The sequence below is a fragment of the Lolium rigidum genome, chromosome 3, assembly GCF_022539505.1.
Source record: "Lolium rigidum isolate FL_2022 chromosome 3, APGP_CSIRO_Lrig_0.1, whole genome shotgun sequence".
NCBI lineage: Eukaryota > Viridiplantae > Streptophyta > Magnoliopsida > Poales > Poaceae > Lolium > Lolium rigidum.
Genome location: NC_061510.1, coordinates 7097530 through 7169618, shown reverse-complemented (window position 1 = coordinate 7169618; position 72089 = coordinate 7097530). Strand labels below are relative to the sequence as shown.

Below are 72089 nucleotides of genomic sequence, written 5' to 3'. Positions count from 1 at the left end.
CGCCTGTACAAAGGTCTAAGGAGAAAGCTCGCATTTTGGATTTCTCGCTTTTGATTATTCTCAACTTAGACATCCATACCGGGACAACATGGACAACAGATAATGGACTCCTCTTTAATGCATAAGCATGTGGCAACAATTATTATTCTCATATGAGATTGAGGATATATGTCCAAACTGAAACTTCCACCATGAATCATGGCTTTAGTTAGCGGCCCAAAGTTCTTCTCTAACAACATGCATGCTCCAACCATAAAGGTGGCAGATCTCTCTTACTTCAGACAAGACGGACATGCATAGCAACTCACATGATATTCAACAAAGAATAGTTGATGGCGTCCCTGAAACATGGTTATCGCACAACAAGCAACTTAATAAGAGATAAAGTGCATAAGTACATATTCAATACCACAATAGTTTTTAAGCTATTTGTCCCATGAGCTATATATTGCAAAGGTGAATGATGGAATTTTAAAGGTAGCACTCAAGCAATTTACTTTGGAATGGCGGGTAAATACCATGTAGTAGGTAGGTATGGTGGACACAAATGGCATAGTGGTTGGCTCAAGGATTTTGGATGCATGAGAAGTATTCCCTCTCGATACAAGGTTTAGGCTAGCAAGGTTGTTTGAAGCAAACTCAAGGATGAACGGTACAGCAAAACTCACATAAAAGACATATGGTAAACATTATAAGACTCCATACCGTCTTCCTTGTTGTTCAAAACTCAATACTAGATGTTATCTAGACTCTAGAGAAACCAAATATGCAAGCCAAATTAGCAAACTCTAAGTATTTCTTCATTAATGGGTGCAAAGTATATGATGCAAGAGCTTAAACATGAGCACAACAATTGCCAAGTATCACATTACCCAAGACATTATAGCAATTTACTACATGTATCATTTTCCAATTCCAACCATATAACAATTTAACGAAGCAGAAACTTCGCCATGAATACTATGAGTAGACCCTAAGGACATATTTGTCCATATGCTACAGCGGAGCGTGTCTCTCTCCCATAAAGTGAATGCTAGGATCCATTTTATTCAAACAAAACAAAAACAAAAACAAACCGACGCTCCAAGCAAAGTACATAAGATGTGGCCGAATAAAAATATAGTTTCAGGGGAGGAACCTGATAATTTTGTTGATGAAGAAGGGGATGCCTTGGGCATCCCCAAGCTTAGACGCTTGAGTCTTCTTGATATATGCAGGGATGAACCACCGGGGCATCCCCAAGCTTAGAGCTTTCACTCTTCTTGATCGTATTGCATCATACTCCTCTCTTGACCCTTGAAAACTTCCTCCACACCAAACTTGTAACAACTCATTAGAGGGTTAGTGCATGATAAAAATTGACATATTCAGAGGTGACACAATCATTCTTTACACTTCTGGACATTGCATAATGCTACTGGACATTAGTGGATCGAAGAAATTCATCCAACATAGCGAAAGAGGCAATGCGAAATAAAAGGCAGAATCTGTCAAAACAGAACAGTTCGTTTTGACGAATTTTAAAATGGCACCTGACTTGCTCAAACGAAAATGCTCAAATTGAATGAAAGTTGCGTACATATCTGAGGATCATGCTCGTAAATTGGCTTAATTTTCTGAGCTTCCTACAGGAGGATAGGCCCAGATTCGTGACAGCAAAGAAATCTGGAACTGCGCAGTAATCCAAATCTAGTACTTACTTTTCTATCAAAGACTTTACTTGGCACAACAAAACTCAAAACTAAGATAAGGAGAGGTTGCTACAGTAGTAAAAAACTTCCAAGACACAAATATAAAACAAAGTACTGTAGGTAAAAACATGGGTTGTCTCCCATAAGCGCTTTTCTTTAACGCCTTTCAGCTAGGCGCAGAAAGTGTATCTCAAGTAATATCGAGAGATGAAGCATCAACATCATAATTTGTTCTAATGATAGAATCATAAGGTACCTTCATTCTCTTTCTAGGGAAGTGTTCCATACCTTTCTTGAGAGGAAATTGATATTTAATATTACCTTCCTTCATATCAATAGTAGCACCAACGGTTCGAAGAAAAGGTCTTCCCAATATAATGGGGCAAGATGCATTGCATTCAATATCCAAGACAACAAAATCAACGGGAACAAGGTTATTGTTAACCATAATATGAACATTATCAACTTTCCCCAAAGGTTTCTTTTTAGCATTATCAGCGAGATTAACATCAAGATAACAGTTTTTCAATGGTGGCAAGTCAAGCATATCATAGACTTTTTTAGGCATAACGAAATACTTGCACCAAGATCACATAAAGCATTACAATCAAAATCTTTGACTCTCATTTTAATGATGGGCTCCCATCCATCCTCTAACTTTCTAGGAATAGAAGTTTCAAGTTTTAGTTTCTCTTCTCTAGCTTTTATGAGAGCATTTGTAATATGTTTTGTGAAAGCCAAATTTATAGCACTAGCATTGGGACTCTTAGCAAGTTTTTGCAAGAACTTTATAACTTCAGAGATGTGGCAATCATCAAAATCTAAATCATTACAATCTAAAGCAATGGGATTATCATCCCCAAGGTTGGAAAAAATTTCAGCAGCTTTATCACAAGCAGCTTCAGTAGCTTTAGCAGCTTCAGGTAATTTTGCGCGCTTTGCACTAGGAGTAGAAGCATTGCCAACACCAATTATTTTACCATTGATAGTAGGAGGTGCAGCAACATATGATTCATTAGCATTACTAGTGGTGGTGATAGTCCAAACTTTAACTTCTTTTTCTTTAGCTAGTTTTTCATTTTCTTCTCTATCCCACCTAGCACGCAGCTCAGCCATTAATCTTATATTCTCATTAATTCTAACTTGGATGGCATTTGCTGTAGTAACAATTTTATTTTCAATATTCCTATTAGGCATAACTTTCGATTTCAAAAGATCAACATCAGAGGCAAGACTATCAACTCTAGAAACAAGAATATCAATTTTATTGAGTTTTTCCTCAACAGATTTGTTAAAGGCAGTTTGTGTATTAATAAATTCTTTAAGCATACCCTCAAGTCCAGGGGGTGTATTCCTATTATTGTTGTAAGAATTCCCATAAGAATTAGCATAACCGTTACCATTATTATAAGGATATGGCCTATAGTTATTACTAGAATTGTTCCGGTAAGCATTGTTGTTGAAATTATTATTTTTAATGAAGTTTACATCAACATGTTCTTCTTGGGCAACCAATGAAGCTAATGGAACATTATTAGGATCAACATTAGTCCTAGCATTCGCAAGCATAGACATAATAGCATCAACTTTATCATTCAAGGAAGAGGATTCTTCTACAGAATTTACCTTCTTACCTTGCGGAGCTCTTTCCGTGTGCCATTCAGAGTAATTGACCATCATATTATCAAGAAGCTTTGTTGCTTCACCAAGAGTGATGGACATAAAGGTACCTCCAGCAGCTGAATCCAATAAATTCCGCGAAGAAAAATTTAGTCCTGCATAGAAGGTTTGGATGATCATCCAAGTAGTCAGTCCATGGGTTGGGCAATTTTTAACAAGAGATTTCATTCTTTCCCAAGCTTGAGCAACATGTTCATTATCTAATTGTTTAAAATTCATTATGCTACTCCTCATAGATATAATTTTAGCAGGGGGATAATATCTACCAATAAAAGCATCCTTGCATTTAGTCCAGGAATCAATACTATTCTTAGGCAGAGATAGCAACCAATCTTTAGCTCTTCCTCTTAATGAGAAAGGGAACAATTTTAATTTTATAATGTCACCATCTACATCTTTATATTTTTGCATTTCACATAGTTCAACAAAATTATTGAGATGGGCAGCAGCATCATCGGAACTAACACCGTAAAATTGCTCTCTCATGACAAGATTAAGTAAAGCAGGTTTAATTTCAAAGAATTCTCGTTGTAGTAGCAGGTGGAGCAATAGGTGTGCATAGGAAATCATTATTATTTGTGCTAGTGAAGTCACACAACTTAGTATTTTCAGGGTTGGCCATTTTAGCAAGTAGTAAATAAAGCAAACTAGATAAAGTAAATGCAAGTAAACTAATTTTTTTGTGTTTTTGATATAGCAAACAAGACAATAAATAAAGTAAAGCTAGCAACTAATTTTTTTGTGTTTTGATATAATGCAGCAAACAAAGTAGTAAATAAAATAAAGCAAGACAAAAACAAAGTAAAGAGGTTGAGAAGTGGAGACTCCCCTGCAGCGTGTCTTGATCTCCCCGGCAACGGCGCCAGAAATTTGCTTGATGCGTGTGGTTGACACGTCCGTTGGGAACCCCAAGAGGAAGGTGTGATGCGCACAGCGGCAAGTTTCCCTCAGAAAGAAACCAAGGTTTATCGAACCAGGAGGAGCCAAGAAGCACGTTGAAGGTTGATGGTGGCGGGATGTAGTGCGGCGCAACACCAGAGATCCTGGCACCAACGTGGAACCTGCACAACACAACCAAAGTACTTTGCCCCAACGAAACAGTGAGGTTGTCAATCTCACCGGCTTGCTGTAACAAAGAGGTTAACCGTATTGTGTGGAAGATGATTGTTTGCAGAGAAAATAGTAAAACAAGTATTGCAGCAGATTGTATTTCAGTATTAAAGAATTGGACCGGGGTCCACAGTTCACTAGAGGTGTCTCTCCCATAAGATAAAAGCATGTTGGGTGAACAAATTACAGTCGGGCAATTGACAAATAGAGAGAGCATAACAATGCACATACATGACATGATAAGTATAGTGAGATTTAATTGGGCATTACGACAAAGTACATAGACCGCCATCCAACCGCATCTATGCCTAAAAAGTCCACCTTCGGGTTATCATCCGAACCCCTCCGGTATTAAGTTGCTAACAACGAGACAATTGCATTAAGTATGGTGCGTAATGTAATCAACAACTACATCCTCGGACATAGCGCCAATGTTTTATCCCTAGTGGCAACGAGCACAACACAACCTTAGAACTTTCATCGCATCGTCCCAGGTGTCAATGCAGGCATGAACCCACTATCGAGCATAAATACTCCCTCTTGGAGTTAAAAGCAAAAACTTGGCCAGAGCCTCTACTAGTAACGGAGAGCATGCAAGATCATAAACAACACATATGTATAACTTGATAATTAACATGACATAGTATTCTCTATCCATCGGATCCCGACAAACACAACATATAGAATTACAGATAGATGATCTTGATCATGTTAGGCAGCTCACAAGATCCGACAATGAAGCATAATGGGGAGAAGACAACCATCTAGCTACTGCTATGGACCCATAGTCCAGGGGTGAACTACTCACTCATCACTCCGGAGGCGACCATGGCGGTGTAGAGTCCTCCGGGAGATGAATCCCCTCTCCGGCAGGGTGCCGGAGGAGATCTCCAGAATCCCCCGAGATGGGATTGGCGGCGACGGCGTCTCTGGAAGGTTTTCCGTATCGTGGTTCTTCGTATCAGGGGTTTCGCGACGGAGACTTTATATAGGCGGAAGGGTAGGTCAGGAGGCGGCACGGGGGCCCCACACCACAGGGCCGCGCGGCCAAGGGGGGGGCCGCGCCGCCCTATGGTGTGGCCCCTCCGTGGCCCCTCTTCGTCTCTCCTTCGGACTTCTGGAAGCTTCGTCGGAAAATAGGCCCCTGGGCTTTAATTTCATCCAATTCCGAGAATATTTCGTTACTAGGATTTCGAAACCAAAAACAGCAGAAAACGAGAACCGGCACTTCGGCATCTTGTTAATAGGTTAGTTCCAGAAAATGCACGAATATGACATAAAGTGTGCATAAAACATGTAGGTATCATCAATAATATGGCATAGAACATAAGAAATTATCGATACGTCGGAGACGTATCACGCCCCGCAAACCTACGAGGAGTATAGAGACATGCCCTGCCTGGCCCACTTGGATCCGGCTACAGGGAAGTCCACTCACACCAACCGCAACTGCAAGTGGGTCAACGACCTAAAGAACGACCCGGAGGCAGGATACAAGCGAGCCCGGAAGCACCGCCCACGCGGCAAAGGAGGCAAGGGCAAGAACAAGGACAAGGAGGAGGACAGGTTCCGAGGCGATGGACGAGGATGATAACTCGCCGGATCCCAAAGCCGGATCCGCAGGTAAATCCAACCCCTTCGAGAAAAAGAGCGTGGGGGCTTACCACACCTTCCTCGGAACCCCAACAGTCCGCGCTACAAAGTCAGCTACCCGGATCCTGAACGCCACAGTTCCGGCTGTGCCGCAGTATGTCAGGTGGTCGGAAGTTCCGTGCACATTTGACAGGGAGGATCATCCCGCCATTGACGGGTATGACTTCTCCAAGTGCCTCATGGATGGTGGAGCCAGCTTGAACATCATGTACCTGGAGACTCTGGAACCTCACCAAGGAACAGCTCAAACACAGCAACACTGAGTTTCACGGCGTGGTTCCGGGTAAGAAGGCGAATTCCCTCGGCAGCATCACACTTCCCGTGGCTTTTGGCGACGTTCACAATTTCCGCGAAGAAAAGATCACGTTTGAAGTTGTGCCCTTCAAGAGCTCCTACCATGTCATCTTCGGCAGGCCCACCTACCACAAGTTCCATGCAAGAGCGTGCTATATTTACAACAAGCTCAAGATTCCGGGTCCTAATGGTATGATCACCATAACCGGAGACTACAAAAAGGCTCACGAGTGCGAGTTGGGCGAAGCCGCCTTCGCGAGTCCGTTATATCCGGAGAAGAGCCGAAAGGCTACGAGCCGCGGTGGATCCGACCGAAATGCAGACCACCAAGAAGCAGATATCCGAACACAAAAACTCCTTCGGGGCCGCGATAGAGACCAAGAAAGTCAACTTCAAGGAAGGCGACGATTCCAAGCAGGTCTCAGTCGGAGCCAACATGGACCCCAAATAGGAAGACGCGCTCGTCGAGTTCCTCCGCGCTAATATGGATATCTTCGCATGGCAACCTTCTGACATGTCCGGAGTACCAAGGGAACTCGCCGAGCACTACCTCAATATAAACCCGGGGGCTAAACCGGTGAAGCAAGCTATGCGACGCTTTGGAGATAAGAAGCGCCGCGCCATAGGAATGGAACTAGCAAAGTTACTAGAAGCAGGTTTTGTAATAGAAGTTATCCACACCGATTGGGTCGCGAATCCCGTCCTTGTACCCAAAAAGAATACTGAAATACTAAGAATGTGCATCGATTACTCTGGCTTGAACAAGCATTGCCCGAAGGATCCGTTCCCCTTGCCGCGCATTGACCAAGTCATTGATTCGACGGCGGGGCGGAACTTCGTGTTTTCTTGATGCGTATTCCGGGTATCATCGGATCCGGATGAAGGAATCCGACCAAAAGGCGACTTCATTCATTACCCCGTTTGGTACTTACTGCTATGTTACTATGCCTTTTGGTTTGAAAAACGCAGGTGCCACCTACCAACGTACGATGCAGCGGTGCCTGAAGGACCAAATCGGCCGGAACGTGCACGCCTACGTCGACGACATCGCGGTCATGACCCGGAAAGGATCCGACCTGATCAGCGACCTCACAGAAACCTTCGACAACCTCCGCAGGTACAAGATGATGTTGAATCCGCTGAAGTGCGTCTTTGGCGTGCCAGCCGGAAAACTCCTTGGCTTCATAGTCTCTCACAGAGGCATTGAGGTTAACCCGGAAAAAATCAAGGCAATCCTGTGTATCAAACGGCCAACTTGTCTCAAAGATGTGCAACGACTAACTGGTTGCGTCGCAGCAATCAGTAGGTTTGTTAGCCGTCTTGGCGAGAAGGCGCTACCTCTGTACAAGTTGTTGAAGAAAACAGACAAATTTGTCCGGGACGACGCAGCTGACGCAGCTCTTCGAGGGTTGAAGGAAATACTTACCTCCCCACCTATCTTGGCAGCCCCAGCAGAGTCAGAGCCAATGCTCCTTTATCTGGCAGCTACCAACAAAGTCATCGGCCTCGTCATCGTGGTGGAGCGAAAGGAAGAAGGTCATGAATATGACGTCCAAAGACCTGTCTACTACATAAGCGAGGTGCTAACGGAGTCAAAACAAAGATACCCTCACTTTCAGAAGCTAGCTTATGGAGTGTTCCTAGGCAGCCGGAAGCTGAGACACTACTTCCAAGAGCACCCGATAATCAGTTGTGAGCAAGGCTCCGCTGTCAACAATTCTCAACAACGCTGACGCAACAGGACGTACGGCTAAATGGGGCATTGAATTATCCGCCTTCGACATCGCTTACAAGCCAAGGACTGCGGTAAAATCCCAAGTCTTGGCAGATTTCGTTGCAGATTGGACGAAGCTCCGGATGCAAGTCCGGAGCCGGAACCGAAGACATGGGTCATGCACTTCGATGGATCCAAGCAGCATCAAGGCTCGGGAGCCGGAGTCACCCCGAAGTCCCCTACCGGAGAAGAAGCTGCGATACGTTCGCAGATCCACTTCGAAGCTACAAACAACATGGCGGAATATGAGGCTCTACTACACGGTCTGCGCATCGCTAAGGAAATCGGGATCAAGCACATCATATGCTGTGGAGATTCCGACCTGGTGGCACAACAAGTAGCCGGAACATGGAACGCCAGAAACTCCGTCATGGCAGCCTACAGAGACGAAGTTGATGAGATCGCCAAGTGCTTCCTCGGATACGAAGTCAAGTACGTCAGGAGAGACGATAACACAGCGGCGGATATGCTATCCAAGCTCGGATCCGGCGAGAAAGCCAATTCCGCCTGGAATCTTCCTGGAGCATCTCCGGATACCCTCGGTGAAGGGCGCTAACCCGGAAAACCCGGAGGTGGCGGTGTCTCCGGCCGGAGAGGTGTTGGCTACCATTCCGGCTTGGACACGGCCTTTCCTGGACTACCTCATCGATCGAAGTTGCCGGAGGACGAGGTCCTCGCGCGCCGGATCATCGGACGAGCAAGATCCTACACAATTGTTGATGGACAGCTCTACAAACGAAGCGCAACGGGGGTGTTTCTCAAATGCGTCTCCAATCAAGATGGCATTGAAATCCTCGGAGAGATCCACGCGAGGGATTGCGGGCACCATGCCGCCCCCGGGTCACTCGTTGCAAAAGCTTTTCGGCTAGGCTTTTATTGGCTTACGGCTAAAGAAGATGCTTGACAAGATAGTCAAGACCTGCCGAGGTTGTCGGTACTACGCTACTCAACCAAACGCTCCAGCCCAAGAGCTGAAGACCATACCTATCACCTGGCCATTTGCGGTGCGGGGGCTCGATATGGTTGGTAAGTTAAAAAGATCATCTCTCGGCGGTTTTGAATACCTCCTGGTCGCTGTTGACAAGTTCAGCAAATGGATCGAGGCTAAGCCAGTGAGAAAAGCCGATGGTGCTACGGCACTAAAATTTGTCTGCAGCCTCGTGATGAGATTCGGCATCCCACACAGCATAATCACAGATAATGGCACAAACTTCGCTCGGGGAGAATTGAAGGATTATTGTGAGACAATGGGAATTCGATTGGACCTCGCATCTGTGGCTCACCCACAATCCAATGGTCAAGTTGAAAGGGCAAACGGTCTAATATTATCAGGAATCAAGCCACGCCTCGAGGAACCGCTGCGACGAGCAGCAGGAGCCTGGGCTGATGAGTTGGACGCTGTCTTGTGGAGTTTACGAACTACCCCTAACAGGTCAACAGGGTTTACCCCATTCTTCCTGGTATACGGATCCGAAGCCGTGATTCCCTCCGACATCATCCACGATTCGCCGCGAGTTTCCGCCTATAATGAAGAAACAGCTGACGAGGCCAGACAGCTATCTGTGGACCTGATCGAAGAAGCTCGGAACTTAGCTGACCAGCGCTCCGCCATCTACCAGCAGAAGCTCCGACGTTATCACAGTCGTCGAGTACGGAATCGCTCGTTCATGGCCGGAGACCTGGTTCTCCGCCTTCGCCAGGTGAAAGATCACAAGTTGCAATCTCCATGGGAAGGACCCTTCGTCGTTAGCAAAGTGCTTCATAACGGATCGTACTACCTTGTTGATTTCCGAGAGCTGAGGGATAGACCTGCTAATTGGCGCCGGAAACGCAAGCGTGAGGATCCGGATGATATCTACGACGAGACAGATCGCCCTTGGAACATTGCACAGCTACGTCCTTTCCACACTTAGCATAGAATTGCATACCTTGTAACAATATTATACATGATCAATGAAATAAAGCTTTTGGTTCACTCTTTGAGTCTTTTACCTCCTTTACTTGTTCATTTTTAGATCGTGTATGTTTTCCGACTAAAACCGCAGAGCTGGATTTTCTCCGCCTAGGCGTGTATAAAAGTTGTGATTTTCAAAAATCGTCCTTTAGGACGTAAGCTTAAGTTTTCTGATCAAGTTATTGTCTGCTGCGAACTCGTGGATTCCTAGTAGCGATTTCCGGCACCTATGCTTGGGGGCTTGTTTCCGCGATTATTGACGGATTGCCATTGGGCTTCGTCGCCGGCGCGGCGTTTCCGGCTAAGGTTTTCCGGCTCGTGGAAGGTCAAGCGAGCAAGCCGGAAAATAATGAAGTCAGCACTTGCTTTCCGACATAAAACGAAACATGCACATAACACAAACGGATAGCAGGATAAGTGTTTCCGCCCCATGCATAATCATTTCGTTCCTAGCTACTTCAGAATTTAAGTCTTATTACAAACCCTCTCTGGGGCCAAAATGATGCAATTTGTTTCATTGTCTAAAACAGGAACTCTATTCGAAGTCCTCCTCTTCAGATTGCTGGTAGGTGGAGCCGTCGTCGCTGTCACCAGATCCGGCTTCGGAGTCGTCACCAGAGTTTCCTCCGGAATGCTCGCCGCTTGACCCGGATCCTTCCCCGTAATACTCCGGCTCACCTGCTTCTTCCTCCGCATCGGAAAATCCTTCGGGCAGATCGTGCTTGTTATACCAGAACGAGTGATCCACTCGCCTGACAAACAGCTGCTCATAGCCTTCGGTTTCCGCGAGGAGGGCGCCCATGTCGGAATCCTTGGGGGCTCCGCGTGCAACATCCGCCAGGTTGAGCGAGGGGAAGTGAGCCTTGCAGGTGGCCAAGACTAGGGAGGCGGCTCCGCGTGCTGAAGACTTCTGCCAGTCCTTGATGAAATCCGGCACCTGTCGCATAAGTTTGGTCATCGTATCGATGACTGTGGTTTTGGCCTTCTTCAGAGACAGAGCCGTGGCGATTCCGCGACAGGCTTCAAATAACGCGTCAATTGAAATCCGCGCTTCATCGTATGCCTCCGTCCTCTTAAGGTTTGACTCTTTTGACCATTCAAAGCCAAGGCTTGCTGTGGAAGAAAGAGGTTCAGTTCCGTTAGAGAGAAATCATACAAGATGGTCGGAGCAACGACACGGAAAAATGCTTACGGAAGATAAGTTTGTCAATGGCCTCCGCCTCCTCCTCCAGAACTCTGTTCTTGGATATCACGGAGAACACGCGGCCCTGGCTTTTTGATACGTCTCCGACGTATCGATAATTTCTTATGCTCTATGCCATATTATTGATGATACCTACATGTTTTATGCACACTTTATGTCATATTCGTGCATTTTCTGGAACTAACCTATTAACAAGATGCCGAAGTGCCGGTTCTCGTTTTCTGCTGTTTTTGGTTTCGAAATCCTAGTAACGAAATATTCTCGGAATTGTACGAAACGAAGACCCGGGTTCCTATTTTCACCGGAAGCATCCAGAACACCCGGGAAGGACCAGAGGGGGGGCACTGGGCCCCCAGACCATAGGCCGGCGCGGCCCAGGCCCTGGCCGCGCCGCCATATGGTGTGGCCACCCCTTCGACCCTCCTGCGCCGTCTCTTCGCCTATATAAAGCCTCCGTCGCGAAAACCCTGAGGCGAAAAAACACGATACGGAAAACCTTCCAGAGCCGCCGCCATCGCGAAGCCAAGATCTGGGGGACAGGAGTCTCTGTTCTGGCACCCTGCCGGAGCGGGGAAGTGCCCCCGGAAGGCTTCTCCATCAACACCGCTGCCATCTCCACCGCCATCTTCATCACCGCTGCTGCTCCCATGAGGAGGGAGTAGTTCTCCATCGAGGCTCGGGGCTGTACCGGTAGCTATGTGGTTCATCTCTCTCCTATGTACTTCAATACAATAATCTCATGAGCTGCCTTACATGATTGAGATTCATATGATGATGCTTGTAATCTAGATGTCACTATGCTAGTCAAGTGAGTTTTACTTATGTGATCTCCGGAGACTCCTTGTCCCACGAGTGTAAAGGTGACGAGTGTGTGCACCGTGTGGGTCTCTTAGGCTATATTTCACAGAATACTTATTCACTGTTGAATGGCATAGTGAGGTGCTTATTTATATCTCTTTATGATTGCAATATGTTTTGTATCACAATTTATCTATGTGCTACTCTAGTGATGTGTTATTAAAGTAGTTTTATTCCTCCTGCACGTGTGCAAAGGTGACAGTTGTGTGCACCGTGTTAGTACTTGGTTTATGCTATGATCATGATCTCTTGTAGATTGCGAAGTTAACTATTGCTATGATAATATTGATGTGATCTATTCCTCCTACATATGCATGAAGGTGACGAGTGTGCATGCTATGTTAGTACTTGGTTTAGTCTTTTGATCTATCTTACACTAAAGGTTACTAAAATATGAGCATTATTGTGGAGCTTGTTAACTCCGGCATTGAGGGTTCGTGTAATCCTACGCAATGTGTTCATCATCCAACAAGAGTGTAGAGTATGCATTTATACTGTTCTGTTATGTGATCAATGTTGAGAGTGTCCACTAGTGAAAGTCTAATCCCTAGGCCTTGTTCCTAAATACTGCTATCGCTTGTTTCTTGTTTCTTTGCGTTACTACTGCTGCGTTACTACTGCTTGTTTACTGTCCTGGGCAAAGCACTTGTTCTGGTGCCATTGCTACTACTTATTCATACCACGTGTATTTCACTATCTCTTCGCCGAACTAGTGCACCTATTAGGTGTGTTGGGGACACAAGAGACTTCTTGCTTTGTGGTTGCAGGGTTGCATGAGAGGGATATCTTTGACCTCTTCCTCCACGAGTTCGATAAACCTTGGGTGATCCACTTAAGGGAAACTTGCTTGCTGTTCTACAAACCTCTCGCTCTTGGAGGCCCAACACTTGTCTACAAGAATAGAAGCTCCCGTAGGCATCAAGCACTTTTACGGCGCCGTTGCCGGGGAGGAAAGGTAAAAGGCTCTCATACACCGGTCCCGGGTAAAGTATTTTTACGGCGCCGTTGTGTGTGTGCTCGAAGCTATTTCCTTTAGATCCTGCAATTGCATCTTTTTGTTTCTTGTTTACACTAGTTTGGCATAATGGACAACGGTGAGCTTCTTATTCTATTTCCTGATTTAAAACATGGATTGTTTGATGCGAAAATTAAAAAACCTATGGAATCTTATTTGCATGCTTGGTAGTAATATTAGTATGAACGCTTTGAACACCATTGTTGATAATGATATAGAAAGCTCTAAGCTTGGGGAAGCTGGTTTTCATGATCTTTTTAGTCCCCCAAGCATTGAGGAGAAAATTTTCTTTGATGATACTTTGCCTCCTATTTATGATGATTATAATAGTGTTCTTTTGGTACAACCTACTATGGAGGATAAATTTGATTATGATTACAATATGCCTCCTATATTTGATGATGAGAATAATAATGATAGCTACTTTGTTGAATTTGCTCCTACTACAATTAATAAGAATAACTATGCTTATGTTGGGAGTAGTACTAATTTTATGCATGAGACTCATGATAAGAATGCTTTATGTGATAGTTATATTGTTGAGTTTGCTCATAATACTACTGAAAGTTATTATGAGAGAGGAAAATATGGTTGTAGAAATCTTCATGTTACTAAAACACCTCTCTATGTGCTGAAATTTTTGAAGCTACACTTGTTTTATCTTCCTATGCTTGTTACTTTGCTCTTCATGAACTTGTTTATTTACAAGATTCCTATGCATAGGAAGCATGTTAGACTTAAATGTGTTTCGAATTTGCCTCTTGATGCTCTCTTTTGCTTCAAATACTATTTCTTGCGAGTGCATCATTAAAACTGCTGAGCCCATCTTAATGGCTATAAAGAAAGAACTTCTTGGGAGATAACCCATGTGTTATTTTGCTACTGTATTTTGTTTTATATTTTAGTCTTGGAAGTTGTTTACTACTGTAGCAACCTCTCCTTATCTTAGTTTTATGCTTTGTTGTGCCAAGTAAAGTCTTTGATAGTAAAGTAAGTACTAGATTTGGATTACTGCGCAGTTCCAGATTTTTTTGCTGTCACGAATCTGGGTCTACCTCCCTGTAGGTAGCTCAGAAAATTAAGCCAATTTACGTGCATGATCCTCAGATATGTACGCAACTTTCATTCAATTTGGGCATTTTCATTTGAGCAAGTCTGGTGGCCTAATAAAATCCATCTTTACGGACTGTTCTGTTTTGACAGATTCTGCCTTTTATTTCGCATTGCCTCTTTCGCTATGTTGGATGAATTTCTTTGATCCATTAATGTCCAATAGCTTTATGCAATGTCCAGAAGTGTTAAGAATGATTGTGTCACCTCTGAACATGTTAATTTTTATTGTGCACTAACCCTCTAATGAGTTGTTTCGAGTTTGGTGTGGAGGAAGTTTTCAAGGGTCAAGAGAGGAGGATGATATACTATGATCAAGGAGAGTGAAAGCTCTAAGCTTGGGGATGCCCCGGTGGTTCACCCCTGCATATTATAAGAAGACTCAAGCGTCTAAGCTTGGGGATGCCCAAGGCATCCCCTTCTTCATCGACAACATTATCAGGTTCCTCCCCTGAAACTATATTTTTATTCCGTCACATCTTATGCACTTTGCTTGGAGCATCGGTTTGTTTTTGTTTTTTGTTTTGTTTGAATAAAATGGATCCTAGCATTCACTTTATGGGAGAGAGACACGCTCCGCTGTAGCATATGGACAAATATGTCCTTAGGCTCTACTCATAGTATTCATGGCGAAGTTTCATCTTCGTTAAATTGTTATATGGTTGGAATTGGAAAATGCTACATGTAGTAACTCTAAAATGTCTTGGATAATTTGATACTTGGCAATTGTTGTGCTCATGTTTAAGCTCTTGCATCATATACTTTGCACCCATTAATGAAGAAATACTTAGAGCTTGCTAATTTGGTTTGCATATTTGGTTTCTCTAGAGTCTAGATAATATCTAGTATTGAGTTTTGAACAACAAGGAAGACGGTATGGAGTCTTATAATGTTTACAATATGTCTTTTATGTGAGTTTTGCTGCACCGTTCATCCTTGTGTTTGTTTCAAATAACCTTGCTAGCCTAAGCCTTGTATCGAGAGGGAATACTTCTCATGCATCCAAAATCCTTGAGCCAATAACTATGCCATTTGTGTCCACCATACCTACCTACTACATGGTATTTCTCCGCCATTCCAAAGTAAATTGCTTGAGTGCTACCTTTAAATAATTCAAAATTTATCACCTCTGATTTGTGTCAATGTTTTATAGCTCATGAGGAAGTATGTGGTGTTTTATCTTTCGGTCTTGTCATTTACTTCTGACAGACTTTCACAATGGACTAGTGGCTTCATCCGCTTATCCAATAATGTTGCAAAAAGAGCTGGCAATGGGGTTCCCATCCCCGGTTAATTAACTTGCATTAATAATTCTCTTCACATGTTTTGCTCTGATTCATCAGTAAGCAACTTAATTTTGCAAATAGACACTCCCTCATGGTATGTGATTGTTGGAAGGCACCCGAGGATTCGGTTAGCCATGGCTTGTGTAAGCAAAAGGTTGGGAGGAGTGTCATCCATAAATAAAGAAAAACTAAACTAAAGTACATGTGTAAACAAAAGAGAAGAGGGATGATCTACCTTGCTGGTAGAGATAACGTCCTTCATGGGAGCCGCTCTTGAAAGTCTGGTTGATGAGGTAGTTAGAGTGCCCACTACCATTCGTTGACAACAACAAACACCTCTCAAAAACTTTACTTTTATGCTCTCTTTATGTTTTCAAAAACCAAAGCTCTAGCACAAATATAGCAATCGATGCTTTCCTCTTTGAAGGACCTTTCTTTTACTTTTTATGTTGAGTCAGTTCACCTATCTCTCTCCACCTCAAGAAGCAAACACTTGTGTGAACTGTGCATTGATTCCTACATACTTGCATATTGCACTTGTTATATTACTCTATGTTGACAATTATCCATGAGATATACATGTTATAAGTTGAAAGCAACCGCTGAAACTTAATCTTCCTTTGTGTTGCTTCAATGCCTTTACTTTGATTTATTGCTTTATGAGTTAACTCTTATGCAAGACTTATTAATACTTGTCTTGAAGTACTATTCATGAAAAGTCTTTGCTTTATGATTCACTTGTTTACTCATGTCATCACCATTGTTTTGATCGCTGCATTCACTACATATGTTTACAAATAGTATGATCAAGGTTATGATGGCATATCACTTCAGAAATTATCTTTGTTATCGTTTTACCTGCTCGGGACGAGCGAGAACTAAGCTTGGGGATGCTTGATACGTCTCCGACGTATCGATAATTTCTTATGTTCTATGCCATATTATTGATGATACCTACATGTTTTATGCACATTTTATGTCATATTCGTGCATTTTACGGAACTAACCTATTAACAAGATGCCGAAGTGCCGGTTCTCGTTTTACTGCTGTTTTTGGTTTCAGAAATCCTAGTAACGAAATATTCTCGGAATTGGACGAAACGAAGACCCGGGTTCCTATTTTCACCGGAAGCATCCAGAACACCCGGGAAGGACCGGAGGGGGCACTGGGCCCCCAGACCATAGGCCGGCGCGGCCCAGGCCCTGGCCGCGCCGCCATATGGTGTGGCCACCCCTTTGACCCTCCTGCGCCGCCTCTTCGCCTATATAAAGCCTCCGTCGCGAAAACCCTGAGGCGAAAAACCACGATACGGAAAACCTTCCAGAGCCGCCGCCATCGCGAAGCCAAGATCTGGGGGACGGGAGTCTCTGTTCCGGCACCCTGCCGGAGCGGGGAAGTGCCCCGGAAGGCTTCTCCATCAACACCGCTGCCATCTCCACCGCCATCTTCATCACCGCTGCTGCTCCCATGAGGAGGGAGTAGTTCTCCATCGAGGCTCGGGGCTGTACCGGTAGCTATGTGGTTCATCTCTCTCCTATGTACTTCAATACAATAATCTCATGAGCTGCCTTACATGATTGAGATTCATATGATGATGCTTGTAATCTAGATGTCACTATGCTAGTCAAGTGAGTTTTACTTATGTGATCTCCGGAGACTCCTTGTCCCACGAGTGTAAAGGTGACAGTGTGTGCACCGTGTGGGTCTCTTAGGCTATATTTCACAGAATACTTATTCACTTGTTGAATGGCATAGTGAGGTGCTTATTTATATCTCTTTATGATTGCAATATGTTTTGTATCACAATTTATCTATGTGCTACTCTAGTGATGTGTTATTAAAGTAGTTTTATTCCTCCCTGCACGTGTGCAAAGGTGACGATGTGTGCACCGTGTTAGTACTTGGTTTATGCTATGATCATGATCTCTTGTAGATTGCGAAGTTAACTATTGCTATGATAATATTGATGTGATCTATTCCTCCTACATATGCATGAAGGTGACGAGTGTGCATGCTATGTTAGTACTTGGTTTAGTCTTTTGATCTATCTTACACTAAAGGTTACTAAAATATGAGCATTATTGTGGAGCTTGTTAACTCCGGCATTGAGGGTTCGTGTAATCCTACGCAATGTGTTCATCATCCAACAAGAGTGTAGAGTATGCATTTATCTGTTCCGTTATGTGATCAATGTTGAGAGTGTCCACTAGTGAAAGTCTAATCCCTAGGCCTTGTTCCTAAATATCGCTATCGCTTGTTTACTTGTTTTACTGCGTTACTACTGCTGCGTTACTACTGCTTGTTTACTGTCCTGGGCAAAGCACTGTTCTGGTGCCATTGCTACTACTTATTCATACCACGTGTATTTCACTATCTCTTCGCCGAACTAGTGCACCTATTAGGTGTGTTAGGGACACAAGAGACTTCTTGCTTTGTGGTTGCAGGGTTGCATGAGAGGGATATCTTTGACCTCTTCCTCCCTGAGTTCGATAAACCTTGGGTGATCCACTTAAGGGAAACTTGCTGCTGTTCTACAAACCTCTGCTCTTGGAGGCCCAACACTGTCTACAAGAATAGAAGCTCCCGTAGGCATCACTTTTCTCCAGTTTGTCAATCAGCTCCGCCAGGTCGCGGGCATGCTTCTCGGAGAGCTCTTTCCTCGCCTCAGTCTCCTTACTAGAGGATTCTTGAATGAAGGTTTTGAGGGACTCTTTTTCCGCCTCAAGCACCTTGACCTTGGCGGAAAGCTCATCGAACAAGGAGTGCTTGGCAGTTTCTTCTGAAGGCAGAAAGTTGCACATATTATGCATCCTGAACAACTATGTCAGCACAAAAAGTGAAGACCCGGATCTCGTACCTCGAAGGCGGGTCTCAAGCAGCTGGATATCTTTTTTGCTATTTTCCGCGTCGTCGGCGCAGCCCCTCAATTTCCGCGATTTGTTCCAGCACATGCACGCGAAGATCTTCGTGCGGTTTCCGCGTGGTCGCGAGCGGCTAGAGGAGTTAGTCGGATATTAAAATCTGGGAGGCTGGCGAAGATTTCAAAGTCCTGGGATACAAATTTCAAATTTTCGACTAACAGTACATTTTGGGAAAGCATCGGCTAATACATGTTACACGGAACTATATCACCCAATGCTTGGGGGCTAGTATTACCTGCCGCACTTCCTTGTGCTTGGCGAAAAAATCCGTCAGGCTGTCCTCCAGGTCGGCGAGTTCACGCACCTCCTCGTCCGGTTTTCCCCATACCTTGTTCAGCATGGCGGAAACTTCCGCGTGACGTTGTGCAAGGGTAGCTTTTGGAGGGACGGAGTTGGTTGGAGGTTGACTCGGGTCGCGTTGGTAACTTCGAGGAGCTTAGCCTTTTGCTCCTGTTCTTCTCCAGTGGGCCCCGCGAAAGCGGAGCTTGGCTGATCTGGCGGAGGAACGGGTGAGGAGGTCCCCTTGGCGGAGTCGCCATGATGAGCGGGATCTTCAGGAAGGTCATCAATGTTGATGATATCCTTTGGATCCGGTTTGGAGGCGGATGAAGCCTTGGGCGGAACTTCAACCTCAGGAGTAATAGGAAAAGAAGCCGGAGATGGCTTGGCTCTCTTCTTCAGGACCCTTGGGACCTTGGGGGGCTGGTTTCCGGAGCTTCAGAAATAACATAAAAACATAAGTGTAAGAGCGAGCGTGAAACCAGAACTTGGATCTCGGAAGTAGGCGCTTACCCGGAAGGCTTGAAGAAATGCTGGATGGCAGGCTGCCCTTTGTTGCTGGTGTTAATCAGCGAAAGGCGTTTCTTTTCCGCCTCCGCTTTCCGGGTAGCCGCAGGGCTAAGCACTTCGCGGGGACGTTTCGCATGGGGGCTGGAAGGAGCCGGCTTCTTCCTCTTAGCAGGGCGTAGGGCTTCAGGAGCTTCCGCCTCCGATGCGGCTTCCGGATCCGCGTTACCGGTGGATGGGACTCGGAGGAGAGTTCCGAGTTCATTTTCCTCAAGCGCTTCGAGCTAATGCAAAGTTAAACACAGACAAAAAAGTTTGAAGAAAAACAATAGACCAAAGTCAAGACGACGTACCGCGGTTCCGGATCCATTCGTGTGGATGTCTTTGTTGCATACGTGAACATGGAGTTCACGTGGGATCTTGATGAGGACCCGGATCCTCTTGTCGATGGCATCGGCGGAGAGATTGTCTTTGGTGGCGCGCATTGGATCGTCGCGCCTGTGTATTCAAACATCGGGCGGTCCCTGTGTTGCGGCCGGCTGGATCCGCTTGGTGAACCAGGAAAGGGTTAAATCCTTCCCCGTCAGCCCCTCCTCCGTGAGCTTGCAGATCCGCCTGACAGCGCGGGTCAGTTGAGGCGAGTCGGAGAAGTGGGGGCAGTGCGTCCATGACGGAAGCTCGGTGGCGGGGCAATTCTTGAAAGGCGGCAGCTTCTTTTCACTCGCGGGGTCGGAGACGTCCTTCAAGTAGAAGAAACCCCCAGACCAGTACCTCGCGGATTCGTGGCGATCGGTCGGGGGGTAGACGCGGCCCGGGCGGATTATAAAGGTGACGGATCCGCAAGTCGCCAACTCGGAAGTCTGGCGGATCTTCTCCTTCTTGACAGAAAAATAGTATTGGAAGAGGGAAGCTCGGGAGTTACCCGGAGGTGGCCCTCGCGAGAGTGACGTGGTTGCTAATCGCCAGGATGCTGTTCGGCGATATGTTGTGGGGTTGAAGCCCGTATGCCTTCAGGATTTCCGAGAAGAAATCCGATGGTGGAAACGAGAAGCCTCGCTCCACCAGCGCCTTTGTTACCACCATCTCGCCATCCTGTGGGGCTGGGGCCAGGGAACCTGGAACTGTTCGCCAGCTTCCGGGGAGCAGAAAACCTTCTGTCTCCAGGTTCTTCAGCTCCATGTCAGTGGTGGTGCAGGGCCACCATTTCCCTTTGGCTTCCGCGTCTCGCTGACGAGCTTTGGATTTCCTGGCGGCGATTTCTTCCGCCTTTTGTTCCGCCTTTTCCTCCCCGGAGGTTTTCTCCGGGTTAGCAGAGGTTCCTTCGGTATCTTTGCCGGAATCCTTAAGGGGATCCAGGTGGACCGGAGCGAAGGGTGGCGGGGCGGAGGAGATGGGAGTTGTCATGATGGGCTCGGAGGCTGGAGGCGGAGTCACAGAAGACATCCGAAGACAAAAGCGGTGGCGGAAAACGTAATTTAGTCGGATCCAACGTCATCTTCCCCAAATTCATCCCTACCAACTACGGCGCGAAAGTAAAGCTCGAAGACTTACCGTAATGGCGTATGCGGTGGTCGGAGTCGCCGGCGACGAGTTTTTCGCGCGGTGGCTCGCCGGAGTTAAGAACACGAAGAACACTGCGGTGGTGAGCTCGCTCTGGTGATGCCCCGGCGACTATTCCGGCAGGTTCCGGCACGGCGGAGGAAGAGTTCACGGGCGGCGCTCGGCAGAGGTGAGAAGGGGGGTGAATGAGGGGTAAAGGGTAGACGGCGGATATTTATAGGCTGAGGGACGAGATTCGTGCTCCGCATCCTGTGGTCGGAACGCAAGCGTCGCGCCGTTGGATGCGTGACACGTGTCCCAAACCCTAGCAGTAAAAATGGCTAGAGATAAGTTACCGCACAAATCGCGCGAAAATGGCGCCAGAATTGGCGGAACGGTTGAGTCTTTTAAGATTCCGGGTGATTGCGTGAGGATAAGTTGACTCTCATTTGCGAGCAGAGAGTAACCCGGAAATGTTCTTTGGAACGTCGATGGATGAAGTCCCACAGGATGGGAGCATTTTGGAAAAAGAAGAAAATGCGAAGTTGGAGCTCTTCAAGTTTCTCCGCGTTACCAACGTTTGCCGGAGATCATGTTGGACCAGCAAGGTGGAAACTGCAGGTGAAACTGTAACATCCGAGGAATTTCAAAATAAAACAAATGAATTTCACTAGTTCCAAATTTTGGAACCAACAAAAACTTTTATTAAATAAAGTTTGGTACATAATAATCTTGCTTAATTGTTGTGCTATTGCCATGATTGCTTGTTATTAGTATTTGAAATAATCTAAAACCCTAAAACCCCACCCCTCTTCTCACCATCCTAGTTAGAACAAAATAAAAGGAAATTTAAATGAGAAAAAGGCATATGTGTCTATGGCTATAATTATAAATCTTGACCCTAGACTTTTCCACTTTATTTAGAGGATTGGAAATACTTCATAAACCTTATATAGTACTTCTTAAATCATTTCCAAGTTGAAACCAAGGAAAATAAGAAGAAACTAAAAATGCCATAGAGGCATATAAGAGTAAAATAGCAAATATGGGAATTTAAGAAAATTGACCCTAGAACTTGTGGTGAATGGTTGGATTACCTCCATATATCATTTCAACAATCCACAACACCTTTTGAATCAAGCCAAGTCAAATTAAAATCTCAAATGCACCATATGCATAAAGTCATATGTGACACATAGCCATTTCACCCAATTTTACCCTATGACTCTAAACCTCGATTAAATGATGTGAAACCATCTCTAAGCCTAATATAACACTAAATGGACCCTAACCCAGGTCCAAGTGAAGCAAGATCAACCATTTACAAGTTTAGTAAAAAGTGACACCTCATCTCTTATGTATTAAGGCCAAATTTGCAAATCTTTGAACAAGACCATTTGAATTGGGTTCAATGCTCTTAAAATGTTTCTAAACTAATAAGAACCACATTAGAGTCAACAAAGGTCAAATCAAATGGAGAGAATTCAAATGGTGAGATAATTCCATTTTTTAACTCACATACACATAACCCAATTTTGCAAATCTTCACCCAAGGCCACCATTGCTTGATCTATTGTTTGTAAAACTCTTATATATGATAAACAAACACAATTGCATCAAAGAAACCAAAATCAAATCAAAGCAAATCTCAAAATCAACATACATGTGATAATGGTCATTTGGCCATTTTATAAAATGTTCCCCACTTTACCCCTCTGTATTTCTCATTTCTTAAACTAAACTTAGTCAACCAATGCCATGTCATCCAAGACCAAGTAAAAGGGAACAACATTCATGTTGACCACACATGCTAATGTTGACCAGGTTGACCAGTATGATTTTGACAAGTAGAGACTTTGAAACTATGTGAAGATCAACCCCAAATTTTGAAATCTCACAAACCTTGACTAAAATGAGCACCACCACCACCAATCTTTCACATTAATTACATCATTGAACTCCACCAAAAAGAAATCCAAAATTCCACAAAAATCTTCATGCGGCCATTGTGTCGAGCACCTTGTGTGCACAATCCGGAAATTGAGATACATGCTATTATCCTTTGGTCCCCGACCTAAACCCCTTTCTTTTGGTGATCATCACACCCCTCCGCAACCCCTGCATCGGTGCATGTACTTGCTCATGTCGATTAAAGTGAGGGAAGCACCTTTTCTTCACCATGCCGTGCACCATGCCACCCCTTTGCCACTCATCCTCTCTACCTCTCTACGGCCAGCCCTACCATGTCAAATAGGTAGCTTTCACTCTCCTACACACGCCAGTACCATTTCTAGCTCGAAGCTTACACGGCACTGGCCAGAACAAACACGCCCAGACAAGCCCAGGACGTGCCCGGCACGCGGTGAGCGTGCACCAGCACCATCCTGGACGCGCCAGAATGCGTGCGTGTCCGGTCGCCCTCGTCCTCCCCTCGCTTTGCCCTCTTGCACGCGCCATCACCACACTACCAGCTACCTACTGGACATGCTCACTAGCTCGCGGACGCCTCGTCACCGTCGCGATGATCCGAGCTCTGCCGCACCCGTACTGAGGACACTCGAACGACGCCAGCCTGCCACCGTCCTCCCCTCGTTGCCCCTTCACGCGCGTCGTCCTCTCCATGACCCCAGCAACCTAGCGTGACCCCTAGCTTGCCCCTTCGCCGCTCCAGACGGCCGCGCCATGCTCGACCTTGCCGTGCACCCGCAGCACCTCGCGCCCCTATAAAAGGAGGGCCTCCCTGGATGCTCTCTTCACACCCATTCACTCCCCTCCTTCTCCTAGATCACCTCGACCCCTTCCCCTCTCCGATTACACACTACCTCGCCGGAATTTAGCCGGAGATCGTCGCTCCTGTGGCTAGATCAAGACGGCGATTCCGACCACCTCAAGCCCTCCCCCGACCATCACTGACCTCGCCGTCGACTCCTCGTTCGTCTGCGACCCTCCTCGACCCTCGCCGGAGCTCTGGTAAGCCGCCGACCCCCTGGTGCTCGCCGCCGGTAAGGGTGTGCTCGCCGTCGACGACGACGAGCGTGAGCCGTTTGATCGTCTTATGATCCTACGGCTCCCGATGGATGATACCGCTCGCTCGTTAAGGCCCGCTGACGAGTGGGGGCCACGGTCAGGCGGCCCGCTGCGTACGTGGCATGTTAGTTGGGCCAGCCCAGTCCTTTCCCCCTCGCTTCGGCCCGTTAGGTTTTCCCGCGTGGCCCAGTAATTCAAATATGAGTTAATCCATTTTAGTTCAAATGCAATACTGCTGCCCACTTCAAAATTGAATAGTTTGAAATCTACTACACCAAATTTAACCAATTTTATATTTTTGCAAAGCTCATGAAATTATCTAAATAATGCCACAGGCCTCATGTCCAAATTCGAAATAAAATTTAAATGATAAAAATAACAAGGCAGGGCCTTTTCTGAATTCAAATAAATATTAGAAATTATCTATAAATGATTTTAAGTTGTTTCCAACGTTAATAAATCACATTTGACATAATCTAATTGTTTATGCAAAAATATAGCATAGTTGTTTTGCATGATCATGGGCTAGAATCAAAATATTGGCTATGTAGTCAATACTAGCTCATTTAAAACTATTTCAAATTTTAGGAATTTAAATCTATGAGGATAGCACCTCATTTAAATCATTTTCTCAAGTATTATGAAGTAATATGATGACCTCTACTGCATAGGTTCATACTTGCTCACTTATAGACTTTAAATCAAAATAGTATTTAATATTGCCATGGTTATTTAAATCACATGAGATGATGAATCTCATTTAAATCCTTTTTCTCAAATACTAAGTGTGAAGTGTTGACCTTGGTCAACATGGGATCATCCCTGGTTATTTGAGAAGATTAAATCTTAAGAAGATTCAATGAGAGGAAATTATTTCTCCAAAACAAGAGAAACCCTAATTTCAACTTTCAATGAGAGGAAATTATTTTCCTATTATTAAATAAGGAAACCCTAGCTTAATGTGTAAATAGATGTTAATTAGTGATGCTAGATCAATTGTGTGAGCCCTTAAGGCTATTTAAGGACTGCCTAAGTGTTGTTTGGTGATTGTATCCTCGTATTCGTTTATAGACGCTAGTACCGGAGACTATCAAGAGGAGGAGGTATTCTACCAGGAGGAAGAGCCAGAAAACTTTGATCACCTCACCAATCAAGGCAAGCTAGACTAATGCAAGCTAATATTCTTGCAAGCTATTACCAATGCAAGCTAACACTCTTGCAAGGTTCCCTTGTGCAAAGCTCTACAAGAGCAAGGCACCAATATTTTTACTTTATGCTTAATGCTCCTATCCCAAGTTTTTACTTTACAAGCTTTTCTAAATTTTGTTTATCAAAGTTTACCTTTTTGATTCATGATTCACTTGGTTTAGATATAGAGTAGAACAAGAGCATCAAAGTTAGCCTAGAGCAAGACAAGCTAGTTAGCACCCCTCATGACTAGTTGCTAGTGCTAAATAAATAAAATTGACTACTCTAGATGGGAACATGTGAAATGAAATGACTTTGAAAACCTTGGAATGATGATTCATTCTATTGAAAGATTTTGAAGGTGAATATGATCGGTGAATGACTTGGTGAATTTTACGAAAACCGATGGTTGGGTTCGGATGCGATACCATTCCAATTTGAAAGTACCCCCACAATACCCAATATGGGTAAGGGCTTAACTAGAAATTTATGTGCTTTAGTATGGGTTCCCTCTGAACAAGCGTCATCGGGGTTAGGCCGAAGGCTGCCTCTACAACAAACAAAACGATGCGATATGATGTGGAATGAGGTGAATGTCCGGCCCAAGCCCTGTGCAGTTCCCGGGTTGACTGCGGTTTTCACCGGGAGGCCAAGCTCATGGGGAGAGGTGCCTATAGTAGAGTATGTAAGTGAAAGGTTATGGTTGGTAGTCCGCATACGGAGTATGATAAATCAGGGCCAGTTAACCCTGACGGATTATTGCAAATATTGTGGCACAAGTGTACGACCTCTGCAGAGTGTAGAACTATTCGAATAGCCGTGTCCACGGTTATGGACGGTTGGGAAGGCCATACTGTTCCGTCATCAGACCATTTTCAAAACTGTGACATATGACTTGGGACTTGAATTTAAAAGGTGAATGGTGACTTTGAATTGAATCACAACAGAGTTGTGGGAATGACACTAATGTTCCCACTTGAGTTAGTTTAGCAAATGAAGAGTCTTTTCTAAATGTTTATGAAATAAACTTGGCTTTATGCAAATAAACCTAGAGCTTAGTATCCCCTTACAAAAATTGATAGTACTTACACTAGTATTAGTTTGCGAGTACTTTAAAAGTACTCATGGCTTTGTCCCTGGCTATTCAAATGGCCAGACTATGAAGGTGAACAACGAAGACGAGGAAGATGGACAGCAGGATGTCTACGACAACTAGGACTACTCCTGACGTCAAGCGTTGGCCTGTGGATTAGATAGCCACTACTACTTCGCTTCCGCTATTTGTGATGTTCGTTGATCGATAGATCAACTACTATTGTAATATTGGATCATGTGATCTACCCTTGTAAGACGATTATGTGTTGTAATAAATGATGACTCTATGATATTCAACTATTATGTCTCGCAAACAACAATATTCCTGGGATTGCGATGTATGGCATAATAGGCATCTGGACTTAAAAATCCGGGTGTTGACAAGTTTGTATCAGAGCCATTGTTTGACCTTAGGAGACCCTAGTTAGAATGGACGTCCGAAAAACTTAGTTTCAAAACCAATGAAGTGAATATTTGTGAAAACATATTCTCACTCTTACCCTTGAGATCTTTTCAAAATAATAAATCCATGCTCTACTTTTATTTGAAATGGTACATAAAATTTTGCACACTTGATCACTTCATTAACTTACTTATCCTAATTGCTCACAGATGGAGTACCAATGGGAGTTCTATCAGCCTGGTCATGGAGGCGACCTAAGGTTTGAAAAGGACTTGAAGCAACTAGTGGAATATCTGGGACACCCGTATCCCGAGTTCTTCGGAATACCCCTCAACAACCACTCCGGAGAACCACCTCGGTGGGAAGTTTCTACTGATCTACGAAGAAAGCTTGGAGCCCCGGTATGGGAAACCATCTGGTTTTCTGTAACGGGCAATACCTGGAAGGAAGGACTAGATAGAGCTATGCAAGAAGCAATTGCCCGTCTGTGCGGACAAAATGAGAACAAGATCCGGAACACTCGCTTCATCTACTACCCAAGACATGACTCCATGGGAAGATCGATGACCATGCCCCCGCACCCGGAGATGAACCCCTATGTAGCACAACAGGACTTCAGGAAGTACAAAACCCGCAGGGATTTGGACAACGCCCTCGCCTCTCGCCAAGCACATTACCCGTGAAGACGAAGAATTCCACCCTAAAAAGTAGTATCACCCCAGCACTTAAGTAGGTGTGAGTTTGTATCAGGATCCCCTTGTATCGTAGAGCGATGAATGGTTCTTCAAACCAACGGTGTGTTAGCTTTGTAATATGTGATGCTTGGTATGAATGAAAAAGTGTTGTTGGTTTTTACCCCCGCAACACTACTCAAGTTTTCAATTTATGAACTTCTTAAATTTTAACAAAAACAAACCCTAGAAATTTCCCTCTTATCTTATCATCTACCTCAATGTTCAGATGGCCCCACCAACCCGCAACACCACCCAGGATGCCATGATGCAACTACTGCAAACGATGATGGCAGATCGAGAAGCCGAAAGAGCTGAACGCCAAGCAAACCTTGCTGCACTGCAACAGATAGCTCAGAACAATCAAGGCCACGGAAACCACGATCACCCCGGATCGAAGCTGAAGAATTTTCAGAACACCAACCCTCCAATGTTCAACAAGACTGAAGAGCCACTTGACGCTGATGACTGGCTCCAGACAATGGAGAACAACCTTGAAGTTGCGGGAGTTGAAGCCGCGGAAAAAGTGCTGTTCGCCACCCACTACCTGTCAGGACCTGCCAGAGCCTGGTGGACAAGTGCCCGTGCAATGAATGCGGGATAGATGATGACCTGGGAAGACTTCAAGCTGAAATTTAGCAAATATCATGTGCCCCAAGGACTGATCAAGAAAATGAGAGACGAGTTCCGTGAACTCAAACAAGGAAGGATGTCCGTGGTGGAATACCGCGACAGGTTTCTCACTCTGTCAAGGTACGCCCCGGATGAGACCGACACAAATGAGAAGAGAAAGGAAAGATTCTCGAACGGATCGCACGACGAGATGCAAACGGTGTTAGTGAACATTCCGTTCGCTGACTTAGAAGCCCTCGTAGATTCAGCCATACAGATGGAAGGAAAGCTGCATCAGGCCAATGAGAACCGCAAGCGCAGAATGATGAATCAGAATGGACCCCACCATACCCAGAAGTACCGCAATAACTCCTCTGGAGGATTCACCCCAAGATACAACAAGCCCTCTGCTCAGACTTATCGCCCCAACTACGCCAACAACAACGGAGGACCCCGAAGCCCGGAGGCAACAACAACAATAACAGCCACAACAACAACAACAACCACAACAACAACAGCAACAATGGGAACAACACCAACACCAATACTGCCCCAATAACTGGAAGCAACACTGCTCCCGTCAACCCCAAGGACAAGTCCACGATCAACCGCTATGAATGTGGAGTTGTGGGCCACTACTCCAATGAGTGCCCCAAGAAGCTTGCCAGGATTGCCGCCAATACCGCTGCACCTGCTCAGCAACAGCGTCGCTTCGCAGGTAGAAGGAATCAGAACAACAACAACGGTCGTCTCTACCACATGACTGCCACTGAAGCTCAGGAAGCACCCCAGACCATGACAAGTATGTCCTCCTGTTAATAAAATACTCAATCTTTCTTAGGAACCTAACTTTTCTTAAAATCTCGGGACGAGATTTGTTTAAGGGGGAAGGGTTTGTAACATCCCAAGAATTTCAAAATAAAATAAATGAATTTCACTAGTTCCAAATTTTGGAACCAACAAAAACTTTTATTAAATAAAGTTTGGTACATAATAATCTTGCTTAATTGTTGTGCTATTGCCATGATTGCTTGTTATTAGTATTTGAAATAATCTAAAACCCTAAAACCCCACCCCTCTTCTCACCATCCTAGTTAGAACAAAATAAAAGGAAATTTAAATGAGAAAAAGGCATATGTGTCTATGGCTATAATTATAAATCTTGACCCTAGACTTTTCCACTTTATTTAGAGGATTGGAAATACTTCATAAACCTTATATAGTACTTCTTAAATCATTTCCAAGTTGAAACCAAGGAAAATAAAAAGAAACTAAAAATGCCATAGAGGCATATAAGAGTAAAATAGCAAATATGGGAATTTAAGAAAATTGACCCTAGAACTTGTGGTGAATGGTTGGATTACCTCCATATATCATTTCAACAATCCACAACACCTTTTGAATCAAGCCAAGTCAAATTAAAATCTCAAATGCACCATATGCATAAAGTCATATGTGACACATAGCCATTTCACCCAATTTTACCCTATGACTCTAAACCTCGATTAAATGATGTGAAACCATCTCTAAGCCTAATATAACACTAAATGGACCCTAACCCAGGTCCAAGTGAAGCAAGATCAACCATTTACAAGTTTAGTAAAAAGTGACACCTCATCTCTTATGTATTAAGGCCAAATTTGCAAATCTTTGAACAAGACCATTTGAATTGGGTTCAATGCTCTTAAAATGTTTCTAAACTAATAAGAACCACATTAGAGTCAACAAAGGTCAAATCAAATGGAGAGAATTCAAATGGTGAGATAATTCCATTTTTAACTCACATACACATAACCCAATTTTGCAAATCTTCACCCCAAGGCCACCATTGCTTGATCTATTGTTTGTAAAACTCTTATATATGATAAACAAACACAATTGCATCAAAGAAACCAAAATCAAATCAAAGCAAATCTCAAAATCAACATACATGTGATAATGGTCATTTGGCCATTTTATAAAATGTTCCCCACTTTACCCCTCTCGTATTTCTCATTTCTTAAACTAAACTTAGTCAACCAATGCCATGTCATCCAAGACCAAGTAAAAGGGAACAACATTCATGTTGACCACACATGCTAATGTTGACCAGGTTGACCAGTATGATTTTGACAAGTAGAGACTTTGAAACTATGTGAAGATCAACCCCAAATTTTGAAATCTCACAAACCTTGACTAAAATGAGCACCACCACCACCAATCTTTCACATTAATTACATCATTGAACTCCACCAAAAAGAAATCCAAAATTCCACAAAAATCTTCATGCGGCCATTGTGTCGAGCACCTTGTGTGCACAATCTGGAAATTGAGATACATGCTATTATCCTTTGGTCCCTGACCTAAACCCCTTTCTTTTGGTGATCATCACACCCCTCTGCAACCCCTGCATCAGTGCATGTACTTGCTCATGTCGATTAAAGTGAGGGAAGCACCTTTTCTTCACCATGCCGTGCACCATGCCACCCCTTTGCCACTCATCCTCTCTACCTCTCTCTGGCCAGCCCTACCATGTCAAATAGGTAGCTTTCACTCTCCTACACACGCCAGTACCATTTCTAGCTCGAAGCTTACACGGCACTGGCCAGAACAAACACGCCCAGACAAGCCCAGGACGTGCCCGGCACGCGGTGAGCGTGCACCAGCACCATCCTGGACGCGCCAGAACGCGTGCGTGTCCGGTCGCCCTCGTCCTCCCCTCGCTTTGCCCTCTTGCACGCGCCATCACCACACTACCAGCTACCTACTGGACATGCTCACTAGCTCGCGGACGCCTCGTCACCGTCGCGATGATCCGAGCTCTGCCGCACCCGTACTGAGGACACTCGAACGACGCCAGCCTGCCACCGTCCTCCCCTCGCTGCCCCTTCACGCGCGTCGTCCTCTCCATGACCCCAGCAACCTAGCGTGACCCCTAGCTTGCCCCTTCGCCGCTCCAGACGGCCGCGCCATGCTCGACCTTGCCGTGCACCCGCAGCACCTCGCGCCCCTATAAAAGGAGGGCCTCCCTGGATGCTCTCTTCACACCCATTCACTCCCCTCCTTCTCCTAGATCACCTCGACCCCTTCCCCTCTCCGATTACACACTACCTCGCCGGAATTTAGCCGGAGATCGTCGCTCCCGTGGCCAGATCAAGACGGCGATTCCGACCACCTCAAGCCCTCCCCCGACCATCACTGACCTCGCCGTCGACTCCTCGTTCGTCTGCGACCCTCCTCGACCCTCGCCGGAGCTCTGGTAAGCTGCCGACCCCCTGGTGCTCGCCGCCAGTAAGGGTGTGCTCGCCGTCGACGACGACGAGCGTGAGCTGTTTGATTGTCTTATGATCCTACGGCTCCCAGTAGATGATACCGCTTCGCTGTTAAGACCCGCTGACGAGTGGGGGCCACGGTCAGGCGGCCCGCTGCGTGCGTGGCATGTTAGTTGGGCCAGCCCAGTCCTTTCCCCCTCGTTTCGGCCCGTTAGGTTTTCCCGCGTGGCCCAGTAATTCAAATATGAGTTAATCCATTTTAGTTCAAATGCAATACTGCTGCCCACATCAAAATTGAATAGTTTGAAATCTACTACACCAAATTTAACCAATTTTATATTTTTGGAAAGCTCATGAAATTATCTAAATAATGCCCCAGGCCTCATGTCCAAATTCGAAATAAAATTTAAATGATAAAAATAACAAGGCAGGGCCTTTTCTGACTTCAAATAAATATTAGAAATTATCTATAAATGATTTTAAGTTGCTTCCAACGTTAATAAATCACATTTGACATAATCTAATTTTTTATGCAAAAATATAGCATAGTTGTTTTGCATGATCATGGGCTAGAATCAAAATATTGGCTATGTAGTCAATACTAGCTCATTTAAAACTATTTCAAATTTTAGGAATTTAAATCTATGAGGATAGCACCTCATTTAAATCATTTTCTCAAGTATTATGAAGTAATATGATGACCTCTACTGCATAGGTTCATACTTGCTCACTTATAGACTTTAAATCAAAATAGTATTTAATATTGCCATGGTTATTTAAATCACATGAGATGATGAATCTCATTTAAATCCTTTTTCTCAAATACTAAGTGTGAAGTGTTGACCTTGGTCAACATGGGATCATCCCTGGTTATTTGAGAAGATTAAATCTTAAGAAGATTCAATGAGAGGAAATTATTTCTCCAAAACAAGAGAAACCCTAATTTCAACTTTCAATGAGAGGAAATTATTTTCCTATTATTAAATAAGGAAACCCTAGCTTAATGTGTAAATAGATGTTAATTAGTGATGCTAGATCAATTGTGTGAGCCCTTAAGGCTATTTAAGGACTGCCTAAGTGTTGTTTGGTGATTGTATCCTCGTATTCGTTTATAGACGCTAGTACCGGAGACTATCAAGAGGAGGAGGTATTCTACCAGGAGGAAGAGCCAGAAAACTTTGATCACCTCACCAATCAAGGCAAGCTAGACTAATGCAAGCTAATATTCTTGCAAGCTATTACCAATGCAAGCTAACACTCTTGCAAGGTTCCCTTGTGCAAAGCTCTACAAGAGCAAGGCACCAATATTTTTACTTTATGCTTAATGCTCCTATCCCAAGTTTTTACTTTACAAGCTTTTCTAAATTTTGTTTATCAAAGTTTACCTTTTTGATTCATGATTCACTTGGTTTAGATATAGAGTAGAATAAGAGCATCAAAGTTAGCCTAGAGCAAGACAAGCTAGTTAGCACCCCTCATGACTAGTTGCTAGTGCTAAATAAATAAAATTGACTACTCTAGATGGGAACATGTGAAATGAAATGACTTTGAAAACCTTGGAATGATGATTCATTCTATTGAAAGATTTTGAAGGTGAATATGATCGGTGAATGACTTGGTGAATTTTACGAAAACTGATGGTTGGGTTCGGATGCGATACCATTCCAATTTGAAAGTACCCCCACAATACCCAATATGGGTAAGGGCTTAACTAGAAATTTATGTGCTTTAGTATGGGTTCCCTCTGAACAAGCGTCATCGGGGTTAGGCCGAAGGCTGCCTCTACAACAAACAAAACGATGCGATATGATGTGGAATGAGGTGAATGTCCGGCCCAAGCCCTGTGCAGCTTCCGGGTTGATCTGCGGTTTTCACCGGGAGGCCAAGCTCATGGGGAGAGGTGCCTATACTAGAGTATGTAAGTGAAAGGTTATGGTTGGTAGTCCGCATACGGAGTATGATAAATCAGGGCCGCTTAACCCCGACGGATTATTGCAAATATTGTGGCACAAGTGTACGACCTCTGCAGAGTGTAGAACTATTCGAATAGCCGTGTCCACGGTTATGGACGGTTGGGAAGGCCATACTGTTCCGTCATCAGACCATTTTCAAAACTGTGACATATGACTTGGGACTTGAATTTAAAAGGTGAATGGTGACTTTGAATTGAATCACAACAGAGTTGTGGGAATGACACTAATGTTCCCACTTGAGTTAGTTTAGCAAATGAAGAGTCTTTTCTAAATGTTTATGAAATAAACTTGGCTTTATACAAATAAACCTAGAGCTTAGTATCCCCTTACAAAAATTGATAGTACTTACACTAGTATTAGTTTGCGAGTACTTTAAAAGTACTCATGGCTTTGTCCCTGGCTATTCAAATGGCCAGACTATGAAGGTGAACAGCAGTACGAGGAAGATGGACAGCAGGATGTCTACGACAACTAGGACTACTCCTGACGTCAAGCGTTGGCCTATGGATTAGATAGCTACTACTACTTCGCTTCCGCTATTTGTGATGTTCGTTGATCGATAGATCAACTACTATTGTAATATTGGATCATGTGATCTACCCTTGTAAGACGATTATGTGTTGTAATAAATGATGACTCTATGATATTCAACTATTATGTCTCGCAAACAACAATATTCCTGGGATTGCGATGTATGGCATAATAGGCATCTGGACTTAAAAATCCGGGTGTTGACAGAAACTCGGAGAACTCTGGGGGCTACTGTTGTGGGTATACTTCATGGGTGTACCATCGACAGTGCCTAGATCCGGCAAGCCCGGGTGGCCCACAGACGGTGATGAGGCATGTGGCCCATCGGGCGGCCCGATTGCTGTTGATCATGAAGGAAGAAGTCCGGCCCAGGATCGCAAGCCGGATCCGTACTGATGTTAGGAGTAACCCGGATCCATGGAGGCCCATGAGGAACCCGGATCCAGTACGACGTATGTGGAAGGCGGATCCGTGACGTGCACGGCAAGATATTGTACCGTAGCTAGGCTGTCTGTAATCCGGCTAGGACTCTCCATGTAAACCCTAGATCCGTGCGCCTTTATAAGCCGGATCCCGGAAGTCCTAGAGGCACAACCACAACTCATTGTAACAACGCGAAAGCGCCCAGATAATTCCAGACAAGCAGCAATAAGCCCTGTCATCGTGCAGGTGTTCCGAAGCTGGGTAACTCGCGTACCACCGTCCCGTGTGCACTCCGCCCTATGGCCCCTACTTCTTCTCCCCCTCGTGAGGATCCCTCCTCCGAGGTACCGTCGATTAGGCAACGACAACTGGGGAGTGAATTGAGGTGTATAAAATGTATACGCTCTCTCCAGTCCGAGAGAAGAAGTCACAAAATTTATCTAAATTCGAGTCTATATCTATATATAATGAATTGTGTCGAGATACATCCGAATTACATCCCTTTTTGGTAACGGATGGAGTATTTCATTCACAAGCCCAACTAGCAACACACGAATCATATCGACTTCATAATACAATTTGAACTCAAGTTGTTTGTCCAAAATAAAATGTATTGATGCCAAACGGGACATATATCTCCGGTTCTCTGCTTGGAGAGCGGGGAATAGCTATAGCTTGGTGGTGCTAGCATGGATAACTTAAGAAGCAAGCTAAGGATAACTTACTTGAGGTGGTTTCTTCTCCCTAGTACATACGTATTCGATCTGCACAACACTACCACAACACATCTAGCTACTAGCTCGTACTGGTCTATCTACATAACACTAGGCATGCAGCCACAGGAAGCTGGTGGCGTCCAGGTAAGGTAAGATCACACCAAAGAAGATACCAAATGTACCACCTCACGCAACTTAGCACACTCTGGCTCCGACCTGATATAAACCATGCCGGCTGCCTTATCGCAGCAGACACATCGACCGCTCCACCTACTCCATCATCTCTAACCACCCTCACTCCACACATATACCAGTGGCCGATCGAGATGAAGACACCAGGGAAGCCGATGATCCACAACGACGACGACGACCGGCAGCAGCAGCAGCAGCACAGGAGCCTCTGGCCGTCGCGGCAGCAAGCGATCATGTTGGTGGTGCTGCTGCTCTTCGACGCGGTTGCTGGCATGGCCCTCTACCGCTTCTACAAGCTGATGGCCGCACCACAGCTGAGGGTCTGCGAGCTGGGGCCGCTCATCTTCGAGCGACTCAACAGCACCATGGGGGAGCTCAAGCTGAACATCGCCCTCTGCTGGAGATGAATGGATCCAACTTGATCGTCTGGTTTGATTAGTTCGATTACACAAACATATCTGCTATGTTCTCCTCTCAGTTCCTACAGACAGCTATATTAATTCAGCTAGAAACATGTCAGTGCAATGTACATACAGAAATATAATGTGTGTCCTTCCTCCTACATCACCAATTGTTGCCAGTAAATTTGCCATACCAAGTTCACTACTCAGAACAAGTGGTTGTTTAAACAGAGATGCAGAACAAACGGTAAGGGAACCAAGGAGATGTCTGATTAGTTCCAACCATTCTAGTTCATCATCATGGCTATATAGTTACACTAGCACTAGCAAATTTCCGATTAGTTCCAACCATTCTAGTTCATCATCATAAAACCACTAGTCGATCAAAACCACGGAGGCAAAGCCATATACCATATTAGCATCAATTATCTTCGACCTCACGGCGTTTGCGGAACTCTAGCTCGGTCTCGGCCCAGAACAGGTCTGTCCCAAAGGAGGCCCCACCGCCCTCCGCGTTACGCTTCTCGACCTCCAGAGCACATTTCTTGAACATGTCAAAGTGCCACACCTTCACCCTCTCCTTGGTCCTGTAATTGCAGCCGTGCTCGGTAATCAGGTACTGCTCGAACCTCCACCTCATGGCATCCTCCTTCAGGGTCTCCTCAGCTGCAGACTCCTTGAGCTCTGCGATTCAGTATGAGTGAGAGGAAAAGATTCACTCATTGATTTGCTCATAGTTAACTAGGTGAAAACAGCTAGCTAGCGATACACAGGGAAAGCAGGCAGATTAATTCATACCTACTGGTTCCAGATCAGGAAACTTGAGAATGTAGTTTACCCCATGCAAGGTAAGGTAGCCATCCAGGATTCTTCTCCTGCAAAGGATCTAAACTTGTAAGCAGATATTGGGATCACAACCGTCTTCTGTCATTGCTGTTCGATGACGGCATAACCAACAATTTATCTCATTGTGACTGGAAATAATATTCTGTTTTGATGAACTGGCACATGCGTTGCACAATCCAAAGACCTATCATGCCTTTGTTCCCGTACGACAGGATATTGACCGGAGCAAGCTAGACCCAGATTTGTAATAGCATCACAGTTTTCTTAATCAAATCTGGGCATATAATTTGTAAAAACAATTTTGATCTTGTGCTCTAATAATTAATATAACCCTGACATTATATGGGTGCAACGAAATACATAGCATATCTTTCATTGCAAGAAACAAAATCTATTCCATAAAATTCACGCATGCCACCACACGGAAGGCTTACATTTCAAGTGATATTTTGTTCCTCCGGGGAAAACAAAGTAATGGGGTTAGAATAAAAATTAAATCATAAGAGAAAATTCTAAACTAGTTAGTCTTCTCACAGTGTGCACCAATGTACAGGGAGTAACACAATCGGAAATTAAATTGAATTGTGTTTGCACAAGCACCCATGGAGGCATGGAGCAAGAAACAAACACCTGTCCCCAGAGGCTATGGCAGTACTACTGTGGATTTTTCTTTAAAAAATGATAATATCTCTGATGGAGGCTATACCATTAAATGATTTCATTTGAAACAGTGAAATACGACAAAAAACTAATGTTCTTTGAAGAATCAAAGCAGGTTAGTAAATTGAAAAACTAATCATGCTAAAATTCTAATCCTTTTTGCAACAAATAGTTAGGAGAGCACCACTCAGATTTGTGTACATTTACACAATGTGGAGCTTTGTTGAAATGATTTTCGATCCCTACTAGCTCAGTTAGTTGTTTAAAACAAATTTCACCTTGTGCGTTGATAATTAATCTAACCCCAACATTGAGCAACCGCAAGGAACAGTCCAATTTCCATAGTTGTGATAGCATTAGCAGGCAGCATACATAGTCGTTTCAAGTATGTCTGGAAAAACTAAACCTATTCCAATCAAATTTTACTGAAACTTGTCCCTGGCACCGCATAAAAAGGAACACCAGCAGCAATCAAATTAATACATCAACCTAAATTAAAACCAAAGTGCGGGTAGTTTCCACGAACATCCAAGGAGTACGAAACAAACCTTTGCACCTAGAGGCCTCGGCATCAATGTACAGGGAACAAGAAGCTTCCGAGGAGGGAGTAAGAAACAAACCTGTGGGCCCAGAGGCCGCGGTGTAATTTCCGTAGCTATAACAGCATAACAGGCAGCATATATACATTGACAGTTTAGAGTATGTTTTGAAAAACTAAACCTATTCCAATAAAATATTACTGGAACTCTTGCAAGCCACCATATGGAAGGGAACCAATCGAGAGATTCGAGAACAATCCCAGCAGGAAAGTGTCATCTTTTTTGTTTCGAGTAAACAAAGTGACTGGTGTTGGATAAAACTAGAGCATATCTACGAGAAATGTAAAACTTGTCTGTCTTCTCATTATGTGCATCGATGTATATGGGAAGTTGAAATTTTGTAGTGTTTCCACAGACATCCATGGAGAGTGGGCAAGAAACAAAAGAACCTCTGCGCCCAGAGGTCACGGCAGAATCTCTCCCCCTCGTCCTCCACGTTCTTGCGCAGCCTTCGAGCGGAACGGGCGGCCTCGCTGCAGACCCCCGCGTAGAGATCCATTTTCGCGCGAAATTGAACGCACCTCCTGCGGTGGAAGGAAAACCGAACCGAATTAAATGCGGTGTTTGGAGTGAAATCGGAGAGATTTTGTGGGCTACAGAGAGAGAGGGAGAGAGACGATTAAGTGAAGAACCTGTGCTGGTAAAGGTCGATTAAGTGAAATCGGAGAGATAGCACTCCCGCACCTCGTCGCCGACGTCTCTCTGCACGGGTCGATGGATTAATTAGCCATGGCCGTGAGCCTGATCCCTCGAACACGGACCACGCGGGAGGAGAGACAGAGGGGGAGGGTTACGTACGTGGAGCCTCCTCGCGGCCGACCCAACGGCGTCGCCGCAGATCCGGCCGAGGAACCGGAGCAGCATTGCCGTCCGACCTCTCGCTGCTCCGCTGCCGGCCGGCCGGCCGGCCGTCCCGTCGAGGGTTTGTGTATGCTTGGCTTCACTTGGCCCTCGATCCGCGGCGCCTGTCTGCCTGCCTACCAGTAACAGCCCATCAGGTCTCAGGCCCATCTTCGACGACGAATAAACTCTGATGGGCCACGACTCTGTTCAGGCCGAACCGTGGCCAGGCATTCGGCCTCGTTAGAGCATCTCCATTGGCATCCTGTCTCTTTTTTAGCTGTCAGTGAAACGGTGTTTCTGCAAATCCAAGAGCATAAGAGGCAACTATAGAGGGGCGGTCCTAGCTGGAGCTTAGGGAGCGATCTGTTTTCGATAACCCGATTTGAAACAAAACGTGTATTCTCTTTCCTGGTAAGTTACGTGCGGGATTCATTAGCACGTTGTGGACCACGCGTAGGTTAGAGTGTCGCATGTCTGCATGCATATAAAAAAGGAACAAATCTAATGACGCAAGCGAGAATCTTTCTGAATTCGAAAATTCAAAATGTTTTATCTCACAAACGATAACTCCAATTTAAAATCTGTTTTCACCTATGAGTCCGTCTCGACGAGATCTTCAAAACTAGCACCCATATTAATATGTTTCGTCGACTTTTTTTTCAGGCTAAAAGTTATCAACCCTCTCTATTTGAATAATCAACCCTCCGTATTTAAGTGATCAACGGTAAATGTATCAAATTATCAACCCTAAAGTTAAATTTTATTGCAACCATTTTGACGGATTTTTTAGCTCACATGTTATTAGCTGATATTTCTTTTTTTGTAGCAGTTGTTTGACGAAATTTGCTATTTATGGAAAAAATGTTGCATGCATTTGATATAAGACAAAAATAATGATGTCATCGAGAATCTTTCTTAATTCTAAAATTTAAAATGTTTTATCTCCTAACTAACAACTTCAATTTAAGATACGTCTTCACTAATAAACTCGTCTCGACGAGATCTTCAAAACTAGCACCCATGTTAATATGTTTCGACAACTTTTTTTGGACTAAAAGTTATCAACCCTGAAATACGTGATTTATCAACCGTAAATTTTAAAACTTACCAACCCAAAAAGCTAATTCTATTTAAATATTTTAGCGATTATTTTTTAGTTTACAAGCTATCAACCCGGTGCCTCGTTATTTATCAACGGTAAATATAAATAACTACTAACCCTTAAAAGTTTATTATCAACGGTAAAATATTCTAGTTTCATTTAAAATATTTTAATGAATATTTTTTTATACTACAAGCTATCAACCCGGTGACCCGAAATTTATCGATGGCAAATATAAATAACTATCAACCCTAAAAAATTAATTTAATTTAGAATATTTTAGCGACTCTTTTTTTGTTTTAAAGTTATCAACTCGATGCCCCGTGATTTATCAACAGTAAAAATAAATAATTATCAACTCGGTGGCTAGTTATTTAACAATAGTAAAAATAAATAACTACCAACCCTGAAAAATATTTCATTTAGTATATTTTAGCCACTCATTTTTTGTTTACAAGCTATCAATCCGGTATCCCATTATTTATCAACGGTAATTATAAATAACTATCAACCCTAAAAAGTTAATTTTATTTAGAATATTTTAGCGACCATTTTTTTACTTGACAAAGCTATCAACCCGGCGTCCCGTTATTTATCAACGGTAAAAATAAATAATTACCAAACCTAAAAAGTATTTCATTTAGAATATTTTAGCGACTCTTTTTTTAGTTTACATCAACCCGGTGACCTATTATTTATCAATGGTAAATATAAATAACTATCAACTCTAAAAATTTAATTTCAGTTAGAATATTTTAGCGACTCTTTTTGTTTGTTTGCAAGTTATCAACTCGGTGCCCCGTTATTTATGAACGTTAAATTTAAATACCTAGCAATCCTAATAAGTGAATTTAATTTGAGTAGCAAGTGGTAGTTCATTTAAGTTTCAAGTGAATCCCCCACCCGTTATTTCCCCCCTAAAAACCACTAGCCCGAAAAAGGGAATTATAAAAATTAATCCAAAAAACATGAATTACCGTATGAAATAACAACAAAAACAGAATTGTAAAAAAGAGAATTGTCAAAAGGGAATTGCCGGCGGTTATATCTGATGGGGAACTATGAACTGTGTCATTTGATGTCTGCACTATGAACTATGCATGATTTGTTTGTGTTTTAACGTTCAGGTTTGATCGATCATATGCAAAATTAATTTCATAAACCTTGTTTTTACGGGTTCGGATACCGCAGGTGCAGAACAGAGCCCGTAAACCAAAACTGTAAAACAGAATATTCTGTATTTCAGTTTTTGTTACGAGCTCTGTTCTGCGCCTGCCATTTTTCGGCCTGTAAACACGAGTTCGGTGCACCAAATTTGTGTTTTTCGGTTCTACTTTTTACGGGCTCTGCTAGAGATGCTTTAACGCACGGACCTATATTTAACTTTTTGTTGGCCTAATTCTTCCACTGGATCGATCTTGTCCAGACGGCCGGGGATTGTAGTTTAAGAAGATTCAGGGAAATGGGCTTCCTGCTCTGCCTCTTCGCGATCGTGCTCGCCACAGACACAAAAACAGCGTTCACATGCATGCATGCAACCCCTAGTCCCCACATGCCATTCTCTTACCCCACACTTTCTCTCACCTACTTTTTCCACATGGGGTGGTCCCCTCTATTAAAATGCATGCATCCGGACGCTGTTTGAGGGACGCGACTGGGAAGGGCCTCTTTTTTGTACAGATTTTTGGTCTTTTTTTATCCGACGCGATCCCAAACGTGCCCCAAATCAATTTTTGTGGGACGCTTTTTGAGGGACGCGACTGGAGATGCTCTCACATCTAGCTGATATGTAAAGTAGATTCTCGCCTGATTTAACTGAAAGTGCACTGTACATTTCTACATAGGCGTTGGCGCAGATGTTGTGGTCCTCCTAGCGCACGACAACCTCGCCGTAACCGGCCGGAGCCGGACGCTGCTGCAAGACGGCAGGAAAGCGTGCCCGGTGAACCTGGCGGCGGCCAACTATACGGTGCTGACCAGCCGGTGCCGATGGCCTCCATTCGACCCGCTGCCGTGCTGCGCGGCGTTCAAGGACCTGGCGTGCCCGTACGCAGACTACATCAACGACGTCAACGGCAACGACTGCGCCATTACCCTGTTCCGTTACATCCGTCTCCATGGAGGCTACCCGCCGGGCATCTTCTATGAGAACTGCAAGGAAGGGCCGAAGGGGCTCAAGTGCCCCGATGATCAGGGCACCCTGTAGCTTAGGCCGCCATAGTCCTGGCATGGCCTCGTCATGGGTCGTGGAATATGTTACACAAGGAGGTAAATACACTTGTAGTACTACATCTTGTTTTAGATGTGCAAATTAGTACCACATATTGCAAAACGTGCAACCGGGATACCTAATCTTGCTTTTCGGGTTAATCGTAGGTACTTGAACGTCCGCTGGCGACACGTTTGACGCCACGTAGGCACCAGGCACACGTTCTCAAGTGTAAATTTTGCATAAACCCCCACATCATATCTTTAGTAATACGAATAGCAAAAGGAGGAAATAATCCTCAATCGAGAACGTGCGGGGACGGAGACCTGGAGACGCAGCGGCGCTTCGTCGACATCGGCGACCACGCCCATGGATATCGCGCCGTTGGCACAGCACGCGGAGGCCTCTCCGTCGCCCACGCCGCCCACGCTGCCGCATCGAAGCTTCCTGTACAGCGCGCCCACGTCGCCGCATCCAAGCTTCATGTACAGCGCGCCCACACCGTCATGTACAGCACGCCGCCGCCGTCCTCCTACGTGCAGCCACTCAAGGAGCCGACCGGCATCCCAGAAAGCGATGGAACAACGGCCGGGGAGGGCACCGACGAGGACGATGATCCGTGCTCGCTGACCCTTGAGATTGAAGTGGTGTCGTCGTTGGAGCAGGACTGGGCCTGCAGGGAGAAGGCAGCCACGGCGGCAGAGGCCAAGAGGAGGATGAAGGAGCTGACCAGGCTGAAGCACATACTGTTATCACCGGAATTTGACCAAGACAGAGGCGGGCTGTGATGGGAGATGAGTTTGGAAGATTACGCGTGGAAGATCTTTGAAGCGGCCTTATTCGTAGAATTTGGGCTAGTTAGTCCATGTATTTTAGTATAATAGATTGTGTATCGGTTTAGAAGTTAGAGTTTATCTCGTGCACGGTTTAGTGCACGCCCACATTAGAAAGTCCCCTGGACTATAAATATGTACCTAGGGTTTATGGAATAAACAACAACTCACGTTCAACTCCAAAACAAACCAATCTCGGCGCATCGCCAACTCCTTCATCTTGAGGGTTTCTATCAGGTAAGCGACATGCTGCCTAGATCGCATCTTGCGATCTAGGCAGCACAAGCCCCACGTTGTTCCATGCGTTGCTCGTACTGAAGCGTTTTTGATGACGAGCAACGTAGTTATCATTAGGTGTGTTAGGGTTAGCATTGTTCTTCGTTTAAGCATGCTTACGTAGTGCAACCCTTGCATATCTAGCCGCCCTCACGTCTATCTTAGGCGTGGGGCGGCACCCCGCTTGATCGTAGTCTAGTAGATCTGATCCGTTACGATTGCTCCTTGATTTCGTCAAGGACTAGTTTAATATCCGCAATAGTTTGGCCTTACAAGGGGTCGGAGGATCCGGTGGCGTGTAGGGTGGCGTTCGTTGGCCCTAGATGGGATGTTCCTAGGATCAACTTCATTGTTGGTTTGTTGGCCCTATCTAGGATCGGCTTACGAGCACCGTGCGCGAGCGCTTGGCCCAATCTTGAGTAGGATTGTTCCGGTTATGCGGTGAAAACCCCAGATCGTCGTAGATCTAATCAGCTTTACCATGATCAAGCAGGACCACCAAGTATCCGTGCACCCCGTACGGATCATGGGTGGATCGGCTCTTTGAGCCGATTCACAGGATAACCTGAGAGCCGATCGAGGCTCGTATTTAACGTTTACATGTATGCCCTGCGAGAAACTAAGCGAGGCACTCTCATCACCTTCCCGACCGGGTATAGGTCGGGTGGCACGCCCTTGCACTTCGCATCGCCGCGTGTGACCGGAAGAGCATTGCGGGCCGTCGCTCGGAGGGGTCTCGGCCAGCCGCAGCTCTAGGCTCTTCCCGGCTCTACTCGTGTTGGCAACGCCTCTGCCCGCCGGTGGGTTTTGGCAGTCAACACATTCTGGCACGCCCGGTGGGACAATCGTCTACATCAACCACATCGCCATCTACATCTGAGATGGCGGACGGCACGCCAGTCACCTACGGGGATCTGCCTGACGACCTCAAGAAACATCACGAGATCAAGGCAACCCTCGAAGCCGAACTCATCGGCTCCTTTGAGAAGGCCCGTTCGCGCGGCGACACACGTTGGTTACCTGATGACAACATGATGGCCCTCAGACACTCAATATGCCAGCCAGAGTTCTCCTTTGGCGTCAACATGGCAGGGTTTGCAAGCCGCCATGGCAAGGATGAAGCGGAAAGCAGCCACTCCCGTGGCAGCGATGAAGAGGAGGCCGATCCACGCGACCGGCCCCAAGACGATAACGAAACATCGGCGGGCACGGGCACTACGCTCGGCAGAGCCTATTGCTCCAGGATTGCACGAGGGGTATTACGAAACCTCCATGGAGCGCGTCGATCTAATGAACAGCGGCTACAACTGCTACACGAACACCAACGAAACCGGCATACGAGTACAGTTCCCTGGCACAATTTAAAGCCGATATCCGCAGTCACCTGACAGATTCGGCTCGGGGGAGGCATATGACCAACAGACAGGCAGTCACGTGGATAAGAAATGTCAGGAGCCGGTAGAAAATCGGCTAGCAAAAAAAAAAAAAGAGGTGTAACAAGTGCAGAAAAACCCAACAAAGCCTGTCTCTGAAGGCCTTACTGAAGAAACACGTCAAGGGCAAGAACGGCATCAACACGGATACGCTCTGCCTCAGCAATCTCAGCCTGGTCATCCTCGTCCTTACCCGTCACCAGCTGATTGCTCAGGGTACGGATTTCGGCCAGATCGGTCCTCAGATCGGCTGTGAGGCCTTTTGCTTCGTCTTGAGAGCGGGCGACAAGGGCTTCCTTGTCCTGGATGAGTTGTTTGGTCACCTTTACCCTCTCTTCAAGATCCTCCAGCTCCTTGCGCAGGGTCTCGAGCTCGGCGCGGGCGGCAGAAGTATCTGTCTTGGCGTCCAGAGCAGCCTTCTTCTCATTGAGCCGTCGGCACCTTTCGGCAATATCAGCTCTCAGCGGAAGCTGGGAGTGGCGCAGGGTAATCCTTTGGCGAGCCGATTGCACCCTCGATTTGAAGACCGGCAAGGTAACAGCGGGCCAGAGCTTCACTTGCAGGGTCATAGGGAGATGAGGCTGGATTTCCTCGAGGATGCCTTTGGCTTCCTCAGAATTCTCAATGAGGGTTTCGGTCGAGGCGGAGAGCAAGTCTTTGAGACGCTGGAGTTGACCACGGACTGTGCTAGGGTTCAGCTCCTCGCTTGCCTTGAAAGAAGTTGGTTCGATGGATTCCGGGTCGAACGTAAGCAGGCTCGAGAGATCACAGCCCTGATAGGGTAAACAAAGTGAGTTCAGCAGGCAATTAGGAATTGACAGAGCCAAAGAAGGGAGACATACCTCTCCCAAAGAAGGAGGGACAGCCGACGTGGTAACAATCGGCTTGTCTGCGGACTCGGAGGGGCCAGCCACTTGGTCTGCCACTGTCGTTGAAGCAGCTAGATCCAGGGTAGCGGACGGCATCAGTACCTCCTCCACGTCGCCACTAGAAGTTCCTGCGACCTACAAGGAAAGTGATTAGCCGATCTGGATGACGACGGGACGGCATGAAAGTATGGCCAAGAAAATAATTACATTCGAAACCTCCTGGCTTGATGATGAGACCCGTGGGTTTTTACGAACCCTTTTCACGCAGCGGTGCTTCGTGCGTAACCCTGATCTGGTCGGAGCTTGTGGGGCAGGGGGTTCAATAATCGACCTCTTTTTGGAAGCCGGCGCTGGCGAAACCGTCTGGCTCTGAGTAGTGGACCTCTCGGAATCACCTGAGCTCGAGTCCCCTTGGCTGGTTTCTTCGACCTCTTCGGAGGATCCTTCAGTAGAGGCCTGAAGGAGGGGACACAAGCTTGTTATAAATAAATTTCGTGGAAGCAGACAAACATCTGCAGGGTCTCAACCAACTTACGCGCGGACTTTCTTGGGCCGGAGCTTTACGCTTCAGGGTTTTTCTGGTCGCTACCTTCCTCACCGCCGTCCTCGCCGGGGTCGGGGCTCGGGGGGCAACTGGTCCTGGCGATGCTTTACTCTTGGAAGCCGATTTCGGTGAAATCGGCTGACTCTGCATTATAACTTTCTTCAGGGGTGGCGAGCTCTGGCAGAAGAGAACCACGGGTGCTGGAGGAAAAAATTCGAAAGGGGAACCATCGGCTTGTGTGGGAGCTGGACCATCTTGTTGCTGTTGGGAAAAGGAGTCAAGTCACAGACAATAACCATAAGGCAGTTACAAGAATGCTTAAGTGACAGTACCTGGTCTGCAGGAGGATCATACTCGGCGTCAAGCTCTTTCAACAGCGGTCCTAGGGCCCTCCTGAAGACGTGAGTCTTCCACATAGACCACCAAGTTTCGAAACCGTCGGTGGTGAAGGAGAAACGGAGATTATGGGGAATTGGGATGACCAAAGCGTCAAAAAAGGTATAGCACCTTTGGGCAGTGAGGATGTCAGGCAGGTCAGCTCTACTTGCTGTCAGGTAGTGTAAGGAGAAGTGGGGAGGCACCTGTCCGAGGCCGAGCTGTCGAGCCGCTACTACTGGTTGATAACACTCATAACCTGGCTTGATGATCCGGTTCGAGGTGCTCATGCCGACAGGAAGGAAACAAGGACGAATCATGAGGGAGTACAAGTGCTGTGTGCTGGCGTCATCGGCAAAGTTATCCAATCGGAAAGAGACTGGGTTCTCAAAATCTGCCGATTCAGTGTAAGGGTAGAACAGGGGGTTGTCCAAACCTTGGAAGAAAATCTTAAACCACCCTGCTGCTTCCTTGGGGATCAGCCTACTCCCCGGGAGACCGTACAAGGCTTGGCCATAGCTGGTGCATCGAATTTCCCTGCCATTTATATCCGGAAAGGTGCAGGTAGTCAACATTGGGAAGTCTGGGATTTGGTTTTGGAAGTATAGTTGGGCCCACAACTGAATGAACCACCAAGGGCCTCCAGTTTTGACGGTCTTGCGGGAGAACAGTTTGACAGACATCAGTTGAAGGGATCGATAAATCTCCCCCAGAAATAGTTTGCCAAGGCCGAGTTGGGTGCCTTTAGCGAGTTCATAGGCCAAGGAGAGGTAGTTCTTAGTGGGAGCGAGTGATGGGCCGCAGAATATGAAGTGTTCCAGCCAGAAGTTCAGGAAAGCTGTGTGCTCCCTCTCTGTCACGGGGCCCTTCGTTTTCATATAACGATTGAGATAAGCACCCCAGCTGGTACACTCTTTTTTAGAGGAGAGAGTGAAAGGGACTTTCGGCAGTTTGAATGCAGAAGGGCTGGGGGATGAAATGTCTAGACCGGTGATCATGGCCACATCCAGCAGAGTTGGGGTCATAGGGCCATGACCAAACATGAAGCAGTTCAGTGCATCAGACCAGAAGTAGCCGATGGTTTTCAGGATGTTCTCGTTCTTCTCAAGAGGAGATAGCGATAATGACAGGGCATCGGCTATCCCTATGGTTTCCCAAGTGGCATAGTGGGATTTTGAGACTCTATTGTACCATGCCACCCAACCTTCAGGAGGATTAGGCCAGGCTCTTAGGCAGTCGGCCCATGAAGTCAGATCTAGGTTCTGGCTCACAAAGGGGATTCTGTTAGCTTCGCACGAAATTAACAGGGCAGGACTCTCGGAAGAATGGGGACCGAGGCACATCGAATTTGCGAGAGAAGGATGTGGCAGAAGGATGTCTGAAACCTAAATTAGTAAGCGGAGTGAGCCATTAATTCAGGTGTTTGCCATTAACCCCATGACAAGTCAAACGGTGAGAGGAAGTTGGGGATTACCTTCAGTCCGCAAGCCGTGGTATCGATTTTGGATGACTCCGCCATGAGATGCGTTGAAGGAGTTGGGGGCAGCGCGGTCGAGATCTGTATCAGTGATGTGGATTGGAACTGCTCAGGCAGCGATTTGGGGATCTGACTTCGCCTTTCCAGATGGAGGTCGCAGGTTACCGTTTGGAAGGGCGGCTGGGATGACGGTACCAGTGCTTTTATGATAGGGGGCCGATGCGGTGCCATCGGTTCTTTTTTGAAGATTGTGTGACTTTGACTATCGGCAAAACCATGGACTGGGGACGCTTCTTCACCAACAAAAGAGGGTTTCAATAGAGAGCCGATTGGTCAAAAAAGAGCCGACGGCTCGTATAACTACTGGTGCTACAACGATTCCACCACGACATGACCCGGCGAAAGAAGAGCATTTTGTTTTTGGAAATTATTATTTCCAAAACCAGGGGGGCATGTGTTATCACCGGAATTTGACCAAGACAGAGGCGGGCTGTGATGGGAGATGAGTTTGGAAGATTACGCGTGGAAGATCTTTGAAGCGGCCTTATTCGTAGAATTTGGGCTAGTTAGCCCATGTATTTTAGTATAATAGATTGTGTATCGGTTTAGAAGTTAGAGTTTATCTCGTGCACGGTTTAGTGCACGCCCACATTAGAAAGTCCCCTGGACTATAAATATGTACCTAGGGTTTATGGAATAAACAACAACTCACGTTCAACTCCAAAACAAACCAATCTCGGCGCATCGCCAACTCCTTCATCTTGAGGGTTTCTATCAGGTAAGCGACATGCTGCCTAGATCGCATCTTGCGATCTAGGCAGCACAAGCCCCACGTTGTTCCATGCGTTGCTCGTACCGAAGCGTTTTTGATGACGAGCAACGTAGTTATCATTAGGTGTGTTAGGGTTAGCATTGTTCTTCGTTTAAGCATGCTTACGTAGTGCAACCCTTGCATATCTAGCCGCCCTCACGTCTATCTTAGGCGTGGGGGCGGCACCCCGCTTGATCGTAGTCTAGTAGATCTGATCCGTTACGATTGCTCCTTGATTTCGTCAAGGATTAGTTTAATATCCGCAATAGTTTGGCCTTACAAGGGGTCGGAGGATCCGGTGGCGTGTAGGGTGGCGTTCGTTGGCCCTAGATGGGATGTTCCTAGGATCAACTTCATTGTTGGTTTGTTGGCCCTATCTAGGATCGGCTTACGAGCACCGTGCGCGAGCGCTTGGCCCAATCTTGAGTAGGATTGTTCCGGTTATGCGGTGAAAACCCCAGATCGTCGTAGATCTAATCAGCTTTACCATGATCAAGCAGGACCACCAAGTATCCGTGCACCCCGTACGGATCATGGGTGGATCGGCTCTTTGAGCCGATTCACAGGATAACCTGAGAGCCGATCGAGGCTCGTATTTAACGTTTACATGTATGCCCCGCAGAAACTAAGCGAGGCACTCTCATCACCTTCCTGACCAGGTATAGGTCAGGTGGCACGCCCTTGCACTTCGCATCGCCGCGTGTGACCAGAAGAGCATTGCGGGCCGTCGCTCGGAGGGGTCTCAGCCAGCCGCAGCTCTAGGCTCTTCCCGGCTCTACCTGTGTTGGCAACGCCTCTGCCCGCCGGTGGGTTTTGGCAGTCAACACATACAAGCTGGCAGCCACCATGTTACTCTTCTATGCTCAAATTGCTGTTGAATTCGTATGCTCAAATTTCTCTGCTTTATTCTGTGCTTTGTTTCTGATCAAATTGATCTACAACGTGTACAGAATCTGTGCTGAGAACAAGATGCTAACAAGCTGCTCAGGAGGATGGCTGAAGTGGAGCAAGAGCTTGAGAATTTGAAGGCGAGAGAACAAGATTAGAACTAGAGATAGGAAAGAAGTGGCAATTCTTGTTGTAGTTGCAGCTTGTGTATGATCTATGTCCGTCTACCGCTGGTTACTATCGGTTTTACGTGATGTAGGAGAGTGAGCCTCGTAATTTTACATGATCTTGTTGACTATTTGCTAGAAATAAATGGCATGATGTTGTTTCTGTTTGTTGGAAATAAAGTAGCATGAATGGCGAGAATAGCATGAAGAAATATATGGCAAGAATTCGGAGATAGCATTGCAACTTAATTAACTTGTTAATGCTACATTGCAAATGAATGAACTTGTTACCGCCACATTGCAACATTGCAACTGAATTAAGCCGATAGGCAGTACCAAAACTGAATGAACATATTTGAAAGGAAATCAATATGTCATCAAAACTGAAACCCAGTTACATTGCACACATCCAGTACACCAAAACTGAAATCAAGAACATCTATATGTCATCAGTTGGTGGCGCATTCTTCTTGCGCATTGAGATTAGTGATAACATAGTCATTAAGATCTAGTATGTCAATAGCTCTTCTCTCCTGTGCATAATTAGGTATTTCTGTAGCTACATGTGGTGTTCCACTAGTAGAAGCTTCTGCACTTCTTTTCTTACTCTTTGCTTGACCTCTCCTTCCAGATCCTTGTGCTGATGAATTTGACCTTCCAGATCCTTTTCCCCTTCCTTTTCCTCTCAAACTTCCTCTTGTTGAAGCAGTTGTAACCCTAGCTCTTGGTTCTGGAATGCTATCTCTAGCTGCAGCAACAAAAGCATTTTCTGGCAAAGGCCCAAGAAACCTATTGTTATGGTCGGTCTGACCTATACACGTAGGAAGCCCACTAGTGGCTAGTTGTGGGCTTAGCCCAAGTAAATTAGGGGCTTAGCCCAAGTAACTTAGGATTTCGAGGAGGCCGTCCTCCTATATAAACACTTGTATCCCTTCGAGATTAATCAGACAATAATTCAGTATCATTACTGTCTTGTCTCCTGAAGGGAGACGGGAGAACCCTGCGCCCGCCGCACCAACCCCAGCCGCATTAGAAGATGAACAAGAATTTGTGAGTCACATACAACATCTTATCTGGTAAGTTTGAATTGAATAATAGATCACTACCTATTGAACACCTCCGAGTGATTATTGAGCAGCATGTCGCACTTGGGAAAGTCACTGAAAAATGCTTTTATCCATGTATTTGGCACAAGCTCTTGGATCCACTCAAAAGCTTCATGGCTATCTATATCTAATTTGTCCATGCTTCGCTGCCATTTAGGAATACTTGTCGACCTGGCAATGGCCCACACGTCATTTTTCAGTGTTTCACCTCTATGACCAGCCCTTTGGAAATTTTGTACCATATGCCTGACACAAAACCTGTGTTCTGAATCTGGAAAAACTTTTTGCACGGCATTTATGAGACCCTGCAAATATATATCATTTCATTACTTATGCGCTTACAAGATAGAAATAACATTTAAAGGGAGATAAAAGAATAACTAAGATGTTACCTTTTGTTTGTCACTCATAATTATCCAGGGAGATGTGTTGGTTATGTTTAGATCATCTTTTAGATTAGAGAGGAACCACTCCCAGCTACTAGTGCATTCAACTTCAACTAATCCAAAGGCAATAGGGTAGATGCAATCATTTGGATCCACTCCAACTGCTGTCAGTAGCTGCCCTTTATATCTAGTTTTGATATGGCAACCATCTAGACAAATAAAAGGTCTGCATCCAGCAAGGAATCCTCTTTTACAAGCATCATAACTCCAGTACACAGTGGCTAGATGTTTCTTATGTTCTCCAGTGATTGGATCATGAACTGAATTTGTTGTTAGGAAGAATTTTGATCCAGGATTGCTCCTCCTAAGCTCCTGGCCATAATCTAGCAGCAGTCTGAACTGACTTTCCTCATCACCATGAAAGTTTAGCAAGGCAGCTTTCCTAGCTCTGCTAAGTTTGAATCTGTTTGGGCACATTTTGAACTCCCTTAGTACTTTTGCAGCGAAACTCTGCAACCCTAATTTCTGGTTGTCTCGGAATTCATGCATGAACTTCTCAGTCAGTATTTTGGAAGAAATTGCTTTAAGTGGCCAGGTACCCTCACATGTGTGTTTTCCTTCAGATGCTTTAATTGTAAATCCTCCTGTCCTTTTTTCGTCAGCAGAGGCTCTTAGCATCCAACAGCAGCCAGGTGCACAATTTGCATTTAATCTTCTTCTGTCATTAAGAGTCTTCTTGATATGTACTCTATTCCTTATGCTGTATGCAGCCAATGCTTTCCTCAATTCTGCCACATCACTAAACACCATCCCCCTTTTGAAAGAAGGATTGTTCATGTCTACCTCAGGATTAAAAGCCGACAACTTCTTCATCAATTTTACTCTCCTACCTTCTTCCATATTTAGATCATCATCCTCAAGTGCTTCCTCATCTTCATTTTGGACACATACTTCCCTTTCATTATGATCACTCACAGATTTTTCAATATTGTCCGAGAATAAGTCATCATCACCATCCTCAACATCAAAGTCACTATCATACATCACAAAATCACTGTCTGTGTCACTGTCACATGCATAGCTCACATCCTTCTTTACCAATTGAACAATTGATGAACTGGAGGAAGCTGCAGGTTCAGCAGAAGTAGTTTCTCTTGGAATTTTGATAGAACTCATTACAGGTGATAATGCAGGTCCTGTCACAAGTACATCCTTTCTCAATTGCCTAAGAAAATTTGTGTGGTCTACAAATAAGACAAGTGTCTTGGCTGTCCTGCTTGACTTGGCCATATGTCTGATGTTTGCTTCATTCTCAATTAGCACTAATCCCTCTTGTATCTCCTTGTCTGGCAAACCAGTAAACATGCAGTTTACCATCTCTCACATATCCCAGAATTCTTAGCATCTCATCAATCCACCGAAGAGACCAAGTGTCAGAAGTTAAGTAGTCCAACTGATCATAAGACGCACTCACGTATGTCAAATTTTCTCTTAACCCACAAAAAAAACCATTGTGCACAACTTCTACAGTGAACAAGTCACTATCTTCTCCTGAATTAAACACTGACAGAAAGAATGGCAATCAGACAATATAGTATGATTATAGTAACACATGTACATAATCTTATAGATAATGTAAGGAGCTGCAATTATTCAGATAACAGTGCAATTATTCCGACACTTGTTCTCTACAATTATTCAGATAACATTTGTACATCTGCAATTATTCAGATAAAACTGCAATTCTTTAAATCTGTAGATATCAGTATCGAAGCAACAAATAGTCTTACTTTGTGATGTACGGAACATTAATTTACCTCGACTTAGAACAAAAAAAAGTTCAACTTTTTTGCAGCAGCGGACATCACGAGATGACTGGAACTAAAAGATCAATTACACGCACAGTAATCCAGACCTTTTATACGTGTAAACCATGTACCAGTACTACATATGCAGGTTCCCATCATTAATCACCAGTAAAATCACCTAAATTCTCCCTGATCAAACGCCCACCTTAACCCCTACCAAACCCCACGGTGATGAACAGAGGAAGAAGGTTGGGGGCGGGAAAAATTGCCTACCATACTCCGGCGGGTCTTCCTTGAACTGCCGGTGGCGCATCTCCGGTTGATCCTCGACGGAAGCGACGACACGTTCGAGGTCGCCGTCGCCTTCTCCCTCTCCCTCTGTTTCGAAAGCTCTGCCTACGAAACCGGAAAGAACGCGATACGCAAATAACTACCGATGCCTTTCCATCCGCTGTGCCTTTCCATCCCCGGCGGAAGGACCCGCTCGTTATATTATTTCATCCGCCGTGGGCTAAAATGCTAAACTACCCTCCAGCTAAGCGCCGACGTGGCAGACTTCCGACTAATTTGAGTAAACTGTCACCGTTCAGCAAGATTAGGTACCCCGGTTGCACGTTTTGCAATATGTGGTACTAATTTGCACATCCGGGACAAGATGTGGTACTACTGGTGTATTTACCTCTTACACAAGTCCTAAAGATGTCAGACATCTATGAATGTGTACTTTTACAGATCCGTGCACTTTAAGCAATCCCGTTGACCTAATCTTAGTGGTAACTACTTTCTTTATTCTTTGTTACTCTGCATTCTGGTTTAGTTAAAGAGAGCATCCCCAGGATCAAATCCGGATCGAATGTAGAAAAACAAATCATGATTGCAGCAAAAAAGGGTTCATCCATGAAACAACTTAAAAACACGGGCCTCGCCAAAAATCTCGCACGAGAGCCCGTAGTAAAAACTTGGTCCTATTTTAGCACAAACCGACCTCATCGGATACATCGCCAGAGAAAAACAAGTGTGCTTTATTGCAAAACCTATTCACATCGCCAGATACTTCGTGGCAGCAACAATTTTTGCACCACCATAGCAAAAACACAGAAAAATCGTAGCAAAGCTGATCTAGTCAGAAATATCGTCATAGACCTCGTATCAAAAAAAAATTTATACTACTATAGTATTGCTCCCGCAATTTTTTTTGCAGTGGGTCAGAATAGTATTGTAGCATACTAGCATTTCAAAAACACCGCTGTAGCACAATAAATATGATTGTGTAGGAAAACAAATATGAATGTGTAGCAAAACAAGCCCCAGATCCGCCCCATGGTAGCATCTCAGTTGGCCTATGGTATCACCCGCATATCCTTTGGCAACAATACCTGTTGGAAGCACCCATCATAGCCGTATTGTAGCATACTAGCATTTCAAAAACACCACTGCAGCACAATAAATATGATTGTGTAGGAAAACAAGTATGAATGTGTAGCAAAATAAGCCCCAGATCCGGCCCATGGTAGCATCTCAGTTGGCCTATGGTATCACCCGCCATATCCTTTGGCAACAATACCTGTTGGAAGAACCCATCATAGCCGCAGGCAGCAAGACCACGATAGCTCGCAAACAACGCTAATGAGGAGTCCAGCCGGGCGGTACTCACCACTTGCAGCACCGCCCGGCTGCAAGTGGTTTTTCTTTCGTATATTTGGTCAAAATTTGGCAATTTGGCTAAACCTAGAATAGATACCCTCAGAAATATACTTTACCACTTACCAGGCTTCTCAACTAGCATTTTGTAACACTGCCAAAGCATGCCATAATCGCCACTATTTTCCTCTACACGCAATCCCAACACTGATGATGCCTCCTATACAAGTTTTGTTGAGAACCAAAAGTAGATTACGTGTCTCTTCCTCTCTATGTACTGGGGAATTGAGGTGTATAAATTGTATACGCTCTGCAGTCCGAAAGAAGATGTCACAAATTTATCTAAATTCGAGTCTATATCTATATATAATGAATTGTGTCGAGATACATCCGAATTACATCCCTTTTTGGTAACGGATGGAGTATTTCATTCACAAGCCCAACTAGCAACACACGAATCATATCGACTTCATAATACAATTTGAACTCAAGTTGTTTGTCCAAAATAAAATGTATTGATGCCAAACGGGACATATATCTCCGGTTCTCTGCTTGGAGAGCGGGGAATAGCTATAGCTTGGTGGTGCTAGCATGGATAACTTAAGAAGCAAGCTAAGGATAACTTACTTGAGGTGGTTTCTTCTCCCTAGTACATACGTATTCGATCTGCACAACACTACCACAACACATCTAGCTACTAGCTCGTACTGGTCTATCTACATAACACTAGGCATGCAGCCACAGGAAGCTGGTGGCGTCCAGGTAAGGTAAGATCACACCAAAGAAGATACCAAATGTACCACCTCACGCAACTTAGCACACTCTGGCTCCGACCTGATATAAACCATGCCGGCTGCCTTATCGCAGCAGACACATCGACCGCTCCACCTACTCCATCATCCCTAACCACCCTCACTCCACATATACCAGTGGCCGATCGAGATGAAGACACCAGGGAAGCCGATGATCCACAACGACGACGACGACGACCGGCAGCAGCAGCAGCAGCACAGGAGCCTCTGGCCGTCGCGGCAGCAAGCGATCATGTTGGTGGTGCTGCTGCTCTTCGACGCGGTTGCTGGCATGGCCCTCTACCGCTTCTACAAGCTGATGGCCGCACCACAGCTGAGGGTCTGCGAGCTGGGGCCGCTCATCTTCGAGCGACTCAACAGCACCATGGGGGAGCTCAAGCTGAACATCGCCCTCTGCTGGAGATGAATGGATCCAACTTGATCGTCTGGTTTGATTAGTTCGATTACACAAACATATCTGCTATGTTCTCCTCTCAGTTCCTACAGACAGCTATATTAATTCAGCTAGAAACATGTCAGTGCAATGTACATACAGAAATATAATGTGTGTCCTTCCTCCTACATCACCAATTGTTGCCAGTAAATTTGCCATACCAAGTTCACTACTCAGAACAAGTGGTTGTTTAAACAGAGATGCAGAACAAACGGTAAGGGAACCAAGGAGATGTCTGATTAGTTCCAACCATTCTAGTTCATCATCATGGCTATATAGTTACACTAGCACTAGCAAATGTCTGATTAGTTCCAACCATTCTAGTTCATCATCATAAAACCACTAGTCGATCAAAACCACGGAGGCAAAGCCATATACCATACTAGCATCAATTATCTTCGACCTCACGGCGTCTACGGAACTCTAGCTCGGTCTCGGCCCAGAACAGGTCTGTCCCAAAGGAGGCCCCACCGCCCTCCGCGTTACGCTTCTCGACCTCCAGAGCACATTTCTTGAACATGTCAAAGAGCCACGCCTTCACCCTCTCCTTGGTCTTGTAATTGCAGCCATGCTCGGTCATCAGGTACTGCTCGAATCTCCACTTCATGGCGTCCTCCTTCAGGGTCTCCTCAGCAGCGGACTCCTTGAGCTCTGCGATTCAGTGTGAGTGAGAGGAAAAGATTCATTCATTGATCTACTCATAGCTAACAAGGTGAAAACAGCCAGCTAGCAATGCACTGGGAAAGCAGGCAGAAAAGTTTCGTACCTGCTGGTTCTGGAGCAGGGAACTTGAGAATGTAATTTACTCCATGCAAGGTAAGGTAGGCATCCAGGATCCTTTTCCTGCAGAGGATCAAAACTTGCGTAAATCGGAAATCCGAAGCACAAATCTCTTGGGTAAATTATCTCACCATGACTAGAAATAATATCCTGTTTCTGTGAACTACCACATGTGCTGCAAAATGCAGAACACCCTCTTAAGCTATTGTACTGGCCTCTATGCTATGCTGTCAAGGACTCAAGGTAGCTTTGCTTTGAAATGGCTGGAACCACCATTCGATTGATTGTTACTCCATCTATTCCAAAACAATCGATGTTCTAGAAGAGATTGGTTGGAACAAGCTAGAAGCAGAAAATTTTAAATGGTATTTCATTTTTGCTATTCAGGCCTGGGCATATAATGTATAAAGCAAAACTGATCTTGTGCACTAATAGTTAGTCTAACCCAGATATTAAATGGCTGCAACGTACAGCATAATTTCCTTAGCTACAATATCATTAGCACACAACATATACGAGTGTTTCAAGTGTATTTGCAAAAACTAAACTTATTCCAATCAAATTACGTGGAAGCTCCAGCATGCCACCAGATGGAAGGGAACCGATCAAGATTTGAGGACAAGTAACGCCAGCATAAACCGAATTAAAGCCTTACACATGAACTGAACTTTTTTTTAATCAAACGAAGTGATGTGTCTTTGTGTTAGGATGAAACTAAACGGCCTTACATCTATCTCTACGAAAATGACAGTACTGTGGAAGCTCTAAAATAATTATAATGTCCGAGAAAAATCTCTAATGGAGGCTACTATACTAATCAATGATTTCATTGAAATTTCAGTGAATTTGATAAAAAAAATTTAAGGTGTATAGAAGAACCCAAACAGGTTAGTTAATTGAAAAACTAATTGTGCTAAGATTGTAATTATGTTGCCACACATAGCTAAGCTAGGACAACACCATTCAGATTTATGTAAATCTACAGAATGTGGTGCTTTGTCGAATTGACTTCCAAGGTCGAGTAGCTAGTCAATTTATATACCTCTTGATCAATCAAGGCTGTGCACATAACTTTGAAAATTCCAGGTTGTGCATTAATAGTTATTCTAACCCAAACATTAGACAAGCACAACGAACAACACAATTTCTGTAGCTATAACAACATTATTACAGGAAGCGTATACTAGAGTTTCAAGTATGTTTGGAAAAACAACTGAATATACTGCATTTAAATTCTACCGAAGTTCCAGCATGCCACCACATGGAAGTGAACCAGTTGTTATTCGAGAACAAGCAGCACCAGCAAGAATTGAAATAAAAAAGTTCATACTTGGAAGTGCTTTTCTGCGAAAAGAAGAAGCTGACGGTATCTTGATGTCGGATAAAATCAAAAGCATAAGAGAAAATGTATAACTACTGACATGTTATTCTTCTTCTCATAGTATGCAGAATGCACCAAATGCACGGGGGGTAAGAAAACCTCCATGGGGAAGTTGAAATTTGATAGTGTATTCACGACATCCGCGGAGGGAATAAGAGGCAAACCTGTGCCGCCAGAGGCCGCGGCGGAATCTCTCCGCCTCATCCTCGACGTTCCCGCGCAGCCTCCGCGCGGAGCCGGCGGCCTCGCTCCAGACCCCCGCGTAGAAATCCCTCTCCGCACGAAACTGAACGAACCTCCTGCGACGCGAAACGGAGAACTGAAGGCCGGCACATGGATGAAATCGGAGAGAATTAGGGGGGACGGGGGGAGCCCCCGCGCGCGCGAGAACCTGTGCTGCAACAGGGCGCGATAGCACTCCCGCGCCTCGTCGCCGACGTCTCTCTGCGATTAGTTAGCCATGGCCGTGAAATTGAGCACGCACGCGGCCACGCGCAAGGAGAGATAGAGAGGGGGACTAGGGAGGGTTACGTATGTTGAGATACATATCCTTGCATATCCGGATGTGTATCTTCTGTAGTTATGTATAGCGATACATATCTTTGTATTTATTATTGAGCCCGCCTCCTTCCTTGTATAGTCGAGGACGTGGCCTATATATGTAACGCATATGCACCCAATCAATACATTGTGAGTTGCATCCCTCTTTACATGGTATCAGACACCTACCGTTCCTAACCTAGCCGCCGCGCCCATCTCTTCCCGCGCGCGCCCCACCCTCCAACCCTAGCGCCGCTGCCCTTGTGCCGTCGTCGCGTGTGCCCCTCCTCACGCCGCGCCGCCGCCGCACCTGCAGCCGCCGCCGCGCCTCCCTCCCCAACCCCGCGCCGTCGCCATCCCCCGCGCGCGCGTCATCATGTCGTCTGGCCTCCAACGACAAGCAACCCCTTCGCCTACAACCCATGGACGGGGCTCATCCACGCCTACAACATGCCGGTGCCGCGCCCGCCGACTCACCAGGCGCACTTCACCGCGACACCGCCCTACGCCCGGCCTTCACCGCCCGTCGCCGTCTTACGCCCGGCCTACCACGCCGCGCCCGCACTCGGCTCTTACGCCGGTGGCGGCAACTCGGTTTATGGATACGGGCGCCTCGTCTCACATGGCCGCTCACCCGGGTAACCTTTCCCATTCCTTTCCCACTTCCACCGAGTCTCGCATCATTGTCGGTAACGGTGCCGGTCTTCCTATTTCTCACTTTGGTTCTGCTAATTTTCCATCTATTTCTAAACCACTGTCTCTCAATAATGTCCTTGTGTCTCCCCAGCTTATTCGAATTTAGTCTCCGTTAAAACTCTTTCTCGTGACAACTCGTGATCGTTGAATTTGACGCTTTTGGTTTTTCTCGTAAGGACGCCCGCACCCGGATGGTCCTCCATCGATGTGAGAGCCCGGCGATTTGTATCCGGTGATGTCGCCTTCCACCCCCGGCGCCGCACCTCGTGCTCTCTCCGCAGGCGTTGATCTTTGGCATGCTCGTCTTGGACATCCCAGTGCCAACACGCTTCACCAAATAATGAGGGGTTTTTCATTTTCATCTACTAAACAGTCTTCCCATAGTTGTGAAGCGTGTCATCTTGGTAAACACGTTCGTCTTCCTTTTAGTCAGTCTTCCACTGTTGCGTCTTTTCCTTTTGAGTTAATTCATAGTGATGTATGGACCTCTCCAATCCCGAGTAATTCTCGGTCTTCTTTATTACCTAGTTATTCTTGATGATTTTTCTCATTTTGTGTGGACGTTTCCCTCCGTAAAAAGTCCGATGTCGCCACCACTCTCACAGCCTTCTACGCCTATGTTTCCACCCGGGCCGGTCGCCCCATCCACGCCCTACAAACTGACAACGGAAAAGAGTTTGACAATGTCGCCGTCCGCACCCTACTCTCCACTCACGGCACTATTTTCCGTCTAACCTGTCCATACACGTCCCAACAAAACGGCCGCGCCGAGCGTATCCTCCGCACCCTCAACGATCGCGTCCGCACACTCCTATTCCACGCCCATGTTCCCCCCACCTTTTGGCCTCGACGCATTAGCCACCGCCACCCTCCTTGTCAACCTTCGTCCGTGTCGTCCCCGCTGGAACTATGCACCTCATCACCTCCTTTACGGTTCCCCTCCATCCTACGACGGTCTTCGGATTTTCGGTTGTCGTTGTTATCCTAGTATCGCCGCCACCACTCCTCATAAACTCGCCCTCGTTCCGTTCCGTGTGTTTTCCTCGCTACCCGGCTAACACCAAAGGCTATCGCTGCTATGATCCGGTTTCTCACCGCGTCATCACCTCCCGACACGTGTACTTTGATGAGCATTGCTTTCCTTTTGCACAGAGACAGGTGGTCGCCACTCCTCCTTCGACTACTGATGGTCCCCGACGTCGACCCCCTGCAGGTCCGCCGGCTGCAGTGCCCTCGAGCTCGGACTCGGCACCGCCTCGTCGTTCTCCGCCGCGCCTTGAGCTCTGGCTCGGGCGCTGCCTCGCCACCCTCTGGGTCACCCTCGAGCCATGTCTCGGGTGACCCCACGCTGACACCCGCGCCGACACCTGCGCCGACGCCCGCCTCGATGCCGCCTGCGTCGCCCTCGAGCCTCAGCTCGGGCGCCGCGTCGTCTTCGCCGGGCGACGCCCCTTCGCCGGGTTCATCCGCCTCGACGCCGCTTGCGTCGCCCTCGAGCCTCAGCTCGGGCGCCGCGCCGTCTTCGCCGGGCGACGCCTCGCCACCGGCTCCGCCTCCGCCTCCTCCGCCGCCGGCCACGGGGCCCCTCACGCGCGCCCGTGCAGGGATTCGCGTCCCGAGCACGCGGTACCCTTCGGACGAGTACGTCTGCACCGCGTCGACTTCCGCGCCTTCACCATCCACGCCATCGCCCCTGCCCGCCTCGCCCGGGCTGCTCTCCGCGACCCGCGAGTGGCTTGCGGCCATGCAGGACGAGTTCGACGCCCGCAGCGGAACCGGACATGGACGCTTGTTCCCCGACCCCCTCACGCCAACATCATCACCGGGAAGTGGGTCTTCAAGCACAAGTTCCATCCGGACGGTACTCTCGACCGTCACAAGGCGCGGTGGGTGGTTCGTGGATTTCGCCAGCGTGCCGGCGTCGACTACACCGACACCTTCGCCCCGGTTGTCAAGCCCGGGACGATCCGCATCGTCCTTCAGCTCGCGGTCTCCCGTGCGTGGCCCGTGCACCAGATGGACGTCTCCAACGCCTTCCTTCACGGCCATCTCGAGGAGCAGGTCTTCTCGCCAGCAGCCCATGGGTTTCATCGACAGCGCCCACCCCGACCATGTGTGCCTGCTCTCGCGCTCGTTATATGGGCTCAAGCAGGCCCCACGCGCCTGGTACCAGCGCATCGCAGCGTTTCTTCACCAACTCGGCTTCCGCTCCACCCGCTCCGATGCCTCGCTGTTTGTGTACAACAATGGCACCACCACCGCGTACCTGCTGCTCTACGTTGACGACATCATCTTGACGGCTAGCTCGACGGACCTCCTGCGACAGATCACTGAGCGTCTTCGCGCTGAGTTTGCCCTCAAGGACTTGGGGCCCCTGCACTACTTCCTCGGCATCGAGGTCGTACGTCGCACCGACGGCTTCTTCCTTCATCGGCGCAAGTACGCCCACGAGCTCCCGGACCGCGCCGGTATGCTTAATTGCAAACCCGCGACCACGCCTCGTCGACACGAAGTCCAAGCTCTCCGCCACGGATGGTTCGTTGGCCACGGACGCGTCATTTTATCGCTCCATCGTCGGTGCCTTGCGCACCTCACGTTGACCCGCCCCGAGCTGCGCAGACGCCGTCCAGCCAGGTGTGCCTTCACATGCATGCTCCGCGGGATCCTCATTGGGCTGCGGTCAAGCGGATCCTCCGCTACATTCGTGGCACCATGGACTTTGGCCTCTCCCTCCACGCCTCCACCGCCACGGACATCGTCGCCTACTCGGACGCCGATTGGGCGAGGCTGCCCCGACACGCGTCGCTCCACGTCCGGCTACCGCGTCTACTTCGGACCTTCGCTCATCTCCTGGTCATCTAAGCGACAACCCACGGCCTCTCGCTCCAGCGCCGAAGCGGAGTACCGGGCTGTTGCTAACGCGGTTGCCGAGGTCTCTTGGCTGCGGCAACTCCTCGTTGAGCTCTCATGTCCTGTTGCCAAAGCCACCGTGGTCTATTGCGACAACGTCTCCGCCGTCTACCTCTCCTCCAACCCGGTCCACCATCGCCGCACCAAGCATATTGAGCTGGACATCCACTTTGTTCGGGAACAGGTGGCCCTCGGATACATTCGAGTACTTCATGTGCCCACCTCCCAACAATTTGCGGATATCATGACCAAGGGTCTTCCTACGGCATCATTTGAGGAGTTCCGGTCCGGTCTATGCGTTCGACCAGGCGACGCTTCGATCGCGGGGGTGTTGAGATACATATCCTTGCATATCCGGATGTGTATCTTCCGTAGTTATGTATAGCGATACATATCTTTGTATTTATTATTGAGCCCGCCTCCTTCCTTGTATAGTCGAGGACGTGGCCTATATATGTAACGCATATGCACCCAATCAATACATTGTGAGTTGCATCCCTCTTTACAACGTACGTGGAGCCTCCGCGCCGCCGACCCTACGGCGTCGCCGCAGATCCGGCCGAGGAACCGGAGCAGCATTGCGCTCCGCCGCTCCGCTGCCGTCGCGTCAGTCGAGGGTTGTGCTTCCCTCGATCGGCGGCGCCTGTCTGCGTGGCTACCAGTACCAGGCCATCAGGGCTCAGGCCCATTTTCGAAGACGAATGTGTTCTGGTGGGCCACGACTCTGTTCAGGCCGAACCGTGCCTGCCATTCGGCCTCGTAGCGTAGAGCCTAAAAAATGTGCCATTCGCCACGTGTTCTCTTCTTTTAAACTACGAGTAAAGTGAGACTCCAAGTCGTGATATGTTGTATGTGATGGTATTAATTTGGTACCATTTTTCTACTCCCTTCGATCCATAACGAATGTCGGGGTTTAGTTCAAAGTTCCGGAAGTATAAAATTTTACAAACTTCACATTATCCGACTTCATAGGCATTCTTCTCGGTCCTCTCTCTACCATGTCCATCGCCCTTCTGTGGCGCACATTCTTCCGTTATAATGTGCATATATCTAACCTCTCCTCATTCTTCCGTTACCAGGGTCGAGGAGACTGGCACATACGGGAAGGGAAGATGCATCTTGCGTTCTGGGCGGCCGTGCTCGCAGTCGCCGTAACAAGGGTCGCCGTCGACGGAGGAGATGACGCCAGGCTTCTCACGCTGCCGCCGAATGGCACCGCCGGCCGGAGCTTGCTCCAGATCAAGAAAAGTACGTACACATATACACACGCACGCTACCAGTACGTATCCTTTTTCCATTGCGTAAGTTTCGCTCTTGCAAGATTGCCCGGTGAACTTGGAGACGGCCAACTACACGGAGGTGACGAGCCGGTGCAGGGGCCCCGTGTACAACGAGTCGCTGTGCTGCGCGGCGTTTAGCGACTTCGCCTGCCCCTACGGCGCATACATCAACGACATGACCACCAACTGCGCCGCCCCCGTTTTTTAATAAATGGCTGTGTGCATCGATTGATGCAGAGGCCGGGGCTCTGCTCCCATATCTAAAAAAAAAACTGCGCCGCCACCATGCTCAGCTACCTCCGCCTCTACGGCAGGTACCCGCCGGGCCTTTTCGCCAACACCTGCAAACAGGACCTGCGAAAGGGACTCCGGTGCCTGGAGGAGGAAATCAGCGACGCCGCCGTCGTTGGCGCAGCTTGAGTGCCGCCCCTCGTCGACACCGCATTCACCTCTTGCGTCTGCATCCTGATGATTATTATGCTTTCCTGATAGATTTCAAGATACCTTTTTACCGCGCTAGCTCTTTTCACGGTCATTCTAATTAAGCATTATCTTAAGGACATATATATACAATGGTTGATGATTGCTGAGGCAATGTGTCTCACGCAGCGCAACGTCTGCTTTGGCGACTCGGGAGGCGATTGGGAACTCGCACTCCCGGAGCGCCGCCGCCGCTGCTCTGGCCGCACCCAGGGGGTCGCCGGGCGCCGGCGAGGAAAGGAAACAGGTTTGCCGCCCTCGCCGCTGTCTGCTCTGAGGGCGAGGACTCGGATTCTGAGCTCTCAGCTGCGGACGTCGACGCTGCGCCGTCGCTGCCCCCACCTTCTGCGCTGAATCTAGGGAGGTTCTGGCCAGATCCAATGGGGGGGGGGGGGCACCGCCGCCGTCGCAGTCGCCTGCTTCCCCAAGGGAGGGAAGCCTCGCGCCCCGCTCTGCTCCTCCGCCGCCGCTGCCGCCGTTGGGATCTCCCCACTTCCCGCCGCTCCGCAGTCGCCTGCTTCCCCAAGGGAGAGTAGCAACAGTCACCGAAAATGAGAATAATGGATTGGAAGGGCCATAGCAACAACAACACCAACGAATACGTCGTCCGGATTGGAGACACACCAGAATCCAACGCCGACCAAATTACAAGAGATCCGATAGAAACAAAACTTGACACACACGCTCTGCCAATGCTCGCTGCAGGAGCAGGAATAGGACATGGTTGACCTTAATCTGACTCCAGGATCTCGCCGCTAGCTCACCATCCCAATATTTTTTAGATATCTGATGTAATTATTTTATTCTATGTCAGCATCATGCCATTACCTCAGATTCCTTGGAACTTCTTACTACTGATTTCTCTCGTCCTTGACGTTTGATCAACATTGGGGCACGATGATGTTCTTAATTTTTTTTTGAAGTTTTTCTGAACTGGTTAGGAACAAAGGTTTGGTAATGTTTTTCTTTGAGAAAATACACTAATTCTTTTACAGTCTCCAAATTTGAATGGAGCCTACATCCCCCACTAGTCTCTACTTGGGCCCACCCCTGATCTCTTATATTTAGAAATAAAGATTATACTACCTCTATCCACAAAACAAAATGATTTCAAACATTTGTCTAAACTTAAATGTATCTAGACAATTTTTAGTGTATAGATACATCCAAATGTATACAAATTTCCGACATCCTTTCATAGACGGAGGGAGTACAAAAATTCAGCAACCGTGTACTGATTAGTGACTATAAATTCCACTCGCATAGTTTGGATTAGTCCCTCCACACCGGGCAATTACGCATTTTAGGAAAAAAGTTTGACTACAAATTGGATCAATAAAAGAATACCATTGGAACTCCAATGTTATAATTTTTGTGGCATATATCTTATTTTTTGCTGATCAAATTTGTAGTCAATTTTTTTCCTCAAAATGCATAGTTGCCATATAAACCGACATGGAGGGAGTACTTCCGTCCCTCGTGGGTCTTGAATCAAATCAATACTACTACAGTGGCCTTGTTAGAGTAGTAACTTGCTTGCTGCTACTAGATACCACTTAAACCACGAATCAATGTGCATATATCTAACCTCTCCTCATTCTTCCGTTACCAGGGTCGAGGAGACTGGCACATACGGGAAGGGAAGATGCATCTTGCGTTCTGGGCGGCCGTGCTCGCAGTCGCCGTAACAAGGGTCGCCGTCGACGGAGGAGATGACGCCAGGCTTCTCACGCTGCCGCCGAATGGCACCGCCGGCCGGAGCTTGCTCCAGATCAAGAAAAGTACGTACACATATACACACGCACGCTACCAGTACGTATCCTTTTTCCATTGCGTAAGTTTCGCTCTTGCAAGATTGCCCGGTGAACTTGGAGACGGCCAACTACACGGAGGTGACGAGCCGGTGCAGGGGCCCCGTGTACAACGAGTCGCTGTGCTGCGCGGCGTTTAGCGACTTCGCCTGCCCCTACGGCGCATACATCAACGACATGACCGCCAACTGCGCCGCCACCACGCACGGGCGCATTTAGCGGAGGTGGAGCCGAATGCAACGCACGGGCGCTTCGAAGGAAGCCTCAACACCTGCCCGCATCTCCGCTCCACTCCAGGACGCGCGCAGATGGCTTTCCTTGTTGCGTACGTGGACCCGGTCAACAACGGAGGTGCGCATGCGCATTGATTGACCAGGCAGATTACGCTGCAGCAATTCAACTTGCGTACAAATGAGGAGGTAAAACCCACCTTGGAATAACAAATTGCAAATTGATAGTACTACACTACTACTTGATTCTACACAACAGTGCCACCTCCATATATACTACTACTTGACAGTACGCGCGGGCATGCATCACCCTCGATCACCTCCTCAAGATAACAACAACTAATAATTCAGTAGTAGCGAATTTCGCCTTGACCCCCAACCTAGCTACACAGCAGCAGCGTGCACAACTCAGCCACAGTGCACACACACGCGCGCGCTCATTTCGCATGCAAAAATTAATGCTCTGTACCCCAATATACATGCAGTATGTACCACTTGAAGCAAAAGAGAGATTCACGAGACCACCACGAGATATCTGAACCGAAATCGTGGCTCCAAACCAACAAACAGTTTAATTTGGAGCCCCGTTTCAGCACAGCTCACCTTCATAACATGTAAAAGAGAGAGGGAGTGGTGGTGCTCAACTAGAGGTGGCCGGCAGGAGGAGCAGCAGCCAGCCGATGTGGTCGGCGGCAGCAGCTAGAGGTCGTGGAAGACGCCGACTTTTCGACCGTGTGAACGGCGGCAGCTGCTGCTGCTGCTGCTTGCCCACACCGACAGCAGCAGGTGGTGTAGACGCCGGAGCAGCAGCTCCCCCTGCCGTGGCGCGCGTGGGCGCTGTTTGGCTCCCGGAGCCGGCGTCGTCGTGGGCGCCCGGAGCCGGCGGGTGAGGTGCTGCTGCACGAGATAGAACGTAGGGGTCGATCTGATGCAGGGGTCGTCGTCCATGAGAGGCTGGTGGCTTCGGGAGTAGAGGGAGGCGGAGGGGACGTGCTAGGGGTGCGGGTGGCGAGGCGGCGCCGGCGACTTGCCGGCGAGGGAGATGACGGCCGGTGGAGGGGGTCGCGCGAGAGAGGGAAGACGGCGAGGAAGAAATCTCGGGAGCAGGGAAGGAGGAGCCGGTGGTTGGGGTGATTGGCCGGCGGCGGAGGGTGTTGGGTAGCCGGGATGTTGGGCGGGCAGGGTTATGGCTTGGGCAGTGAATGGGTGACTCCAGGCCATGACGTCGGGAGGGGTGAAGGAGGCGATGCTGGGCGGTGGTCTGCGGCCGGAGGGTTGGCCGGAGCTGGCCAGGATCTGCCGGAGACGGTGGGGGTGGAAAGGGGATCGACGGTGTGGTGTGGGTGGGAGGTGAAAGAAACGAGGAAGTGGGCGGCCTAATTTAGCACATATTTCGGACTCGAAAATATATATCTGTCTTGCAGCGCGCCAAATCCAAACCTGTAATATTTCGGCTTGGGAAATTTCTCTCTCCCGCCCGGCAAATCCAAATTTGCTAATAAGTGGTTGTTTGGATTACATGAATTCGCGTTGGGTATTTAGAAATCGGGTTTGTAGAGGAATTTTAGGAAAACGAGTTTTAGTTTATTTTTGATGAGTTTGTATTCTTTGTTTGGGTCAAATTATGTAAATCGGCAGAAAAAGCTAAAGTTAGTTGAGATCTAGTATTGCGGGAACGCGTTTATAGAAAAACGTGGAATAGTCGTTTTTTCCTAAAATCTGGAATTCAGGTGTTACGGGAGACGGGTTTTCCATATCTCCTAATTACTAGGGAAAACCAAACAAAGTTTTAGTTTGTTATGGTGGTTGATGTGTTTTCTGAAATCCCGTTCCGGATATACTCCGTATCCAAACAACCCTAAGCGCCAAAGCTAGTATATTTCGGCTTCGGAGGAGACAGCCGAGAAGTGTTGGATCGATTTAGGATGGACGGTTCATATCATCTCTTGAGGGGTTATCCGTGGGTCGCCACTTCCTCTCTTTTGATTGGCCAACAATGATCATCAGCTCGAAAGACGGGCACCGGAGGGGGTGGCGAGGATGGGCTGGCTAGCTCTATGTATGTGTATATATTCGTCAATACGGGTTGGCGTGTCCTAGGTTCCCCCCATATTCGCCTCCCCCTCGACGTCTCGGCACCGGAGGTACAAGTCATGTCAAGACAAAGTTCAGTGAAAGTACTTGTGTAATGACTATGACTGAATTTACTTGCAGTCAATATAGCTACTCTAATGACTAGACCTGAATTTTGCTTTAATTCCTGGCTTTTATTACTGTCATCTTAATAATCTAAGGACTGCAGCTATATCATTAAAGCAACTAAAACTTAGTGATTTTGTTGTCAACCAAACCGAGGAATGTTACAGATTACTTGTCGTTTACACTGGCGAGTGGCGATCAATGTGGCAGCACTCTATCTTCCATCAGATATTTAAGATGAAATTAACAATTTAAAAGTGGACTGAAATAAAGCATCTGATACAATATCTCTGAAGACAACAGAGAACTACAAAAGGATCAAAAATGTTCTCCATAATTCATATACTCGAATAACAGTGGCCACATCTGATGGTAAGAATCCAGTGCTTGTACAGGAGAGATAGGCTTAGTAGAAGCATCCCCTTAATATAGAAAAAGAACCTTTGCTGTAGATACACCTGCAAGTATATGTCTAAACATTTGTAGTATTAATCAACTTTACATTGTCTCAAAATGGGTATAACACTTTGATGTCTATACATTTGTTGCTTCTCTTGCTTTCTTGTTGTTGCTTGCTCCGCTTTCTTCTCTTGCTTCTTGCTTCTCAGGTCGCTTTCTTTTCTTGATTGCTTCACGTGCTTCTCTTGCCGCTGCCTTCTCTTGTTTCTTGATTGCTTCACGTGCTTCTCTTGCCGCTTGCTTCTCTTGTTTCTTGATTGCGTCACGTGCTTCTCTTGCCGCTTGCTTCTCTTTTTTCTTGATTGCTTCATGTGCTTCTCTTGCCGCTTGCTTCTCTTGTTTCCTGATTGCTTCACGTGCTTCTCTTGCCGCTTGCTTCTCTTTTTTCTTGATTGCTTCATGTGCTTCTCTTGCCGCTTGCTGCTCTTGTTTCTTGACTGCTTCACGTGCTTCTCTTGCCGCTGCCTTCTCTTGTTTCTTGATTGCTTCACGTGCTTCTCTTGCCGCTGCCTTCTCTTGTTTCTTGCTTGCTTCATGTGCTTCTCTTGCCGCTTGCTTCTCTTTTTTCTTGATTGCTTCATGTGCTTCTCTTGCCGCTTGCTTCTCTTGTTTCTTGATTGCTTCACGTGCTTCTCTTGCCGCTTGGTTCCTTGCTTCTTCGGCTGCTTGCTTGGCACTTGCTTCTCTTGCAACTTCTGCTTGTTGCTGGATGTACTGTCGTATAATGGTTTTGGTTTTCGTAAGTACGTCCGTAGGGACACATAGATCATCCATTACCTCTTCTAGCCTTCCTTCTGCCTCGAGGAGGTCCTTATACATGTGTGGGATATCATAGTGTACCTCTCCTTCTGCCCGCATTATCTCGATCATACATGTCTTGAGTGTGAAGAAGCTTCTACTTAGTTTGTTGACCTCATAGTCATTGTATTCTTCTTCCACACCCTCTATCAGTTCCTTTATATTCTTAGGTGCTCTCGTGTCAGTAAGGGACTGTAGTGACCTGAACAAGGCTAGATCAAGCACATTCAAGTCCGGGCTGTTCGGAGGTTGTTGCATTAACTGAATGTCTAGGTCAGTCTGTGCTACTGCCTGTCGGAAACCATCATCATGAGGGAGGAGGTGAGGTTTCGCATTATCTTGTTGAATGAAGATTGTTGTTCCCTCATCCTCATCGGGCCATTTGTCTTGGATGGCTGGAATCACTAGATTGCACATGTATTGTCTCATAACATCTCGGGTAACTTTCACATTTTTTAGCTCAAGTGTTCCTTTAGGTCTAAGTTTACTCTTCTTAGGAGCTGGGGTCTCCTTCACAAATGCCCATGTCCCAATCTTGCCGTCAAATGTGACCACCCCTCCTTCGCCATACCTTGGCTTGGCAACTGCCGCGAGGAACATCACCTTTCCTATGCTATTCTTATTTTTCACTGTGCGCAATGGTTTTGGCTCTTCTGGGAGTAGGTAGTACGAGTTGTTCACTCTAGTCATGTCAAACCATTTTTCGTCAATATGGACAAAGTTGTCCATATCCTTGAACCTACATGGTGAGTTCTCATCGAGCATAGAAAGGCAATGTTGTAGCCTCTGTATTTTGTTAGCTTCTGTCATCGATGGCTTCAGGGTGTTATTGACGCGCTTCAGCTCACCCAACCTAAACCTTCTATGCAATGTTGAGCGGCTAACACCCAGAGATTTTGCAAGAGATCGAATAGTTCTCCTTCTGTTTAATGGGATTGTTGATGTTCTCGATAGATCCAAATCTTTCCTTTTACCGCCACATTTGCCTTTCTTCTTGCTGGAGATTGGTAGTCCTTGTTCAAGCTGCTCTTGGGCTGTTTTCCAGACTCGCTCAATTGACCGTACACTTGTGTGCAACATGCTTGCGACAAGTTCTTTGTCGCAAGTTGTGAACTTTCCATCTTTGCGCTCGATTACTTTTAGAGCAAAGTAGACACCATATCTCTCCTGACTTGTCAGATTTTTTCGAATCTCTCGGGGTACTCCACCAGGTAGACCACTTAGGCCTCCATGCTGATCTTGAATCGGCTCATTGTGTGTTGCACTAGAGTTCGGATCAGGTACACCACTTAGGCCTCCATGCTGATCTTGAATCGGCTCATCTTGTGGTGGACTAGAGTTCAGATCAAGCAAACCATCATCTTCTGGAGTCAAGTTCAGATCAAGCACACCAGCTGCTGGAGTCGAGTTCAAATCAAGCTTCATAGGTCTCATTTGCTGAGAGACAATCATCCGAGGAAATTCAACCTTGTATACATTCTGTAGGCCAGTACACATTTCTGAAACAGAGTGATATTGTAGGTAAGTACTTTACACATAGCACTCCACTTTGGTATTATGTAAGTCAGTACACATAGCTTACCGTGTACCAAAGGTTTAGAGAATATGTCATTTTGGCGCATCCGGTTATCTTTCCACACATCCACTGTTGTAATTGGCATTTTTCTCCTTTTGGAAACCAGCTCCCGTAAATTGTCGCCAGCAATTAGTTGCCTCATTAAGCTGTGCAAAGACAAGATCAAATTTAAGCACCACCATCCGTCAGAAATAACAAGTTATATTCTTAACAAGTTTTATTCTTACTCATTCGAAAGCACAATCTCCTCATCATATTGGAGGCTAGACATGTCTTGTATCATGCTCTTAACAAGTTTCTCTTGTTGTCTGCATTTTCAAACAAAGAAATCTTGAAATCCAAAAGGCATCATAATTTTCAGATGACAGGTTGTAAGCAACAAGTTCAGTATCAGATAACAGTAAGCATATCAGTACATTGACAAACTGCATTATGTTGGTGCAATAAAATCCACTGTCATCATATAAATCTTAACTGTGAGAAACTACTGTTATAATGATGTTTCGTGCCTGTCATTACTGATGCATCAGCACAGGGCCTTTTTCTTACTGTTATACTGATGTTTCTTGCGTGTCATTCATACTCTCAACTTCTTTCTGATGTTTCTTACTGATGCTCCACATCCTGTGTAGGTACCATGTCAATTATGCATTTTATAAGGGATATTGCATTCCCTAAAAAGGATGGGTAGCTTTTTTGAGAGTAGTTTGGTTGAAACTACTGAGTACTGTCAAAGATTATGTAAGACCCTAAAAAGGATGGGTTGCATGTGTTGTTACAGGAAAATGAAGCGACGTCTGCATCAGTTTGTGAACCAAGCAAGAGATGGGCGGAGATCAAGTGTAAGTATGATGCCTGAGCAATACATTTCATCTTCACCAATTCCTTTTCTGATTGCTTCTTCAGGGACATATGTTACAACTACATCAGGGACATATTTCTGCTTTCTGCTGGTAGTGGACTACATCAGGGAAATCCTGAACTACAGGTCTATCCTCTTACTAATAGTTTCATGTTGTTTTGCACCTTTTCCTGAGCATCTTTTGGCCTAGTCATCGACAGAAAAAAGAATATCAATCTCATCATTTTGGCCTTCTTCTGCTGCACATTTTTTCAAAACTTGTTCATGAAATCCGAAAGGCATTGGTGAACTGTCAAGTTTGAGAAGTAGCATTTTTACAGTAGTACTCCAGAGTACCAGGAAATGGAAGGAAAAGCATGAGTAATTTGTCCAGTAGCAGCAAGCAATACAATTCCAGTGAAAATAATCATTTAAAAGCATGTCTCTGTTCTACAGTTTTACATTTGGTGTATTTACTGTGCAATAAAGAAGAAACTAATCAGCTAAGTAATTCTGAATGTTTGCAACAATTTCTCTAAAACTGAAGTTTAAACTGCAGTACCTTCTTCAG

General features: G+C 46.3%; 2 protein-coding genes across 2 annotated transcripts; one reads left to right on the top strand and one right to left on the bottom strand.

Moving 5' to 3' along the window:
• Positions 1 to 35840: 35840 nt before the first annotated feature.
• On the bottom strand, positions 35841 to 38023 carry LOC124694262. The gene is made up of 3 exons (XM_047227269.1): positions 37914 to 38023; positions 36218 to 36294; positions 35841 to 36103 (listed from the first exon to the last, which is right to left on the bottom strand). Exons 1-3 carry the CDS (start codon positions 38021 to 38023, stop codon positions 35841 to 35843), a joined length of 450 nt encoding a protein of 149 aa, XP_047083225.1.
• A 2908-nt stretch (positions 38024 to 40931) lies between these two features.
• LOC124694261 (GPI-anchored protein LLG1-like) lies at positions 40932 to 41675 on the top strand. The gene is made up of 2 exons (XM_047227268.1): positions 40932 to 40995; positions 41326 to 41675. The coding sequence occupies exons 1-2, from the start codon at positions 40932 to 40934 to the stop codon at positions 41673 to 41675; spliced, it is 414 nt and encodes a 137-aa protein (XP_047083224.1).
• Positions 41676 to 72089: the final 30414 nt, after the last annotated feature.

Excerpts from the sequence above, each read along its gene's own strand:
- LOC124694262 (XM_047227269.1), bottom strand. The coding sequence starts at position 38,023 with ATGGATCTCTACGCGGGGGTCTGCAGCGAGGCCGCCCGTTCCGCTCGA. Across the intron at positions 36,295-37,913 it reads CGTGACCTCTGGGCGCAGAG|GAGAAGAATCCTGGATGGCT; the intron begins GTTCTTTTGTTT and ends GATCCTTTGCAG. Across the intron at positions 36,104-36,217 it reads TCCTGATCTGGAACCAGTAG|AGCTCAAGGAGTCTGCAGCT; the intron begins GTATGAATTAAT and ends ACTGAATCGCAG.
- LOC124694261 (XM_047227268.1), top strand. The coding sequence starts at position 40,932 with ATGGGCTTCCTGCTCTGCCTCTTCGCGATCGTGCTCGCCACAGACACA. Across the intron at positions 40,996-41,325 it reads CACAAAAACAGCGTTCACAT|ATGTTGTGGTCCTCCTAGCG; the intron begins GCATGCATGCAA and ends GCGTTGGCGCAG.